The 72,089-nt window shown below is 43.6% G+C and overlaps 1 protein-coding gene across 1 annotated transcript; it reads left to right on the top strand.

Moving 5' to 3' along the window:
- Positions 1 to 19,321: 19,321 nt before the first annotated feature.
- Positions 19,322 to 71,385, top strand: Gk5 (glycerol kinase 5). Its single transcript, XM_051206907.1, has 16 exons — positions 19,322 to 19,593; positions 29,092 to 29,185; positions 30,085 to 30,160; positions 35,867 to 35,960; positions 37,636 to 37,767; positions 42,405 to 42,480; positions 47,227 to 47,288; positions 47,471 to 47,544; positions 47,731 to 47,791; positions 49,533 to 49,659; positions 51,962 to 52,066; positions 65,567 to 65,661; positions 66,686 to 66,789; positions 67,246 to 67,305; positions 68,121 to 68,254; positions 71,112 to 71,385. Exons 1-16 carry the CDS (start codon positions 19,432 to 19,434, stop codon positions 71,258 to 71,260), a joined length of 1,605 nt encoding a protein of 534 aa, XP_051062864.1. The 5' UTR covers positions 19,322 to 19,431; the 3' UTR covers positions 71,261 to 71,385.
- The last annotated feature ends 704 nt before the right edge of the window (positions 71,386 to 72,089 follow it).

Here is a 72,089-nt window from a genome sequence, read left to right as displayed (position 1 = left end):
CAGGAATTTCACAGTGTAAAAAAAAAGAAAGATGAAACCAGGCCAGTGAGAGGACTCGGTGAGTTAAGCACTGGGCACTTGGCCCAGAGGCCTGAGCTGATCCCTGGAAAGGACATAGTGGTAGGCGAGAACCAACTCCCACAGACTGATTTCTAAATAGTCTCCAAATGTTCATTCAGGTTCTGTGGTACATGCATGCATGCAAGCACATACACACACACACACATACACACACACACACACACTAAAAATGACAAAACAGAAACATACTGCAGAGGGTGCGAACTCTTAATTGGAAGCATTTACACCCTGAGAGCCAGAGACAAACAAAAAATGAACTTTGCAATTATTGTGCTCAAAATAACCAAACAAGAGAAGCAAAGAAGAAGCACTCAATGGAAGGATAATGCAGAAGCGGCTGTTGCACAAATTCTAATTGTTCATGATAATAAAAACCCAGAGACAGATTTTGGGGTTAAAGCAGAGCAGCCAGCCACTAGAGAGTCCTCACTTCTACCAGTGCTCAGACTGATCCTGTCCTCAGTGCATCTCTAGACTGCAGCTGTCTCCACCAAACATCAGACTGCACTGAGCTCCTGTCTGCTGCCTTATATACTTCTCTAATGCTGGGATTAAAGGTGTGAGATCCCAAGTGCTGAGATTACCTTTGTATGAGCTCTTTCTCTTTAAACAGGATCAATTTCATGTAGCTCAGGGTGGCCTGAAGTCACAGAGATCCATCTGCCTCTGTCTCCTGAGTACTGGGATTAAAGACTAAAACTAGTGTGGCTAACTCTGATCTTCAGGCAAACTTTATTTGTGAGATCATAAACCAAATATCACCACAATCATCAGAAGCAAGAACAGATAGAATTTGAGCTGGAGATGTAGTTCAGTTGGTAGAATATTTGTCTAGTCTTCACAAAGCCATGGTTTGGTTGTATCCCCATTTGGGGTAGCAGCAGGCACTGAGCGTGGTCAGGCACAATAACGATCCCAGCACTTAGAGGTGGAGACAGGAAAGCCAAGGGTTCAAAATCACACTCTCCACAAAGTGAATTCAAGGTCAGTCTGAGCTATACCAGACTGTCTTAAAGGAGGAAAAAAAGGAAAGAAAGCAGATACAGTGGTACCCTGGATTCAACCAATAGTATTGCACCAAATGTCTAAATTATAGAAATTTTAAAACTTAGTAATATCAGAAATTTTAAAACTTAGTAATATCAGAAACACAGCTCCAAAGAGAATAGATTGAAAATGGATCAGAGAAGTTACCTATAACACAAATCAATAAATACAATAAACATAAGGGAATCTATGGGGAATATTTAGAAAACAAGAGAGAAATCAGATGTGGTGTGACCCTGAGCTCCTTCCCAGCTGCCAAATAAATAAATAAATAAATAAATAAATAAATAAATAAATAAATAAGGGAAAGTACATTTACTCAGTTATGCAAAAAGAAAAGCAAACCAAAACTTAATTTAATAAACCAGCCTTTATAGCTCACACCTGTAATCCAAGCAGTTGGAAGGAGGCAGGAGGATCCGGATTCAGAAAAAGAAAGATGGCGGTCTTAGGTTTCTATTGCTGTGAATAGACACCATGAAGAACAAATGAAAATGTTTAATTGAAGGGGCTCAGAGTTTCAGAGGTTCAGTCCATTATCATCAAGACATGAATGTGCAGGCTGACATGATGCTGGAGGAGTAGCTGAGAGTTCTACATCAGGACAACAGGAAATAGACTGGGACACTGGCTGGTATGCTGAGCATAGGAAACCTAAAAGCCTGCCCCCTCAGAGACACACTTCCTCCAACAAGGCTATACCCACTCCAACAAAGCCACACCTCCTAATAATGCCACTCCCCTATGAGAGTATGGAGGCCAGTTACATTCAAATGAAGGCTCAGCAGACTGAAGGGATCTACTGTCAAGTCTGACCTGAGTTCAGTCCCTGGGCCCCATGTGGTGTAAGGAGAAAACTGACATGTACAGGTTGCCTCTAACTTTTACAGTCACAATGTGGAACACACACAGAGGAAAGTTTAATAAATAAAAATAACAACACGAGGCAGAAGCAATTGGAGCTCTGTGAGGTCAAGGCTAGCCTGTCTACATAGTGAGTTCCAGGACAGCCAGGGCTACATAGACAAACCCTGTCTCAGAAAACTTAATAAATAAATAAAATATAGCAAGTACGCTTTATGATAGGCTGATGATGAAGCTTTAAAAGAAAAAGAAAAAAGAGAGGGAGGAATGAGTAGGAGTCATGCAGATGTTGAGGAAAGAATAAACAAATGAAAACAAGAATGGTGCTCTCTGAGCACACCTTTGTATATAATTATGCTTCTTCTAAAAGATGTAAATGTTTACATATTCCAAGGTATGAAAGTGAATGAAACCAGGAAACCTAAGAGAAAGCTTAAGATGCAATACAAAAAAGAAAGAAAGAAATTAAAATACTTGTGGTTTTTTGTTTTTATTTTATTTTTATCTTGTATAAAGCCTTAGCTGGCCTAGACCTTTCTACATGTACCAGCTGGGCTCATGGCTGCACTGAACCTCCTGCCTTCGGCTCTCAAGTGATGGCATTACTGATATGTCCCACCTACATGACTCCCTAAATCATATTTCAGCCCCATACTGTAAGTAACTGAGCTAAACAGCTGATGTTGTTAAATCATAATTCTTTTTCTTTTCTTTTTTTTTTTTTTTTTTTTTGTTTTTTGTTTGTTTGTTTCATTTTTGTTTTTCAAGACGGGTTCTCTCTGGTTTTGGAAGCTGTCCTGGAACTAGCTCTTGTAGACCAGGCTGGTCTTGAACTCACAGAGATCCACCTCTCTCTGCCTTCTGAGTGCTGCTACTAAAGGTGTGTGCCACCACCACCCAGCTAAATCATATTTCAAATGAATAATGCAACCACATTTTGAGAGAAAGAATTGCAGCAAAGAACATTTGACCCTCTGCCACCAGGTTAGACAAATATTGACTTCTAGCTAATAGAATTTGATTTCACACATAGAGTAGCAGTTTTGAAAATAATTTATTTGCATTCTAAGATCAATTGAATTGGTAAATAGACCTAAGCCATAGGAGCAAGGCTTCTCACTGGCACAGAAATGAGTTACAGATACAAGGAAAAGAAAAACTTAGAAAGACTTGTTCAATGAATCAAAAACAGAATTCTCAGTATAAATTGTGCCTTTAAAAACAGGTTGGGGATGTAGGAGGAGTTTGTTTTGGGGGGGGATCCCCAGCCAGCTCCCATTTAACAACACAGCGACTTAATAATTAATTATAAATACTCAGCCAATAGCTTAGGCTTGTTACTAACTACCTCTTACACTTAAATTAAACCATATTTCTTATCTAAGTTCTACCACAAGGCTCATAGCTTGTTACCTTGTTTTCTACATGTCCTCTCTCCTCTGCATCTGGCTCAAGATTCCTCAGACTGTGCCCCTTCTCAGCATTCTCCTAGTCTGCTGTCCTGCCCAGGCTCTTCCTGTCTAGCTATAGGTCAGTCAGTTCTGGATTAACCAATGAGAGTAATACATATTTACAACATACAGAGATTGTCCCATAGCATGGGGGGGGGCTGGAGAGATGGCTTAGTGGTTAAAAGCACTGGCTTCTTCCAGAAGTTCCAGGTTCAACTCTCAGGACCCACACGACAGCTAACAACTGTCTGCAACTCCAGTCCGAGGGGATCTGACACTTTCACACATACATACATGCATGCAGGAAACACCAATGCAAATAAATAAATAAATAAATAAATAAATAAATAAATAAATAAATAAATAAATAACAGGTTGGGCTGCAGAGCTGGCTCAGGGTTAAGAGTGCTTGCTGCTCTCCTAGAGGGCCCAAGTTCAGTTCCCAGCACCAAGGTCAGGAGGCTCACAACTACCTATAACTCTAGCTCCAGCTACCTTTTGTGACCACTGCACATATCCAAACACACATGACATCCATTCACACAAACACACTAATAAGAATAAAATCTCTAAAAGCTAAAGAGTAGAAAGCTGGGTCCAGAGGAATGGCTCAGCAAGGAATAACACTCACTGCCTGGTGTGATGACTTGAGTTTGATCCGCTGAACCCACATGACAGGAGAGAACGGATTTCAGTTGCCCTCTCATCTCCACACTCTAAAGGCATGAGTGTGCCCACACACATCGTAGACATTGTGCATGAGAGCTTGGGTAGAGTTTTAATTGAAACAGTGGCGAAAGGGACAAGATGGCTCAGCTCTTGAAGAGGTCTCTGGTCCAGTTCCCAGCATTCATGGCAGGCAGTTCACAGTTGTCTGTAACTCAAGCTCCAGGAGACTTGACACATCTGGCCTCTGTGGGCACCACAGTCATGTGCACATACCTGTACACATATAGATGCATATGATTTAAAAAATAATAAAAGAAAATCCTTAAAAATAGAGAATTAGGCTGGGCAGTGGTGGCGCATGCCTTTCATCCCAGCACTCAGGAGGCAGAGGCAGGTGGATCTCTGTGAATTCTAGGCCAGCCTGGTCTATAGAGCTAGTTCCAGGACAGGCTCCAAAGCTACAGTGAAACCCTGCCTTGAAAAACAAAATTAAGAATATTAGCTAGATGTAAATGCAGGCAGAAATATCCCTGTGTGTGAGTGACATATTTCCAGACGAAGTTCTGCTCCAGTAGCAACTGAGTAGCTAGAGCATAGGTGTGTCTTTTAACACCGGTCCATGCTTAAAAGCTGCAGCTTACTTCCATGCTTCATCTCTTCCTCCCTTCCTCCCTCCCTATTTCCTCCTTCTTCCTCCTTTCTTTCCTTCTTTTTTCCTTCCTCCCTCCCTTCTTCCTATCTTTCTTCCTCCTTCTTTCCTTTCTTTTCTTCTCAGAACTTTCCTGAGGAATTGCTGTTGCCAGGACTCAGGTAGAAGAATGGAATGCTTCCAGATTAAGGAATGCTTGTAGAATGAAAATGTCATAGAAAAGACAAAAAGGTCAAAGAGGCTCACATTGTGGTATCAGAATAAGGACAGAAGTGAGTTGTGACCCTTGGACTATCATAGTCCAGAAGTGTATATTAACATAAAGAGACAGACGGAATCTGAAGGAACTTTCTTTGCCCCAGAAGAGCAGCTAACAGGTACAGCGGAAAGAGTGGAATGAAAATCTCACCAGCTGTCCTTACTGATTAGGTCAAGAGTCATCAGTGGATGTTAAAACCACCAGGTAGAATTTTGATGAGCAACAGGACATTTATGTGACCTCAGAGTATCTCAAGACATTGGCCAACAACAAAAGCAGTAACGAGAGCTCTATGATAAGGAAATGTCACCGAAAGGCACCATGAAGGACTGGTGTGGACTCCATGCTTCTCCTAGCACCACACCAAGAAGTAGAGCTGTGACTAGCGTGGGACAGTATGGCTGGCTCTGCCCCAGCAGGGATCTGAGAACCAGTGCTCCTCAAGTGTGCCTGCTAGGCACCTGTGCTGACTGCTCAGGTTTTGCTGACTTGACACAAGCTAGAACCATCTAGGTAGAGGGAACCTCAACTGAAAAAAAAAACCCTACATCTGATTGGCCATTAGGCAAGTCCATGGGGCATTTTCTGGATAAATGATAAATGGGAGAGTGGCCTGCTCACGGTGGGCTAGTCACCGCTGGGCAGGTGGTCAGGCTGACCAAGTCACAGAAAGAAGTTAGCAAGCAGTTCTGCTTCTGGGTTCCTGGCCTGGCTTCCCTCACAGATGAGCTGTGATTTGGATGGGGAAGTCATTGCAGACCCTTTACTCCACGGGCTGCTTTTGGTCAGGTATCTTTATCGCTGTGACAGAAAGCAAACTGGGAGGCTAGGTCTACTGACAAGAGAGCAATCCGGGCATGATCCCAGACAAAAATGTGTGACTTGAGTGTACTCATGAAGTAATGCCAGACAAGCCCCAAATGAAGGACAGTCTCCGAGATAACTGTCTCCTATCCTTGAATGTCATGGAGAGGAAGGAAGGACGAAGAAAGAAAGAAGAGAAGGAAGGAAGGAAGGAAAGAGAAGAAGAAAAGAAGGAAGGAGCAGGAATAACACATTAGAAGAATGTTCCTAACATGTAGAAGTTTTGGTCCCCAGCACAAAAAAGAAAGACAAGAAACGAATGAAGAGGAGGAGGGGGAGGAAGAGGAAAGGTCATCTGGGCATGGTAACACACACCTGATATGAGCACTCAAGAGGCTGAGGCAGGAGTAACATGGGATTAGGCCAATCTGGACTGTGTAAAACAGTTCCAGGCCATCCTAAACTATTGAGACCATGTCTCAATAAATAAACAACGTCAACGAGCTAATGACAAGATTGTGTAATGGTCCAGAACACAAGGCAATGAAAGACACATGGCCTGTAAACATGATCTGGAATTTTCTTTTCCTGTAAGGGAAACTGTGCAATGGGCTAAATATCTATGAGATCCCTAGACTGGCTCACAGTATTATTCATGACAATTATGTAAGAGAAGAAATTTGTTTTTGAGAAAATTTCATTTCAAGTAGTCTAAATTCTAGCATCGTGCCTGTTAGTAGTCTAGGTGGCATCTGCCTGAAATTCCAGGATTTGGCAGGTTGAGACATGAAGATGAGAAGTTCAAGGTCATCCTTGGCTACATAGTGAGCCCAGCCTAGGCAACATAATACCCTATCTCATCTCAAAAAGAAAAATATACACAAATAAGTAGAAAAGGTCAGGTGTATTTGCTAAGATGCAAAGGGCTGGGGGTGGTTAGAGGTCACCGGAAATTTTTCCTGTTATCTTGTAACTTTTCTGAACTTTGAGATTATATATATATATATCTGCTGAGATGGCTGCATACTTTAAGAACTGGAGATCCAGCCAGGTAGTGTGGCACATGCCTTTAATCCCAGCACTTGGGAGACAGAGGCAGGTGGATCTCTACAAGCCTGAAGCCAGTCTGGTGTATAGAGCAAGCTCCAGGACAGGCTCCAAAGCTACACAAAGAAACCCTGTCTCAAAACAAAACAAAACAAAACAAACAAAACAAAACAAAAAAACCCTGGAGATCCACCCCAGGGACCATGGTGGAAGGAGAGAATCAACTCCTGAAAGATGTTCTTTGCCCTCCACGCGTATGCCATGACTTTCACCTGCAAATGTGCATGTGCACACATGAACACACACACACACACACACGCCTTAATTAATTTTTAAAATCTGTGTTTATTACCTAGGGTCCCCACAGGACTGACAGAACATAGAACAGACAACTGTAAAGGGGGGCGGGACAAGCACCATGATGCATGCTTATAGAAGCAGAGGGTCACAAGTTCAGGGTCATCTTTGGCTACATGATCATCAGAGGCGAGCCTTGGTCATCAGAGGCGAGCCTGGGCTACATGAGACATCTCAAAACATCCAAGTTGTAAAGGAGGTTTACTGGCTTCACTTCATGATTAGGGACTGGCTAGTCCACATGGGAGAGGAACACTGGAGAGGCAGAGCCCAGTAGCCATTCAGTCCAGAAGCTGGAAGCCTCACAGCAGGGGAACCATCCAGGCAGCCCCACCTGGCCCTAAGCTGAAGGCCCAGAGGCCTCCGGAGAGTCACTGTTGTTGAGTCTATATTGGGAGGTGGGAGGAGCAAGATGGCTGGAGATAGCAGAGCACCGACACTTAGGGAGAACGATGCTGACATGCTGCTTGGTCCTTCCTCTGGTGTCTACTTTTGATCCATTAGGAGCCCTCAGTCTACCAGACATTACAGGCACATTCAAGCATAAAAGGTTCTGTTGTTAGCTGAATATATGTCCATGGCTGCCTCCTCTTGATTAATGATTCATGTGGGAGGGTCCAGTCCATGGTGGGTGGTGCTATCCCCCAGGCTGGTGTTCAGGGCGTTCAAGGCAGGGCAAGCAGTGTTTCTCCATAGCCTCTGCTTCAACTCCTGCCTCCAGTTTCCTGCCTTGAGTTCCTGCCCCGACTTCTCTGAATGATGACGGACTGACGTCTAAACTGTAAGATGAAACGAACTCTTCCTCCACAAGTTGCTTTAGGTCAGAGTAACGTTGCTAACAGCCTGACAGTCTAGCAGAGGAGTATACACATGTTCACTGCACAGCCCTGACCAACATCAAAAACAGGGCACTATGCTAAGCACATGTTCTATCACTGAACTCTTCATCAACCCTTTATTCTTGCAACTGGTAAAATAAATTCTGAAATATTCAAAGCTAAAAAGGCAGGGAAAGAAAGGTAATTGCCACCAAAGCTGACGACCCAAGTTCAGTCCCTGAGACCCATGTAGTAGAAACAGAGAACCAACTCCCACAGATGTTCTTGGACCTCCACACATGCAGTGGCATGTGCATGCCTCTCCCGCAGCAAATAAATAAATAAATACATGTGCAAAAAGAAGTGTGCTGCCGCTGCAGAAGTCTATGCCTATCACCCTAACACTTGAGAGGGTTAGGAAGGTCAGGAGTTCAAGGTCATTCTTGGCTACACAGCAAGTCCAAAAGCCACAGGACCTATGTAAGACCCTGTCCCAAATAAAACAGTATAACAACAGCAAAAAGGCTGTGTCCTCTATGAGGAAATGAGTTCGTTAGACAGGCTTGCCCAGGCTCCAATGACAGTGTTATTGGCCATGGCTTCTACACTGATAGATCAGCGAGACATGTTCCCTGAAGTGACTTTAGACAGAAGCACACACAAAATAAAGTTAGAAATTGATTACGTGATGAAAATGTGACCAAAGGAGTGCAGGAGCCTAATCTCGAATTTCTTCCCAGAGAAATGATCCAGTAATTCAGTCTTAGCGATGACTGCTTCATTTTACAAACATGTACTACCGCACCTAGCTTCCTTTATGTGGTATTGGGGACCCAGCCCAGGGCTTCAAATATATGAAAACACTCTACCTGCCATTTCCCCCAGCCCTTGTTTTTGTTTTGTGAAACAAAGTCTCACTCTACCCCAGGCTGGCATCACAGTGATGTGGCAATTGTCTTGCTTCAGCTTCCCAAGTGCTGGATTACCATCAACCACACCTGGCTTAGCAGAGACTTTACACATAACGATTAGCTATAATTTCTTTTGTTCTGCATGCCTCACCAGGCACATGGTGTGTGTGTGTGTGTGTGTGTGTGTGTGTGTGTGTGTGTGTGTGTTACATGTGTTTGCCCATATGTGTGGAGACCAGAGGTCAACCTTAGGGGCATTCTTCAGGTATTATCTAACGTCTTACTGAGATGCTGTCTCTCACTGGCCTGGAGCTAGCTAGCCAGCAAACCCATGGGGCTCTGCCTCCTCAGCACTGGCATTGTACATGTGTCCAGCTCTTTTTAAAAATAATTCTAAGGACTTAAACACAGGCCCTTCATGTCTGCAAGGCAGGCATTTACCAACTGAGCTATCTGCCCAGTCCCTTTGTCTGTTTTAAAGACCCCAGCTGACCTGGAACTTTTTTCGTACCTGAGGCTGGGTTCAGATTTGCAGAAATCCTTGTACCTCTGCCTCTTGGATCCTGGGATTACAGGCATGCTCCACCACACCTGTCATTTCCTTTCAGCTAAAGGCCAGGGTTTTCCTCCTTTGTTTGTTTTGAAACATAGTCTCATGTTAACCCATGCTTCCCCAGCTCCGTGTGGAGATTCCAGGTGTGCACCTGAGCTGAGAGTTCCTTTTCCTGAACACTCCCATCAGCACTTGGTATTTTTGTCTTTGGTGAAAGCAAAGCCATAGCCGACAGTCTCATTGTCATTTTGATTTGCATTTCCTCATATTGAATTACCACACTGCTAGAGCTTTAAAGGAACTGTCTCTCCAAGGTCCATATTTTGAACACTTTGTCCTCATCCAGTAGCACCATTTGGGGTCCTGGACATTTTGGGAAGTGGGCTCTCATTAGCGGAAGTAGTCACTGGAAGTAGGTTCTTATGGGTCCCTGTCCTTGATTCCTTCCTTTTGCCTTTTCTCTGCTTTTTCATTCCCTGACGTGACCTTCTCCCTCCCACAGTGCCATCTGTATTAGGCAGGGTTCTCTAGAGAGCCGGAGTGGATAGACTGTATATAGACTACAGAGTTTTACTAGAATGGCTTACAACACACAGAGCCGGCTAGTCAAGCCATGTGCACACTCGAGAGGCCAAGAAGGCAGTAGCTGCTCAGTGCACAAAGCTGTCTGCTGTCGGGGAAGGGTGCACGACCTCACCAGCAACAAGCAAAGGCCAAGAAACAAGAGTTTTCTATTCAGGCCTATGCTGCCCATCTGAAGGTGCTGCCTACTCTGTGGGAGGCTCTCCCCTTCAGATAACCCTTCCTGGGAATGTCCTCACAGACCTGCCCACAGACACACCTCTTAGTTGGTCTCAGGTCCTGTCAAGCTGACAATTGGGATTAGCCATCACACCCTTGATTGGCTCGTACTTCTGAAACTATGAGCCAAAAACACATTTCTCCCGGGTATCTTAGCAAAGCAATGAAAAAAGTTAATGATGTGCGTACTCTGCCTGCAAATGTGGAATTGTTTGGGTGTGGTAGTGCCTACCTACAATCCTAGGACTTAGAAGGCTGAGAGCTGAGTGAGTCCCTGTCTCAAGAACAAACAATCAAATATGTACAACTGAAATAATAATCACCTTTGCAATAGCTTAAAGCTCATCTGGAAACTGCACCATTTTCAGATGCTTGGGACCAGTGCTAAGTTCAAGAATTCCGAGTTACATCAGCCAGAAGGAATCGTCTTTTACACTCTCCAGAAGCACTGTGCCAGAAAAGCCTTCAGAGAGGAATAGATATCTTCTCCATCTTGACTGTGGTGGTGGGTACACTGTTCTCAGGCCTCCCTTTTGTTAAAAAATAAAAATAAAAATCACTAACTTGGCTGGTGAGATGGCAAGTGAAGGCACACAGCGGGCCCCTCCCAAAGACCACACTCCAACATGGTGCTCGATAGAGCGCCAGCTCCACCCCAGGCCTGAGGTCCCCTTTGAATTGACCTCCTTTCCAACTCTAGTCTAAACAGTCTTATCTGGGCTACTGACCTGGACATCCAATATAGTGATTCTTTATTATTTTATTTCATTTGTTATTATTTATTTTTGTTTTGTTTTGAGGTTTGTCTTTTTGTTTGTTTTTGAGACAGGGTTTCTCTTTTATCTTTGTTTTTGTTTTGTTTTTCAAGACAGGTTTTTCTGTAGCTTTGGAACCTGTCCTAGAACTCACTCTGTAGACCAGGCTGCCTTCGAACTCACAAAGTTCTGTCTCCTGAGTGCTGGCACTAAAGATGTGCACCACCACTGCCTGGAAGCTGATTCATTTACTTTTATTTTATGTGTATAAGTGTTTTATCTGCATGTATGTATGTGCACCATGTCTGGGCCTGGTGCCCCATCCCCAGCAGAGGTCAGAAGAGGGCATTGGATCCCCAGGAACTAGAGATATGGGCAGCTGTAAACCATCTTCTGGATAGCAGGAATGAAACCCAGGACCTCTGCAAGAGCAGCAAGTGCTCTTCACCGCTGACCCTCTCTGCAGCTCTGTCTTTACTTCTTTTACTAGTATTTTCGCCTCGCTTTTCTCTCTGCTCACTCGTTCCTACACATTCTAAGCTTTTTGGTCCCAGGAAGAGCCCTTCTAACCTGTATTGTTGTCTTCTGTATATCTAAGTTACTCAGCAAATCAAACACTAACATGGAGGGTGCTGATAAGTATTGGATCTGGGTTATGGGTTCCTCCACCAATGTGATAAGCCAAATCAAACTGAATTAATAAATCCAGATTTAATAAACAGAGCCAAGTAAAGCAGAGTACTCCTGGGGGACTCTCAGGAAGGTAATCTATGGGCAGGGTCTTAAATACCCTGTAGGTGTGGTCTTGAGCACCTGTTGGGGGAGCTGATGGTGGGCTTTCTCTGGAATGGGAGGAGTGGGGCTTACTGATGCTAACTAGCTCCCTTTTTTTATTACAATTTTTCCTTTATACAAACAAACCCCTGCTTGGCCACCATCAGGTACATTTCCTACTCCACACAAAGTTGGCCAGGCCACCTCCTCGGCCACTTCATTTCTTGTGTGCTCCTCTCAAAGACTGCAAGCATTTTCTTAAATCTTTACCTATTCTCAGGGTATCTCCATGCTCACGCAACAGATCCAGATCCAACTCATCAAGCTGCCATGTCACCGCTTACCACAGAGATATAGATGGCTTTTCTGGCATTCCACCCACAGACATTCCAACTGCTGATGCCTTAATTGAACATGTAGTAACTATAGCAAGAAACAAGCACCTGCTGCCATGGCCCTACCACAGACAGGAGAGAAACAACAGCTGTTTGGTGTGTCCCTTCAGAGCTGCTCCACTTCAAGCTCCCCAGCCTCGGGTGGTGGCCATGTACATCCGGAACCATGCAGCTTTTGCTCCTCAAGTCAGTTTTCATAGCATTGTCACTGAGAGGGGAGCAAGAGGCAGGTGCTACTCTCAAGCAAAGGCCTTTCTGATGACGTAGCAGCTCCTGGGGGGACATAAGCTTACGAAGCCAGTTCGAACATCTTTGAATTGTCTGCTTTCTTCCCTCCCATGACTTGATACAGATAAGTCAGTGGATGAAAGGATTTCCTGTCACCTAATACACTTTCGGAGGGAAGAGCTGAAGGGCTGATGTTTCTGACACTGGATGCAGCTCAGGGGCCTGGCGATGGGCAGATACACAGGACAGGTATACCACTGTGACTTTGGTTTCCCTTGGATTAGATGGTAACTCTTTTGAAGTCTCCACAAAGCTCAACTACAAGAAGACCACCAATCCCCAGGGTCTGGCCAGGCTGAAATCTGTAGCTGTTCGAGCTTCTCTTGAGGCTGAGAATGTGTTGTCAGACATAAAAGTCAGGCCCACTGTTGGCTCTTGCACAGTCTTATCTGGGTGACAAGCCAAGCCCTGGTCCACACCTCTGAAAAGAGGTCTCAGGATGCCCAAAGACTACTGAGTAGGGAGAGTCCCTGCTTCCATCACTTGTGGGCTGTGCCCCTGGCATCCCCTACTGCAGCAAAGTGGTGGCCCACTCTTGGCTTCTGGGAAACTTAGACACAGGCTCGCACAGGAAGCTCCATTGCAGTGACTGGGATCGCTTCTGGCTGACCCAGTACCAGGGACTCTGTCCAAATTTCTGGATCATTGTGGAAGGTTGGTACACTGAGTTGTCACCCTGGGCCTGCGTAAGAGGGTAGAGTATAGAAGGTGACTGTGAGGAAAGAGCCAGGACAGCAGCCAAGCTGAGAAGCAGTAGCCAGGCCGGGTGAAGGTTAAGTACATCAGGTGGTAAAGATCAATGAAGCAGTGACCTCTAGACCAAGGTGAACACCTGCAGCCCTGCTCCTGGGAGGCTGAAGCAAGGAGGGCATGAGTTTGAGTCAGACTCAAGTCAACAGTGAGGCACTGACCAGAGGGAGGGAGAGAGAGAGGGAGGGGGAGAGGGAGGGGGAGGGAGGAGAGAGAAAGAGCATGAGGGAAAGAAAGAGGCAAGCAAGTTGTCCTGCTAGCCCACTAGCAAAGGGCATCTTGAGGCCCATGTCCTTTCTCCTATGGGCAGAGCATGGCAAGGTTCTCAGCTTGATTGCCAAAAAAACATGGAAACAAGTTTCTTCCTGTTTATTTGATTTACAAAGTCACTTTTTCTTGTGTGAATTTTCTGGTGTTATTTCATCTTAAAATTTCCAAGACTTCTTTAGATTTTGATTCTTTTTTTTCCCGGTCTTGAAGGACTCCAGGCTGCAAGTTTGCAGGGTTTTCTTCTAATTTCTTCTGACTTCTTTGCTCCAGGGAGATAATGGGATGAACTTCAGTGGAACAGAGGTGAGGCCTGGGCAGGAGCTCATCTATAGGAACTCTGGGTAGGCTCATGGAGTTGCCTACCCAGAAACCAGGGCTAGATAGCACCATACACAGCTACCTGAGAGGACTAGCTTAGCCTCTGCTGGTGTCACAGCTGAGGGGCTTCAGATGGTGAGGAGTAGATTCTGCTACTTTGGGTGGGTGCATGGCAGGGTTGTGGACCACTACTTGGTGGTCCTGCAGAAGAGGAAGTTCAGGCCTTAGGAGAGCAGGGGTTTCTAAGAACTAAATAAGGGAGAAAGGATGAAGGTCTGTGGGGCCCTAAGTTTTTACAATTTGAGAAGCCTGCTTATCCGAATCCCTCATCTTGGAAATGCTGTAAAGCATGGGCTTTGAGAATTTTTAGGACTGTTTTGTAGACCTTGGCAGGAGATAAGGGACCTGCTGCCTGAGCCTCAAGCCAGGGGTGTGACATTTATGTAGTCTACTCATGACTCAGGCGAGTTGGCCAAGTGTGTGCCTGTGGTTGTATGGCCTCACTAACATGGCAACAAGGAGGCTTTCAGGGGCCTTGTGTCTTGTGGCCAAGTCAAACAGAAGATGAGATCTTAGGATGTGGACACAATAATTGCATGTTTCAATTATTGGCCTCAGAGGCCAGTAAATAAGTAAATAACAGCAGATAAATAAATAAACAGAAAAAGACTGAACCTAGTGACTTCCTTCAAGTTCATTGCCTAAATGTTACTAGTAACGACCGCCAAACACTCTGTAGCTGAAACCCTCAATGGAAATCACGAGAACGCCACTCTTCTTCCTTAGACCAGTGTACTGAGGAGGCCAGGCCCCAACGCAGGTGCGGGAGCTGGCCTTGAAGCTCTGGGAGTGGTGTGGGCACCACCTGGCCCAGTTTGCTTTGGCCCGTGTTCCAGAAAATTCCTCTGTCCTGGGAAAGCAGGAGTCAAAGTATCCTTGAAGGAAGAAGGCCATCAAGACCTCCAGGCACAGACCTGAAGTATCATCCATTTCTCTGAGATATGAAGAAACGATGACCTTCTGATTTGGCTCTGGGAAGTTTGTCTAAGTTCCTTCAGAGTAGGGGAGGCAGGTCCATGGGTTCTAACCCTGCGATTGTGGTAAGAGGATAAAATATAAGGAGTGAACGTGGTGGGAAGAGCCTGGGAGAACAGCCAAACCTAGAATCGGAGGGGAAGGGGTAACCAGACCAGATGTAAGTTAAGGCCACAGGAAGCAGTGGCCTCTGCATAATTGCCTGTCCCACTAGCAAATGCCATTTAGAAACCTCTGAGCCCCACCTACTGCAGGGACTCCTTTCCCTATAAGCAAAGCAGGGTGAGAAGTGATGGGTGAGAACGATGAACCTGGGAGAAACATCCTTTATTTCTCCAGGCCTCTTCGGGTAGCAGTCTGCCCTCTTACGTGGTGGTGACTTTTAATGAGTCGTCTTCATGTTTAGTTCCCTGACAACATCTAATTTATGTGCAAAATTTGCTTGTAGCTGTGCACAGGTGATACCTGTGTAGTGGCAGCACTCGGGAGGTACAGGAGGAGGATTACGAGTACAAAGTGATCCCTGGCAATACAGTTTAAGGCTTGCATGAGTTACAGGAGACCCTGTATCGTAGTCAATGCTCTGTTGCTGTGAGTACACACCATCGATGGGGGATGCCCTTCTGTATGTATGCTCTTCTTATTGGTTGATGAATAAAACACTGATTGGCCAGTAGCCAGGTAGGAAGTATAGGCGGGGCTAGCAGATGAGAATTCTGGGAAGAGAAGGCAGAGAGGAGCTGCCCGAAGACCATGACCTTGGAAACTCTCACAAAATAAAGCATTTAACTAGTGCTGGTTTACACTTTCAGAGGTTAGTTCATTATCGGCATGGCAGGGAGCATGGCAGCATGCAGGACATGATGCTGGAGAAGGAGCTGAGAGCTCCACATCCAGATCCACAGGCAACAGGGAGAGAGAGACAATGAGCCTCACTTGAGCTTTTGAAACCCTAAAGCCACCCCCTGTGACACACTTCTGCCAACAAGGCCATACCTCCTAACCCCTCTCAAGTAGTGCCACCCTCTGATGACCAAATTTTCAAATATACAAGCCTATGGAGGCCATTCTTACTCAAGCCACAACCACCACATCCTGTCTCAGAAAACCAAACCAACCGAAACAAAGCTGCCCTATCTAAGAAACTGCAGGCTCTTTCTATTGCTCCCGGTCACCCACTTTAACTAGATGGTGAGATTACTGCTGAAGACACAGCACACTTGGTTGTAGGACACAGATTTCAAGCTTTCATAGTGATGGAAGGAAGGCTCTATGCAGATTGCTGGAGAAGAAAAACCATCAGTGGTCTTCCCTCACAGTGAACTCCAAATGCAACACCACCAAGCTGCTAGGCAAGATAATGGGAGAAGGTAACCGCCTGCTGACTGGGATTGAGGCCTGCTTCACAGGCCTGATGTTATAAATGTGGGCAAAAGTCCATGGCTGTGGAGGCCCTAGGGGGGACCTATGGCTGTTGTTTTGCTAAATTCTCACATTGTCAAACTGCCTTGTAATATAATATTTATATTTATACATACACATAGAGTAGTGTTGCTATCAGCCTTGGCCAGGGAAGCTTCTTTCTGTAGCAGGCAGCAGTTAATTCAAGAGACTCATAACTGTTGTGCTCAACCCTGCATAGGACATCTACACCATGCCCCCCTCTCCCCAGGCTCAGGGACCATGGAAGAGGGGACAGAAAGAATGCAAGAGTAGGAGGAGGGGGAGGAGTTCTGTAGAAGGCCACCTTCGGGACATGGAATGGCTTCTGCACTCATGTTGCTGGTGATGAACTTGCTCAAGATCAAGTCAAAAGATCAGTAAAAAGTCCAGCAGGGAGCACAAATATCACCCAGTGAGTTAGGGAGAGCAGAAGGGGAGAGGGTGGGAGACATGTTGAGAAATGTCCAGGGGAAGAGCTGATCAAGATAAATTGTATGGGGCTGGAGAGTTGGCTCAGAGGGTGAGCACTTGTTGCCTGTGCACAGGACCTGGGTTCAATTCCCAGCAGCCACATAACAGACTAAAACCATCAGTAACTCCAGTCCCGGGAGCTCTGATGTCTTCTTTTGACCTCCAGTGACACCAAGAACACATGTACACATATACACGCAGGCAACACACTCATACACATAAAAATGTTTAAAAGGGGGACTCGTTTAAGAGCACTGGCTGCTCTTCCAGAGGACCTGAATTCAATTCCTAGCACCCACATGGCAGCTCACAATTCAGTCCAGGGAATCTGACATCCTTAGAGACATACATGCAGGCAAAACACCAATGCACATAAAATAATTTTTAAATGTTTAAAAAGATACATACTGTGCATTTATGAAATTGCCAAAGAATAAATGATATTCTAAAACACTCAATTTTCTTCAGATGATGACATTCATCAAGGTTTCAGATTTGTTTGAAATCAGAAAACAAAAGCTTGGCATGGTGGCACATTGCTACAATCCCAATATGAAGCTGAGGCAGGAGAATTTGCCTTATGTGGTAGGCCAGCCTCTGGTACAGTGAGACTCTGTCTAAAGAGAAATAAAACAGAAAACTGTTCTAAAAATTCTAGCTTTTAAGGTTCATATTTTTGGGATCTTTGATGCTTGAGCTTTGGAAAATGATCACAAAGGAAATACCAGAATCCAAGACCCTCAAGAAATACTGCTGTGAGAAACAGACCAAATATTAACATTGGTGATATTGGTAATACAGAACTTTCCTTTGTTGTAGGCAGGGAAACTAATGGCTAACTGTATATATAAGCTTGACTAGGTGACTTTCATGTTGCCTTGGGAGGTATACTTTAGACACCATTGGCATTTAAGTCAGTGTCCTGAGTAAAGAAGATTGCTCCTAAAATATGACTCAGCCTCACCCAAATAGTTGAATGTCTTAAGGGCAAGCTTTGGAAAGGAAGAATTCTCAAAACTGTAGCACAGAAATGTGCCTTATTTGCCAGTCTGCCAGCCTGCCCTACAAGTTTCCAGGCATGCCAGGTCCCACAACTGTATACCAAATTTCTTAAAGCCTCTTTCCCTCAGGGAAGATAGCTCAGTAGGTGAAGTACTTTCCAGTCAGGCATGAGGACCTGAGTTTATCCCCAGAGCTTGTACTAAGAGCTTACATAATCCCAGGGAGCCCCAAGTCCCAGTGAGAGACTGCCTTGAGGAACAAGCTCAAGCTCAAGCTTAGCCGGTGGCTCTCAGGCACTGGCTCTCTCTTCCCTCCAGTATTTGTTCAGTTTCGGTTTCTCAGGAGAACCAGAACAGCATAGGACTATTAGTCATGTAGATGACTAATAATTACAATGCTGGGAAGTCACACACACACACATACACTGCTGACCAAATGTCTGCAATGGTAGGTCAGGCTGAAGCCATATGGAACAAACGAGTATTGTTGTGCAGGGACAGACTATAGAGAGGCAAATAAACAAACAAATGAATGAAGCTCATGTTCGCGCTTCAAGTAACATAGCTCAAACCCAATTTATGCAAATCTTCCGAAAGCAAGTAAGCCAACGAACTAATAAGAGCAAGAAGCTGACAGATTACCCCACAAAACATTTTCGCGAAACCTAACTTTGACAATTTTACAAAAGCCAAGGAACTTCTACAGTCCCCAGTTTTACAGAGCCAAGTGGAGGTGGGCAGAGCAGGCATTACCACTTCCCACAGATCAGTCAGGGGTCTGAAGCTGGAGTGCTACTTGCATTTTTTTGCCATATGCCTGGAAGAGCCTCTGGCCTATGAGTAGCAGTGAGAAATAAAGTGTGCCTTTGAGGCTCCCAGATTCTCCAGATGCTGCGATGCAAAGTAACCCTAACCTTTCTTTCTTTGTGTTGGCAAAGGCCCTTTAGTACCTTACACCATCACAGGGGGTAGAGAAGTCACGAAAGACCTTGTTTACTTTTTCTTGGGACTGGAAAGATGGTTCGGTGGTTAAGAGAACTTATTGCTGTTGCCGAAGACCTGGGTTCGGTTCCCATCACCCGCATGGCCGCTCACAACCATGCGAAGTCTTGCTCTGCCCTCTACAGGCAGGCACACACGCAGGGCACTCCATAGATGCAGGCAAGACAGACACATGAAGCTAAAAGAAAAACTTTAAAACTTTTTCTTCACGTCCCCTGATTTCTCTTAACGGACATTGGTAAAAAGTAATCTGTGTTAGAAGGGACCTTAAAAGTTCCAAAGTAAAGGTCGCTGAACCGTGACACCCAGTACACGGCGGCGGCAAACGCCATCTTCGCCGAGTTCCCACGCGGCGCTCGGCGCGCGGTCCTGACGTCACGAGGCTAGGGGGCGGGGCGAGGAAGCGGGGCTTCCCGAAGGGGCTGGGCGAGGTGGGGCGGGGTCTCGAGACGGGGCGTGGCCAGCTCCCTCTGAGGGGCGGGGCGGTGGCCTCGCGGAGGGGCGGGGCAGGGCGCGGCGGGGGCGGTGTCCCGGCCGCGCGCGCTCCGCCCGGGGTCTGGCGTTTATAGCTCGGCTGGCGCTGGCCGGCCGGTGGCGGCTGCGGTGCACGGGGTCGCGATGTCGGGGCTGCAGGCGGGTGCAGAGCAGAGGCGCGAGGAGCCGAGCGCGCGGGCCTCGTCGCCCTCTCGCTTCGTGTTAGGGCTGGACGTGGGCAGCACGGTGATCCGCTGCCACGTCTATGACCGGACGGCACGGGTGCGAGGTTCCAGCGCACAGAAGGTGACTGGGCGCGGAGGGCGGGGGTTCTGGCTGCACCCTCGCCCTTTCTGCATCTCTGGGGACTCAGGCCGGTGTGGCCTGGTGCCTGTCCCTCGCTTCCTGTCCCGCGGGACTCATCGCTCTAGCTTTACCTAGGTGGAACCGAGGTGACTCGCGGGGCGGCCCGGGCAGGCTGCGTGTATGTGGACAGAAGGAGGTTTGTGATTTGCTTGGTTTTTCTGCACTTCCTCATCGACTTTCCAACTCTTATCTTCACACATTTTAGTTCTTCAGATTTTGATGGACTGTAAACTTTACGTTTTTTGGTTGTGTCATTTAAAAACAATTCATTACATGTATTTAGCATGTGTATCTGTATGTGCTCACTGCCTGTGGTGCACTTTGTGGGGTCAGAGGACAGCTTTCTTGGGTATCCGTTTTCTCCTTCCGTCATGTTGGTCCCTGAAATTGAACTCAGGTCATCAGATTTGGCAGAAGTACTTTTACCTGCCAAGCTGTCTTACTAGTTATTATCTTTAGATTCCTAAAAGTGCTAGGTCCTCACATTAGCATCTGACTTCCATGGATATTGGAGAAACTGAACACGTTTTGAAAGCTGAGTTGTCCATACTTCTTTGGTCAACAACAGTCAATTTGGTGTAGTGTTCTTATTTACTCTTTTCAATACAAGCATTATTTCTCCTCCTCCTCCTTTCTTTTTTTTCTTTTTTTCTTTTTTCATTTCTTTCTTTCTTTCTTTCTTTCTTTTAAAGACAGGGTTCTCTGTAACAGTTCTAGCTGTCCTGGAACTCAGAGATTCATCTGCCTCTGCCTCTGCCTCCTGGTACATGCACCACCACTGCTCCGCCAATACCAGCATTTTCTAATGTTTAAACTTTTAGTGAAGACGAGAGACCTCTAACTCCTTCCCTACAGCACTGGACTCTATCAGTGTGCTACTTAACTTCTCACTTTGTGGGTGTTTTCCATCTCAGCAATTTCCTAGGAACCCATTGGCTAGAGTGAAAAAGTAAGTAGTGACTGCCTTGAGCATGCACTTTCATTCAGGGTTCTTTCATTCGGGAGGTGAGTTGGTTCTGCAGCAGCTCCTTCTCTGGCTAGCTGTGTGAGAGCATGGTCTACCCACTTCATCCACCCCTGTTCCAACCTGAAAGGACAGATAGGAAGCAGACACTGAGCTCTTGTCTTATTGCAAGTCTTTATCACAAACACAATGATACTTTTTAGCTTTTCTATTTAATGAATGAGCATTTGGATCAAAAAGGAGACAGCTCAGCAGGTAAAGATGACTGACTGCACATTGCTCCTAAGCTTGACACCCTGAATGGGATCCCTGGAAGGGACATTAAGAGAGGAGAGAACTGTCTCCTGCAAGTTTCATTTGACCTCTACACTTTAAGCCATAGCATAAGTGTGCCCCCCCATATAAATTTTAAGAAAATTTAGCAAGTTGGTAGACACACCAGGCAGCGGTGGCCCTTAATCCAGCATTTGGGATGCAGAGGTGGATCTCTGTGAGTTTGATGCAAAAGCAGGCCGATCTCTGAGTTCAAGGAAGCCCAGTCTACAGAACAAGTTTCAGGCTAACCAGGGCTATACAGTGAGACCCTGTCTCAAAATTAGATGAAATAAAAATAGAATAAGTGATATACAGTTAATTAAAGTGCTAGGAATTCAGTTTTACTTCATGGGTTATGTGATTTAACCATATAATTTATGTCTGTCTTTATAAATATTTATTGTATGAACATTGGTATTTTGTCTACATATGTGTCTGTGTGAGGGTGGCACATCCTCTGAAACTGGAGTTACAGTTGTGAACTGTCATGTAGATGCTGGGAATTGAACCCCATGTCCTCTGGAAGAGCAGCCAGTGCTCTTAACCTCTGAGCCATCTCTCCAGCCCTGTGTCTGTCTTCTTAATGGAAGTCACACCCCTTCTAATACAATGGAAGGATTATTCATTTTAAAAAAAAAAGTAAACTCTTAGTGTAGGTAGATTTGACTCATATAGCCACCAAACAAGTCACATGAAAAAGAAATAAAAAGTGAAAAGAGGTCATCCTTTGGAGACACAAGCAGGACAGGCGCCCATGATCTTTAAGTTAAAATTGAAACCCAAATATGAACCTTTGCATTCAGTTTGTATGAGGTGTCTCAGGAGACTTCTGTGATATTTTCTTTTCATTTTCTTATGGTGATGCTGGCGAACCCCCACCCCACCCCCACAGTATTCTGCAGGATACATCCTCGACCTCATGGTTGTGTTGTTTTGTTTGTTAAAGTCTTTCCTGGGGCCATCAAGCTGGATCAGTGGGTAAGGTCACTTGCTGCCAAGTCTGATCATTTGAGATTGATTTCTGGGACCCACATGGTAGGAGGAATGATTTATCTAAGTTGACCTCTGACCGTCTTACATGTTCTGTGGCATAAGCGTTTATCCACACATAGAAAACACACACACACAGTCTTTATAATAGACCATAAATTGGTGTTAAATACTAGAACAATGGTCCATATTTGCAGCCCACACATGTATATTTGATACTTTGTTTTGGAAATTGGAAAAAACAACTCATGTTCCTCAGGACACCATGCTTTTGTGAAAACCCATAAAAAATGTGATGGTTGGAGGAGCAGGATAGAAGGTTCCAGCATGGAAGGCACTGGAAAGCCAGGTTCACTCTAGAAGAAAGGACTCTGCCTTTAACCAGCGGAAGGTTTCTCCTTAGTCCTCTCCTGTAGGGGGCACCTTTCTCATGTTACACCTTCAGGGATCCCAGGGGTTTGAGTTTATTCCTAAGGATTAATTAAGTGTTGGAATCTTGAGAACTGTAGACCCTGTAAGTGGTGATGAGAAGAAACCATCGGATCACAAGGGAGCTGTCCTTAGGGGGGGATTAAAGTACTTCCTGCTTAACATACAGCCAGAACACTGCCTTCCTGCTCTCTGCTTCCCGTTTCTCCCTCCTCCTCCCTCCTCTTTCTCCTCCTCCTCCTTCCCCCTTCCTTCTCTGCCTCCTCCCTGCTCCCCCACTTTTGAACTATAACCTTCTAAAACTGAACTATAAAACCCTCCAGTGTTCTCTTATAGCAACTGAAAATGGGTATGGCCTGAGCTGTCCAGATGGGTGCAGTGCTGCAGGGATGTAATCCTGAAGTCCAAGCATTATGCCTAAAGGCTCTGAGGCTTGAAGCAAGGTTACAGTTTTGAGGGAGGAGCTGTTTGTTGCAGTTGAAACATTCTAACAATCAGAAAAACAAACAAACAAACAAACAAAAAAAAAACCTGGCAGAATTACTTCAGCCTTCCACTTTTTCCATGCTGAAAAGTTCCTTCAAATGGTACTGTTGGTGGATTGTCTGCTCATTTTTTCAGTACCATGCTTTCCTGGAAGCACCTAACTCTGGCTAATATTTGTAGGCTCACCCTCTCCGGAGGAGAATCTAGCACCTGGTGCATGCCATGAGAAGCAGTGGTGTGGCTAAGCCTTCCAAAGACTTCAGTCCAGCATTTGCGAGTCCTCCCTTTTCCAGGGCTCAGCTTTAGAATCCCTCTGCTATGGGCTGTACTCTGAGAGTTTCGGTGACTGGCACATCCCCTTTGTCACCTCAGTGCCTGTAAAGTTATAGGCACTTAGATGCTGAGGGAAAAATGAACAGAGGAGCCACCTGTGGGTGCCCTCTCTGGGGGCAGAGGAAAGGCAGTGTGTCTCGGGTGTCATAGGATTTTAGAGGAATAAAGCTTTACTTGGAGTGAAATGAAAAACGGGGCATTGGTAGTGCATGTCTTTAATCCCAGTACTGGGGGGGGGGTAGGGGGATAGAGGCAGGTGGATTTGTGAGTTCGAAGTCAGCCCGGTCTACAGAGTGAGTTCTAGGACAGGCTCCAAAGCAATACAGAGGAACCCAGTCTCAAAAAAAGGGGGGGGGGTGAGGGGAGTGGCAGTGTAATCCGAGCAGGGCATTGTCTCCTGTGCCAAGCTTTTGGCACCTGCCGGATCTCTGTGTACTTACATTAAATCCAGTCTGATCCTGTTTGTTCTCTTCCCTTTCTTTGTCCTTGTCCTGGTACCGTGTTTTTGAGACAGGGTCTGCGTTTGTAATCCAAGCTGCCCTGGAACTCAAACCAGACCTCCTAGGTGCTGGGATAACAGGTGTGTAGCTCATACCTGGTTATCTTTAAGGTATTTTTGATGTTTTTCTTTTAGCAGAGTTTTGAAAAGTGTCGGGGATAAGCATATATGTTCAAATCATCAGTTAAACTTTAAGCTATAGGCTCTTAAAACATTTTCTAAAGAAATTGTAAAAGTTTGTATTTATGGGTACGTATGTTTGTGTGTGAGAGTGTGCCACATGCATGCCATCCCCTGCAGAGACAGCTGTGAGCTGCCTGACATTGGTGCTGGAACCAAACTCAGCTACTCAGGAAGAGCAGCAAGTGTTCCTAACAACGTAGCCATCTCTCTATCCCCTTAAAACATTTTTATTTTTAGCCAGATGGCGGCTGTGCTCGCCTTTAATCCCAGCGCTTGGGAGGCGGAGGCAGGCGGATCTCTGTGAGTTCAAGACCAGCCTGGTCTACAGAGCTAGTTCCAGGACAGCCTCCAAAGCAATACAGAGAAACCCTATCTTGAAAAACCAAAAACAAACAAACACAAAAACAAAACAATAGCAACAAAAATTTAACTATTAACTGAAATAAAATGAAAAGATAAAAGTAAAAACAGATTGGGTGCAGTGGCACGCCCTAGCTAGGTACCAGGAGTTGAAGGGCAGCCTGAGCTACATAGCAAATCCTCATCCACTAAAGCACCTGGGCTGGGTTGAGGTTCAGTGGCTAATATACTTGCTACTATCCAGTATGGGTACCCATGTCACAGTGACTGACAGTGGCAGGGACAGACAGATCCCTGGCTCTCAGTGGCCAGCCATTCTAACTGAAACAGAGAGAAAGCATGTCTGAAAAAACAAGGTGGGTATCGGAGAGGCAGACACCTGGCGGTGACCTCTGACCTCTGACCTCTAACCTCCGGCACAAGCACAGACATGCACACCTGCACTTAGGTGCTACAAACACACACACACACACACACACACACACACACCACACCCAACAGCAAAAAGGAATGGAGTTTTTGTTTTGTTTTTCCGAGATACGGTTTCTCTGTGTAGCCTTGGCTGTCCTGGAACGCTATCTGAATTTTTTTTTTTTTTAAATTATCACAAAGTTAAAAAGTAAAATGGAGATGGAGGGTAGGGTTGAGACAAGGTTTCTCTGTGAAACAGTCCTGGCTGCCCTGGAACTTGCTCTGTAGACCTCAAACTCACAGAGATCCACCTGCCTCTGCCTCCCAAGTGCTGGGGTTAAAGGTCTGTGCCTCCACCACCCAGCTGCATGGAGTATTATTATTATTATTAGTAGTAGTAGTAGTAGTAGTATTTTGTGTATAGTTTGATGAGTGTTAATACCTATGACACTGACCTAAGACCCCCTTCACACACCACCTGGCTGGAGAATTATTATTATTATTATTATTTTGTGTATAGTTCCATGAGTGTTAATACCTATGACACTGACCTAAGACCCCCTTCACACACCACCTGGCTGGAGAATTATTATTAGTATTATTTGTATAGTTCGATGAGTGTTAGTACCTATGACACTAACCTAAGACCCCCTTCACACACCACCTTGTAGTCTCCCTCCAGTACCTCACTTATGTCTTTCCCCATTACAGAGTTTTGTCTTCTGAAGACTATCATGTAAAGGCTGAGTGTGGGACTGGGGATATAGTGCTTGTCATAGAAGCGTGAGGACTGGATCTCCAGCTCCCACGTTAATATTGGGTGAGCATGGCAGCCCACCCATGATCCAGGGCTGGATGGTGCAGGGAGGGTTGCTGGAGCTATTGGTCCCAGATCCAAATAAGAGCCTCTACCTCGATGACCTTCTTGGGTGGTCAGTGTTAACCGTCAACCTGACAAGGTCTAGAATTGTCTGGGAGTGTGTCTCTTGATGACTTGACTAGGTTAATCCATGTGGGAGGACCATCCTAACTGAAGGGGACCATTCCCTGGACAGGGATATGGCCCATAGACAATGGGGATTGTGAGCAGGGCATTGAATACTCTGTTCCTGGCTGCCGATAGTGTGGCCAGCTGCTTGAAGCTCCTGCCTCCTTAACTTGGCTGACATGTTGGACTGTACCCTTGAACTGTAGCCAGAATAAACCTCTCTCTCTTAAGTTGCCTTAAGTTTTTTTTTCCTTAGAAAGTTTATTATTATGAGCACATATGAAAAGAGAAGCGGACAGCTCCTGTGTAACTGGAATAGGTCCTGAGAAAGGGTTGCCCTTCAGTTGGCTTTTATCAGGGCATCTTATCCTAGCAAGAGATAGAGAAACTAAGACATCTCCACACACACATGCATGTGTGTGAATCCACATACATTCAAACATGCATACAAACATCGATATCACATACACACAAATTTGATATGATTTTAATCATGGGAGGCTAAGGCAGGAAGGGCAGCTCAAGTTTCTGTTCTGAAGCTTGCCACCCCTTGCAGTGTGCAGACTGACCATGTTCGTTCTCCTGTTGAGGTCTGTTTGGATTGCTTTCAGTCTCTGGTAGTTATGAATAGAAAACATAAACATTTATATTTTTCTATAAACAGATTTCAGTGGGAGCATGTGTTCTCATTTCTCTAGGGTAAATACTTAAGAGTGGGTATGTTGGGACATGTGGTAAATAAATGTTTATCCTTTTTTTTTTTTTTTTCAAAGACATGCTCACTACATAACCCTAGCTGGCCCAGAACTCACTATGTAGATAAGGCTGGCCTCACAGAGATCCTCCTGCCTCTGTTTCCTGAGTGTTAGGATTAAAGGCACCATCATGCCTGGGAAGAAATGTTTATCTTAATAAGACATTGCTGAGCCAGGGGTATGGACACACATCTGTAATCCTAATACTTAGAAGGTCGAGGCAGGAGAATTAGCAGTTCATCTAATTAGTCATCTTCAGCTAAGCCAAGAGTTTGAGCCCAGCCTGAACTACATGTGAAATGCTGTCTCAAAATCATATCAAACTACACCACACCGCATCAAACAAAAACAAAACAAAGTAAAACAAGCCAGCCCTTTTTCTACACTGCTTGTAGCATTCTGCATTCTTTCTAGCAGTTTGCTGAGACCCAGTTATTTTGCATATCCATCCAGTATTTATTACTGTTTGGCTTATGTATTTATTTACATTTATTGCCACGTTTGTGCGTGTGTGCGTGTGTGTGCATGCGCGTGGCCCCACCCCTCCAACCCTCTACACCCCCCTTGTGCCTGAGTGGGAATGTACAATGTGTGTGTGCATCAGAACACTGCCATAGCGCTCCTGTGGATGCTGGAGGGGCAGCTTTGAGACATTAGTTCTCTTTCTACCTTTGTCTGACTTCTGGGGATGGGAGTCAGGCACCTGCATCTGCTGAGCAGTCTTGCCAGTGCCTAGTTTATTGTTATTATCACCTTTTTCTTATCACAGTTAGGGTAACGCACTGGTTTTGTTTATTTTCTTTTAATTATTTTTTTTATATTTTATAACTTTTAACTTATATGTATGGCTCTTTTACCTGCATCTATGTCTGTGCATCATGTATGTGCAGTGCACATGGGGACCAGAATGGGGGAGTCTTTAGATTTGCTGGAACTTGGAGAGTCATGTGAGCCACCATGAGGGTGCTGGGAATTGAATCCAGGTCCACTGCAGAAAAGCAGCCAATGCTTTTAACTGCTGAGCGATCACTCCAGTTCCAACTGGTTTCTTTCTTTCATTTGTTTATTTACCTATTTATCTATCTATCTATCTATCTATCTATCTATCTATCTATCTATTTATTTATTGGTTTTGTTGAGTCAGGGCCTCCTTATGTAGACCTGGCTGTCCTGTAACTCCATATGTAGACCATGTTGGCCTTGAACTCTCGGAGATCTTCCTGCCTCTGCCTCCCAGTGCTGGGATTAAAGGCATATGCCAACACATCCAGCAATTTGTTTCTTTCTAATGGTTAAGGAAGTTTAATATCTTCATGTGCTTATGTTTTACTTTGGAAGTGCTTGGATTGTCATTTGTTTGGTGAGATTTATATATGCTGGACCTAAGTCCATGTTGGATATTGATAGGCAGCTATTTTCTACTATTGTATGCTTTGTTAATTTACTTTGCCTGTTTTCTCTTCCCCCCCTTTGTCTTCCTTCCTTCCTTCCTTTTCCCTCCCTCTTTCCCTCCCCTTCTTCCTTCCCCTCTTCCTTCCCTTCTCTGATTTCATGACACAGAGTGACCTTGAACTATCCATGTAGTCAGGATGATCTTGAACCCCTGAACTTCCTGCTTTCGCCTCCCAATTACTAGGATATTATAGGTGCTACTCCATGCCAGGATTGTCCATTTTAATAGTTCATTTGCCTTTTATTATTATTTACCTATTTATTCATTTGTTTATTTAGGTTTCGTAAGAAAAGGTTTCCATGTGTAGTCGAGACTGCCTCTGCCTCCAAGTGTTAGGATCCACTGTGTTTGGCTAACATCTTGTGTTGTCTCAAATATGTCCTGGTGTGTGCACAACCCAGTCATCAGGCAGGAAACTGGGCTGTGATCTGTCTTCATTTCAGTGTCTTTGGTTTGCTCTTCAGTGATACATCCCTACCAGCCCGGCTTGCTGTGAACCCAGGCGTTAACCCACAACCTCCTGTGTCTTTTTTCCTTCCTCTTTTCCCTGCTAGTCTTTTTCTTCCTTCCTTCCTTTCTTTTATTTTCTCTTTGGAGCCTGTCCCGGAACAAACTCTAGACCAGGCTGGCCTTGAACTCACAGAGATCTGCCTACTCTGCCTCCTGAGTGCTGGGATTAAAGACGTGCGTCACCATTGCCCGGCCATCTTTTTCTTTCTTCTTTCTTTCAGTTAGCCTTTGTTGTTATTGCTGTTAATTTTGAGGCAGGGTTTTGCTATGTAGCCCAGGCTGTTCCAGCTTGAGGCACCCTTTTTGCTTCAACTTCTGTGGTATAGGCCTTAGAGCCCAGCTGCCGTGCATTCTTCCTCCTCTACTATTCAGAAGTTTTTTTCTCTGTTTTACACAAAAATGTTTAAACAAATCATTTATATCATCATTAACAAACACCTCACTGTAGAAATCTTGAAGAATGAATGTAAAGCTAAAATAAAATAAGTGTAAAACCCTCTGTAAACACATGAGTACTGCTGTGTTGGTGTTGGTATGCAACTCTATTCACTCATGTGCTTTCTCTTCAACATTTGGGGGTGAGGTGGAGAAGGACCCGTGGTGGAGCACATACCAACATTGAGCTATACCCAGCTCTCTTTTTGAACAGTAAGACAATAGTTAAGTGCAATTATGCTAATTATTTTAACTAGTAGTCTTAAGATGCAGATGGTATCAGTTTGATCTAATTCCACTCACTAGACCTTCTGTTTTCATGAATAGGTAGAAAATGTTTACCCTCAGCCTGGCTGGGTTGAAATCGATCCTGATGCTCTCTGGACTCAGTTTGTTGCTGTAATAAAAGATGCTGTCAAAGGTAATAGGATTCACAAAAAGACTGTAGTCTATAGTGCACTTTTTTTTCTTTTTTTTTGAGACAGGGTTTCTCTGTGTAACAGCCATGGCTATCCTGGAACTCACTTTGTAGGCCAGGTTGGTCTTGAACTCAAAGAGATCTGCCTGCTCTGCCTCCTCAGTGCTGGGAGTAAAGGCGTGTACTACCGCTGCCTGGCCTACAGTGGACTTTTTCCTGATGAGTTTTCCTCAGCTTTTGAGAGAATTTTATGAGTTTCTATTTATAATGTATATATACAAAATATGCATAAATTTATATGATATGTATGGTCTTTTATATTTTATATGTTACAAATATCATTTATAATTTATATAATACATATAAGTATATAAATACAAATATATAGATATGTAAACACATTTTATATGTATTATTTATCATATTTTACATATAGTCTTTATATTACATATATATTACACATGTATGATCTTATATATGTGATAATGCACACACACAACACACACATGCACGCACGCAGCAGCCATATCCTAGTTTTTCCAGTATGGGATAAATAAATGCCCCAGGTTACAGTTAGTTACATCTGGTTCTCTGGTGGCTGCAGCATCCAGAGGTTAGAAACCATTACCATGTATAGTTCCTTCTTCACCAGTTCACAATCCATTTACCTTTATTGCAAGGTAAATTGGATTGTTTCCTGTATGGTCCCTTAGTGCAATGTGTTGATGTCACATACCCGTTGTAACACCTTTTTCTTTTAAGTGAAAATAATGCCAAATTTATCTTAGTAAGGCTTTGTTTATTGAACTCAGACATTCTTGTCAGAGATCCCATACATATTGTATGCTGAACAGTTAAACTTCACTGGCTTTTAAACTTGTCTTATCTATCTTTGCCTTCAGCTGCAGGAGTACAGATGCATCAAATTGTCGGTCTTGGCATATCAACGCAGAGAGCCACCTTTATTACGTGGAACAAGTAAGTGCTTTGTGTGGCCTGCACTGCTTCAGGGAGTTGGCTGCCCCGGGAACCTGTCCAGGGAGTTTTCAGTTTGTGAATAGAGAACAATTGTGTTTGGCTACAGAGCCTAAAATGAGATTAAAATGGGCTTCCTTTTTGGCTCAGCTACTCCTTGCTTATTATCTGATCTTAACTTAAAATAATGAGAAAGAAGTCAGGCATGGTACCGACTTCAGTAGTACATATAGTGAAGTCAAAACCGTACAGAAAAGGGAGGCTGAGGCAGGAGGATCACTTGAGCTGAGTCTGAGGTCAGCCTGGGCAACACAGAAAGTACCCATTTATTTCAAAAGAAAACTTGAAATAGCAATAAGGAGATGAAGTCCTCTGTTCCTCTCTTTTGGGTAAGTTGACTTTCTCAATGAACACAAAGATCTGAAAAAGTTGCCTAATGCTTAAAGAGAGTCAGAGGCCCTAACATATGGGAACAAAGCACTAGCATAGATAGGGCTTACATTCCCAGGTTGGCATGTAAGTGTCTGCAGCATCTGAGGTGTGGATGGTGTAGACATAGTGGCAACATTGTCATAGCTGCCAAGCGATGCATGCCTTTGCCTTTCCAACAAACCAGGAAAGAAACTAGAGCTAAGATATTAGCAGGTTGTTCAAGACCACTCAGTGACTGGAGCCACGATTACAGACTAGCTTTTGGCTTGATTTTTGTTTGTTTGTTTGTTTATTATTTCACTTTTTTTTTTAAGTGCCATGAATTGGATCTAGGTCTTCAAGGGGCTAGGCCAGTGCTCTGTGTAGAGCAGCATCCTCAGCCCCAAATCATTTTGTCTTTTGTTGTTGTTGTTTTAACTGCAAAGCCTGTTATTTTTAAGTACTACATGTTGCCTTCAATATTTGTGGGGTTTAAAATAACAATAAGGGCTGGAGAGACGGCTCAGCCATTGAAGGCTAGGCTCACAGCTGAAAATAGCAACAAAAAGGAACTGGACATGGTAGTAGCATGTGCTGCCATCCCAGCACTCAGGGGTCTGGGTCTGGAGGATTGTTTAAGTCCAGGAGTTCAAGACCAGCCTAGCATTGTAGAGAAACAAGTCAAAATGAAAGGAGGAAGAAGACTGAGATGTCTGTGGAACTAAAGTTCTGGACTCTGTAGGATGCCTTGAGCTCAGGCAGCCAGGTGGAAGGGTAAGCGGAGGGGCTGACCTGAAGATAAAATCAGGGTCTGGCTTTGGATTCCATATTAGGCCAGGCTTAGTGGCTCATACTGGTAACCCCAGCACTCACACGACTGAGGCAGGAAGGGCCTACTAGTTCAGGGCTGGCCTGGGCTGTAGAGTGAAACCTTGTCTCAAAAGCAAACGAAAATCTGTAATGCCAAATAAATCCAAGGGAGCTGCAGACCCAGCCTGTGGCACCTTGTGTTGGGTGACGCGTTCAGGGTATTTTGCGCATTGTAGATGTCCCGCCCTCAGGACACACTCAGATGTCTCCAGATGTTGTAAAACTGCTCTCACTTGAGAGGGGCCAGAAGAAACCTCCAGAAGCAGGCATGTTATCGCCGGTAGACAATGTAGGGAAAAAGAGAAGTGGAACACTGTTTTACACTGAAGCCTTCTTCCCTCGAAGCCCTAAAGAGATTCCGAGCCGGGAGGAAGGCTGGCAAAGCAATACCAAGGTGCACGCAAACAGTGTGTGATGGGAGGTGGAGGCTGGAGAGAGCTCCCGGGAAGGGATTTGCTGGAGATAGCCCTATTCAGTCAGAATTGGAAATGAGGGTGTTGGTCCCTTAAATTGTTTTCGTTAAAGCCAGGCTGCTCTGTCATCCATGGCAGGAAGGCAAGCATTAGGAAATAGTTGTCGGTGACAGTGGAACAACACTTTAGTTTAGAAAAAGCAGCTCAGGCTCTGAGACTGTTCCCGATATTGTCCTGGTGTAACAGCCAAACAGTTTGTTGTGAATTTGTTTTCTTCATTGTCCTCTTTTTTCCTGTCATGAAATGTTTATATTTTTATGAATTTTGGAAAAACTTTTTGCAGGTAGAATCTGAAATATGGACACACTTTGAAGAAATGTGTGTGGCCCCATCCTTGTTTTATGATGAAATAATGGAGTTTTGTTCTGCCCACTGGGCAGTAGTAAGCTACGGTGGTGTGTCAAGATGGCACCCTCACCTACTCCCCATAAATGACAAAGATGACACCAGATCAGCTAGCCCAGAGTGAGCAGGGAGTACATCGTGTTCCACTGAGAGAAAGACAGATTGGAACCCATGCAGTCCGGACTAGTTGGCACCTTTCCTTCCTGTCCTGTCCTCCCTCTCCCTCCCTCCCCCCCCTCTCTCTCGTGTGTGTGTATGTGTGTGTGTGTGTGTGTGTGTGTGTGTGTGTGTGCATGTATATGTGAGCACACAAATATAGAGGTCAACTCTTCCTCTGTTGGTTTCCATCTTCGTTTTGAGTCAGGGTTCTTCACTGAACCTGGAGCTGACCAATTGGCTAGACTGTTGGGCCAATGAGCCCCAGGGGGTCCTCCGACCCTGGCTCTCCAGCTCTGGAATTACATGAGCACACTGCTTGTGGCTTTTTGGCCACTGGCCATCTCCTTGGCTATGTAGCTTTGTTTGAGGTAAGCTTACACTAAATAGCTCAAACTGCCCTCGAGTTTGTGGTAACCCTCTTGCTTCAGCCTCCTGAATTGGAGATAGCAGGTATGAGCTATCATGTTGGGCTTTGCTTTGTTGTTTGGTTTTTTTGTTCGTTTTTATGGCCATGGTGCATTCCTGTCGTCATGATTTTCCTTACAGTATTCATATCGTTTAAACCTTGGAACTTTATGTTTTCTCCTTGAGCCTCCCCACCCCATACTCCCACAAAGCCAGGGAGCTCAGTGGTAATGTTTTTCAGCCCTTAATTTTTTTCATATTCTTTTGAGCAAAACCTCCCCCCCCCCCCCCCCCCCCGTTTAGTCCATGGTGTACTTAGCTTGCTTTTTGCAATAATTATAAGTCACATTTCCTCCATTTTGCTGCTTTTGAAAAATCACAACTTGCTTGTTGCTTCAGTTGCTGAGTCTCTCAGGGAGATTTTTGCGAGCCAACCCCAGATCAGGGTGTGTGCCAATTAACGGTGTAAAATGTGAGTCACAAACTGGGATCACTCAGTAACTGTTGAGGTTCTCAGCCAGGAACTCTGCTGCTTGTGGAACTGAATACAGACACCAGAGAAAGTGGATGCCCTCGGGGGATTTATATTCCCATTACCCTATGTAAACGACTCTGTTATAAGCCAATTGTGGCTTTTGCTGTAGCATTGATGTTTGTGTGTTAATGGCTATTACTAATTGTTTCTGACACCAAGTATGTTAGCAGCCACAGAAGGGTGTAAAGCGTTACCAGGATTGAAGGCAGTTTGTTTATGATATTGTTCCTCTCTGTTTTTTCCTTTTATAGAGCTAAAACTAACCTAGTTCTGTGTTAAATGAATATCAGAGTATATGCTGGCACTTGAATCAGCTTCTAGATTGTTTTCTATCGAGCTTTGAGTTAGCCCCGTTCTATCTTGTGACTTTTCTCCTCTTCAGCTGGCCTTTTGGCTCCTCTGCTTTGCCTACCATGGGGTGTTTGAACACCAGCCATTCTGTCAGAGCACTTAACTCGGAGTCTATATTTCTCCTTCATGGGGATTGTTCCTGTTGTCCGAGCGATGGGGTGACTTTATTTGAGTCCCATGGTAAAAGTATATTCACCAGAGCAAAAAGGCCTGTGTTTTGTCACCTCTCCGTCTCTATCTTCTGGAACAAGTACCTTCAGAAGTATTTGCCAAAACCAGTGAAGAAGTGACAAGGGTATGAACGGTGGAATGATAATATTAGGAATTGAAGAAACAAATCGACTCAGAAAAAGACCTGTGTTCGGATAGAAGAGGCCAGGACTGGGGCATGCAGCTCAGGTCCCAGGTTCAATCTCCAGCACCATAAAAAAAGAGAGAGAGAGAGAGAAAGAAAGGAAGAAAGAAAGAAAGAAAGAAAGAAAGAAGAAAGGAAGGAAGGGAGGAAGGAAGAAAGAAAGAAAGAACGAGAGAAAGAAAGAAAGAAAGAGTTTTTTTTTTTTCTTTAAGGGAAAACAACAGTACACACCAGCCGGTAACTTGCAGGACCCTCAGAAGGATGGCTTTTTTCCCTTCTATATTTCTTAGCTCTGGACTATGATTGTATTGACCCAGGATTTGCTAGGTTTTTCTTTGCCAGGTGAGCCTTGAACTCATCCTCTGGCCTGTTCAGTGTTCCTACTTGTATTTGCAGCCACCACGACCACCCAGAAGGTAATGAATTGGTTTGAGATAAGGTCTTATCTGCCCCAGGTCGATAAGGCTGGTGGTGTATTCACTGCAATCTTCCTGTTTTGGGCATTGTAAATGAGATTACAGGCATGTGCCACCATGCCTGGCTTTTGTTTTTCTATTTTCTTGTTTTAAAAAACAAATTTTATTACTGGGAGCTGGACCCATGTCTCATTTTCAGCACCCACATGCTGGCTAATAACCATCTAATGTGGCTAATAAACTCCAATTCTAGGAGATCGATGACCTCCTCTGGCCTCTGCAGACTCTTGGTGCATGTGGTATGCAAACATACAGACAAAACACTCCTACATTCAGATAAAATGAAGTATTTTTGCATGTGTCTGTATGTTTGTTCTTTCCTTCCCCTGTGTGCTCTTGACGTTGAACTGAGGTTATCAGGCTCAGCAGCAGGCACTCTTACCTGCCCAGCCATCCCACTGGCCCTGGACTCTTCTTGATTGGATACATCTTGGTAATCATATTAGATACCTGGTTCTAAAGCTGAGAGATACAGAGAGGAGTACTATAGACCTGCTGTGGGTCAGAAGATTGTATGTGATTGTGAAGGGTGAGCATGAGGAAGGGGGAACCATTGGCTTTTTGTTTGTTTTATTTTTTTGTTTTGTGAGACAGAGTCTTACTATGTAGTCCTGGCTGACTTGGAGTTTACTGTGTAGACCAGGCTGCCTCTGTAGTGCTGGGATTAAAGGCATCTGCTACCATGCCAGGCTTAGTGGCTCTTTAAAACTGAGCATATGTCAAAGGCCTTGGCAGTAATTTTGTTGTTGAAAGTATACATGTCACATTGTTTCAAAAGGACAGTCTTTTTAGGTAAAGTCTATTCAAAACCTGATACTTTATGTTATGTTAGTGTGTCTTATGAAACAAGGCCTCACTCTGGTCTCAGGCTGGCCTCAGGTGCCAGTCTTCCTGCTTCCCCCTCTCAAAATTGTTATGTCATGTGTTCAATTTATAAAAAACCAAAGAGAATTCCATAGACAGTTCCATTTACTTGATTGTATTTTAAAATTATAGTGCCTTTTTTGTTATTTAAAATTATGGTGTGTCTTTTTTATTATTTTTCTCTCTTCTTTTCTTTTTTTGTTTTTCAGGACAGGGCTTTGGAGCCTGTCCTGGCACTAGCTCTGTAGACCAGGCTGGCCTGGAACTCACAGAGATCCACCTGCCTCTGCCTCCTGAGTACTGGGATTAAAAGTGTGCTCCTGGGCAGATTTTTTTTTTTTTTTGCTAGGGATTGAACCTGGGCCTCCCACATTCTAGCAAGTATACTACCAATATCTGCAGCCCTCTGTGACAGACCCTTGGTATAGCATCTGATTTATACTTTCCTGTTTCCATCTTTCTTAGGAAAACAGGACATCATTTTCACAACTTCATTAGTTGGCAAGACCTAAGGGCAGCTGAACTTGTAAAATCCTGGAATAATTCTCTTGTAATGAAGGTAATTTTTTTTAATCAAATGTTTTTCTTTTTTACTATAAATATCTCTTAGCTGCAGACTTAATAGTAGGGTCCCCTACCTTTTATGTTTTATGACATTAGGACTAAAAGAGTCAATCACACATTTCCCCCAAAAGTGAAATTTAATATTAGCCCCCCAAAAGCATCTGTGGCAGATTTAAGTGCTTTACTACTGACCCTCAGGAAGACTGGAGGGGGGTTGGGGTGGACCAATGTTTCATGTGATCCAGAGAATTCATATTTCTGCCTGGGAAAGGAAAACACTACATGGATTGAAGTGACCAAATTGCATCACATTTCTTACAAACCGAATGGATATTAATATAGCAAGCTAGCAGATTTCCACAGCTCTTCATATTATGCCTGGTGCATTGTAAGGCACCAGGAAAGGGGAGTAATGACAATAACAGTAAAAGAAACTGTGCACTAACTGCTGTTGTGTCATTTTTGTGAAGTACTCCTGAATGTGTTGTCATTGAGGGAAAAAATGAAGCCATTTTCTGGCCCCTCAGATAGGGTGCAGCTTGCAGCATTGATGCTATTACAGGTACTCAGTATTGCTGATGTTGCCTTCTAATGTCCTGTGGTCAGATGCCTTCTTAGCTACAGTAGCATCTGAGCTGGAGCAGGAGGAGTCTGGGGAGTTACAGGTCAGCCTCCACAGCCTCGTGATGTTTATGTTGGTTCTGGGAATCAGAACGGCCGTCTTCTCATGGGCACAAGCACCTTGGCCTCTGAGCCATCTCCTGGTTTTTTTTTTTTTTTTTTTTTTTTTTTTTTTTGCTTTAATTAACACAGGGTCTTCATCGTAGCCCCTGACGTAGACCTCGTTATGGAGCCTAGGCTAACTTTGAACTTGTGGTTTTCCTACCTGTCTCCCAGGTGCTGAAGTTGACTTTGAACTTGTGGTTTTCCTACCTGCCTCCCAGGTGCTGAGGTTGAAGTATGCACCACTACACCTGGCTCCATGTTGTATTTTTGTTTGTTCTTAAAAGTTACTTTTAAAGACTTAATCGTTTTTTGTTTTATGTGTATGAGTGTTTTGTCTGCATGTATGTTTGTGCACCACTTATGTGCCCAGTTCCCCCAGATGTCAGAAGAGGGTGTTGAATCCCCTGGAGCTGGAGTTACAGATGGTTGTTAGCCACCATGTGGACAGTGGAGCCAAACCCAGCGGCTCTGCAAGAGCAGCAAATGTTCTTAACCACCGAGCCACCTCTCCTGCTCTGTGTTTGGTTTTCTAAGAAACTACCTAAGGGCTTGGAGATGGCTTAGCAGTTAAGAACATTGCTGCTCTTCCAGGGGTCTTGAGTTCCATTCCCAGCAACCACATAGGGGCTCACAAAGATCTATAGTGGGATGTGATGCCCTTCCCTGGCATGAAGTCAATAGAGCACTCATGCATAAAATAAATCTTTAAAAAAGAAAGAAACTGCTTAAGTTGGACTTGTTGGCACTAGACTTTAATCCCAGTACTTGGGAGGCAGAGACAGAGGCAGGTGGAGCTCTGTGTTCAAGTTCAGCCAGGACTGCATAGTAAGACCCTGTCTCAAAAAAAAAAAAAAAAAAAAAAAAAAAAAAGCAGGGTGGGGAGAGAAAAAGAATCAAGTACCATTAACTGTATTTTCTTAAAATTACCTTTTGTTTTTAAACAGCTATTGCGTGGTTCCTGCCGAGTCCTTCACTTTTTCAGTAGAAGTAAACAAATGTTAACCGTCAGTCGCTTCAATTTTACCACCCAGCATGCTACCTTAAGACTGATCTGGATTTTACAAAACCTATCTGAGGTAAGAAAAGATTGTATGATCATGACTCTGGGGAAGAAAAATCCAAAGAATAAAAACAATAATCCAGCTGTTTGGGGTGTGGGGAGTACTCACCGACACTGGAGTAGAAGACAGCAATGTTACTTGGTTTCTGGGTTTAAAATCTTTGTGTTGCGTCAGAGCACCTGCAGGAGGGTGAACAGAACCTAAGTGTACCACTCAGTGTCTCGTGGAGTAAAAATCTATGCAGCACCACCTGGGTCAGTGCTGTAATACAACTGGGCATAGTGTTGCACACCTGTAACCCCAGCAACTGGGAAGCTGAGGCAGGAGATTGATGGTAAGTTTGAAGCTGGCCTTGGCTGCACTGGAGAGATGATGATGATGAGATGACATCCATGAAGGGGAAGCATCCTTTTCCTGTCAGTCTTTTAGTGAGTGACTTTCAGAGGTACTCAGCTTTTCGGGTGAGTCAGACATCATGCTGGAGGGGGGCTGAACTTAAGTTAGGCTCCCTCAGGTAAAAGTGGAGTTGGTCAGGCTCTGCTAACCATTGCTTTTGTTTGTTTTGTTGTTGTTGTTGTTGGTTTCAGACCAATTTTAAGGAACACAGCACCATCTGGGCTGGTTTCACAGTGATTACTTCCTTTCCTCTGCCAAAAGCTCCTCCTCAAAGGTTTGGCCCCTAGGCATTCTGATTTTCCATTCTGCGACAGTTAATCAGTTGATGTATCAGCCTCCTCCCAGGCTCCTGCTGCAGTGCCTGGCTTCTCAGAAGCTGTTCTTTGTACTTACCTGTGTTCCTAGTTTTTAGGACACCTATATGTCCTGTAATGTCAACCCTGATGGATCGATGAAGAATTGAACACATGATTCTCCTGCCTCCACCTCCAAAATGCTGGAGTTACAGGTGTGCAACAATTGTGCCCTGATTTTTCTCTGAATAAGAAAATCCCCGTTGAGACCTGAGAGGCTGGGTGTCCTCAGCATGCACTGTTCTGAGTAAGAAGAAGGGCAAACCTTCTAACCAGGTGTCTGAACGGAAGTGAGACAGTGAGTTCTCTGTGACTTTTTGGCTGGTAGGGAGGTTCTGGTTGTGTCTCTTGGTTTTATTTTGACCAAACTTGTCTGCTTTTGATTTTTTTTTAAAGGAAGTAGTGTAGGTAGATGTTTCCTTCCCTCCTGCCAGTTCCCAAATAACCAACAGAGATTTAATATGAATTACAATGCTCAGCTGATAGCTTGGGCTTATTACTAAATAACTCTTACAACTTAAATCAACCCATTCCTATTAACCTATGTACTGCCACACGGCTTGTGGCTGTACCTGTCTTCCAGCATGTCTTGCTCCCTCTGCGGTATCCCAGTATCCTCTGATTCCCCCTTCTTCTTCCCCGAGTTCTGTTTGGTTGTCCCGGCTATACTTCCTGCCCTAGCTATCGGCCAGTCCGCTTTTCATTAAAAACGAGAGCAACTCCTCTTCACAGTGTACAGAATTCCACAGCACATGGGAGAGCCCTATCGGACACTGAAGAATGAGTGAGGGGTGAGGTGAGGGACAGGTTGGACAGATGAGGGCACATGAGTTGAAGTAAGCCATGTTTTAGGACATTATTTTTTAGTATACTAATAATATCCAGAACTTCAACTTTATATTATCTGCTTTAAAGGGACACTTGTTCCCTTCTTCCTTGGGCGTGCTTTTGGCCTGATGTTGGCACTTCACCATATGGCTAGAGAATAATATTTTAAGTACTGAGGACCATACAGTATGTGTCACAGCTGCTCAGCTGTTGCTGCTTAGACAGATAAACATGGTTGTACTTAGAAATTCCAAAATTTGAATTTTATATAGTTTTGTCATAAAATGTCTCCTTTTCAATGTCATGACACAAATTTCTCCCTAATTTTAAATCAACAATATTGAGTCTTCAGAAAGACCATCAGAAGTTGCCAAGGCAATCCTCTGAGTTTACATCCAGTTCTGTGATGAAGTACCTTGATAAATATAACACAACATATGGCAGAAAGCCTTTAGTCCAGCTCGTAGTTCCAGGTTCCGGTCCATCACAGCAGGCACTGTAGTGGCAGGAGCTTGAGAAGGCTGGTCCCTTCGCATCCTTCATCAGAATGGAGAACAAAGGATGCATAGGCACTGTAGTGGCAGGAGCTTGAGAAGGCTGGTCCCTTCGCATCCTTCATCAGAATGGAGAACAAAGGATGCATGAAGCTTTGCCAGTACTTAGCATACTTTCTCTCTATTTTGGTTTTTTGAGCCAGGGTATCACTAATCCTGGCTGTATAGACTGCATAAAAACCAGGCTGGCCTAGAAATCACAGAGATATACCTGCTTCAGCCTCAAATGCTCCATTAAAGGTGAGCACCACCGTAGCTGGTGCTTTCTGTGTGTTTATAGACTGGCACAAACAGGGAATGGCAAGGCCCTCTTTTAGGCTGAATGTTCTACATCAATCAACATGATCACGTCATCTCCTCCACAGGCATACCCACCTAATCTAGACAGTCCCTCACGGGCACTCTCTTTACCAATGATTTTAGATTGTGTCATATTGACAATTAAAACTATAACACTGGGGGCTAGAGAGATGGCTCAGCAGTTAAGAGCACTGTCTGTTCTTCTAGAAGACCTGTGTTCAGTTCCCAGCACCCACATGGCAGCTCACAACTAACTAAAATACCAACGTTAGTGTATTTGGGTAAAGTTTTCAGTTAACAATAATTGTGCCTTGGATAAATCATTGTCTATGATATTGCCATTTTTAAAAGCTTTATTTGAAGTATTAGCCAATAAAAAGTGGGGGAACCGGGGAGATGGCTCAGTGATCAAATTTACTTCCTGCCTTGCAGAGGACCTGAGTTCAGTTCCCAGCATCCACTTGATGGCTCATAGCCATCTGTAATTCCAGTTCCTGGAAATCCAACACTCTCTTCTGACCTCTATGGATAGATTCCTGGCACATACACACATTCAGGCAAACAGGCATTCATCCACATAAAATAAAAATAGATCTTTAAAAATAGATGAGAGCAGGAGATGTAACTGAGATGATTAAATGTTTGCTTAGTACAACCAAGCACTGGGTTCAATCACCAGCCCCAGAGAAAGGGTGAGGGGGAAGATATAGGGGTGTAGTTTAGTGCCAGAGCCCTTTATTAGCCTGTCTGAGGTTTATCCTTAGGACCACAAAAGCAAAACAAATGGTAATTAACATTTTGATCAAAGAAATAATACCCAGGTTTGGGCTTCCCACCTACGTACAATCTGGCAGCGATTCAGCATTCATATTCTGTAAGGTTCCTCACATTCCCTGGGAATTACACATCCCTGTAGGCTGCAGTCATCAGGAAAGGGGGAGAACACACACACACACAAACAAAGGATGACACAAACACAAGCTAGCAGGATTAGTCTTCTTCCATTGCTTTCCTGAAAATCCATCTAGCACCCAGAGTTCCACTCAGTTGAAGTTCTTTTGAGTTGATGCATGGGAAACCTTTTATTTTAAGATCTTTTTCACACTGTGTGTGTGCGCATGTGCACTTGAACCCCATGTGATGCCAGAGGAAGATGTTGGATTCCCTAGAGCTGGAGTTACAGGTGGTTGTGAGGGAACCTCAGGAAGTGCCTGGCACATGCGCCTCAGGAAGTTCTCTTAACCACAGAGCCTCAGTTTTTAAGTTTAAAACTGTTGTGTTCTTTTTTTGTGTGTGTGTGTGTGGGGTGGTGGATGAGTACTACATTTATATCATTTCTGCCCCTGCCTCTCTTCCCTCTGACTCTTCCCATGTCTTTTTCACTCTCTCAAATTCATGGCCTCTTCTTTAATTACTATGGTCATATACATACATATAAATAAAACCTGTTAATCCATTTAGTGTGGATGCATATGTGTATACATTTAGGACTCACACTTGGAATTAGATAACTTTCAGAGGACTCATGCCCAGAGAATACTGATTCTTCCTCTCTCAACAGCCAGTGCCTGTAGCTCTTCATCTGGGTGTGGGGACTTGTGAGATTTCCCCATCCACATTGGCATATAATAGTATTGTCATGGCAGTCTTCCTTTGACCATATCGTTACAGTTTCATGCCCTGACCTGTATAGAAGAGCCTGCCCTGCAGTAGATGTCTTGGTCCTTTGGCTCTTTAAGTCTTCCTCTTCCGTAGTGTTCTCTGAGACTTACATGAAGAGGTTGTGTTGTGTTGAAGGCATGTCAAATGGTTTGTGCAGTCCAGTCAGTTCTCGGTATATTTTGACCAGTTGTGAAGGGGTGGATAAACAATTTTTTAAAAATTGGTGGTAGGTTGGATTTAGCCCTTGAGCCATAGTGTAATGGTACTTTTTAGGTCATACTAGTGTATTTAAACTAAAAAATATGCATGCTCTTCTTTTGTAAAAATGTGTGTTGATATAAAACTAAATTCTACAGTGAACCACATAGATGATAGAAGGTGCTCCCTTCTAAATCCCATTCACCGATAATTAAAGTCTTTTGGAATGTACTCTAGAAATGATCTTTCTTCCTAGGTGTATTTTTCATAATTGAGATTACCGTGTATCTACTGATCTGTATTCTTTCATATGCTCTCTTCTGTATTCCGTTTGAATTGACTAAACGTTCTTCTCTTCAAGGTGCGAAAGGCAGTTGAAGAAGACAACTGCTGCTTTGGGACTATTGATACGTGGCTGTTGCATAAGCTCACAAAAGGTAAAGGCGACCTAACAGACCTCTTACAATTAATCAAAATAAGATGGAGGGACCAGATTTACCTAAAACAGTAGTGATTACTTCTATCACAGGTTTTTTTTTTCTTTCTGTAACCCAAACATTTTGCTCTTTGGCACACTAGTAACAACATGTTGCAATGAAGCTAGATTTATTTTATTTATTTATTTATTTTTGAGAGTACAGTGATTTAAAAATGCTGATGAAATTTCAAAGTCTAAGATTTGGGGAACAGTGTTAATTTCAGAGTGCTAAAATTAGACTTGCAGGTAAGAGGGGGGGAGAAGTGGCACCCCCATGTGTGACAGTGAAAGAACCAGAAGAAATGGATTTTATTCCCAAGAGAGGAGGAGCTTCAGGAGCCTGCAAAGGAAAGGAAAGGAAACCCTTGAGGGTGGAGGCGTGCATGGGCAATGCAGAGGCTGAATACAGCATGGCCCCCACAGTCCCTGAAGAGTAGGGGACTAGCAGCCACTTTCACAAGCACCCTGTGTGCCTTCGCTGAGTCATACTGGGGACTGAGCCTTGAAGAGCGGGCTGCTTAAGAAGATCCCCAGATGAAACTGCAGGAGCACAATGATAAAGCAGCATGACTCCCTCAGAAGACCAAAACTCCTCAATGACTGAACTTCATCAGAGATAATGAGTAGGTAAAATGTGAGGTGAAGATTTCAAGTTTATTGGTTAAAAAAAAAAAAAATGTATTCCATGAAAGAGGATACAAACAAGCAGATTAATTGGATTTGAGACCTGGAAAGGAAGGTCAGGATTTTAAAAGAAAACATCAGCCATCTGGATGACACATGGAGGAAGAAAATTGATATTCTGAAAAAACAGTGAATAGAGATGGTAAATGAGCCAGGTAGTAGTGGCATGTGCCTTTAATCCCAGCACTCAAGAGGCAGAGGCAGGTGGATTTCTGTGAGTTCAAGGCCAGCTTGATCTACAGAGCCAGTTCCAGAACAGGTTCCAAACCAAAGAGAAACCCTGTCCCAAAGAAATGTTAGAAATGAAAAACTCAGTGAATCCAATAAAAAACACGTGGGAAATTTCACCAATATACTTGACCAACTAGAAGAGAGACTAAAAGGGACAGAGGGCATCCAGACACCAGTAAAGGGTGGGGGGTGAACAAACATGGCCACAGTGTCCAAGAAATCTGGGAATGTGATCTCGAGTCCAAAGCTTAAGCATTTATGGTAGAAGAGGTAAACATTGAAAAGCATGATCTGTAGATGAAATTATAGCAGGGAATTTTCTAAGAGAAAGAAATGGATGTCCAGTAGAAAGGGCACTTACAAGCAGTACCACAGAAGAACCTTGTCATGGTATGGTTAAAATGCCAAAACACAAAGCAAAGAACCCTGAAAACTGTAAAAAGAAAATACCAACTCACTTACAAAAGCAGAAACATCAGAATGACATCAAATCCCTGGCAACACCCAGCCTGGAATGATGCTTTCAAGCCCCAAAAGTAAAAATGCAACCAAGAGTGTTGTGCCCGGCCAAGCTGTCTTTTACAGATGATGGAGAAACAAGGACACCTCAAGGCACGCCAGCCTCAAGCTATCCTTGACTTTCTAGCTAGCGATGCACAAGATGCATCAAAGAATAACATATTACACTGAAGAGGGAGAAAATCTCAATCAAAAGGAAACAAGAGTCAATTTTATGAGAGGAATTGATCAACAGAGGAGAACTAGGAAGGAATCCGCCTTGTCCAGCACGGTAAACTAGCAAGGTCTTAATACTGATGGAGCAGAAAATAAAAACAAAACGCGAGTGCAGCCAACCAGACAAATAAGTAGATACATTGTCGTGATGGACCGTGGGAGCCAAAGGACAAGCTGCTGGTTGGCTTTTTCTGCCCACCGTGTGGGGCCAGGGGCATGGTGACAGGCACCTTTATTGGACTGTCTCATTAGCCCACATTCTTCACAGAACTAGTAGGAAACAATCCTAGAAGGATATGGTGCTGCATTCCTGAGGTCCCTGCACTTGTGACTCAGAAGCAGGTAGATCTTTGAGTTCAAGACCATCAGCCTGATCTACATGGCAAGTTCCAGCCCAGCCAGAGCTACAACAGTAAGACTCTGTCACAAAACAAAAATAAAAACACAAAACAGATGGGTGTGGTTGGTGCACACCTTTAATCCCATCACTCAGGAGGCAGGGGCAGGCTGGTTTTTGTGAATTGGAGGCCAGGCTGGTCTACACAGCAAGCTCCAGGGCAGCCAGAACTACATAGAAAGACCCTGTCTCAAAAAAACAAGACAAAAAAAAAATCACAAACAGATTATTTTGAACTGAAGAGTGGATCAGTGGTTAAGAATATTTGCTTTCGCTCTTCCAGAAGACCTGAGTTTGGTTCTGTATATATCAGGCAGCTAACTACTGTTGTAACTCTAGCTCCCAGGATCCCATGCTCTCTTCTGGCATTTGTAGGCACTTTCAGACATGCATCATACACACACAGATCAAAAGAAAATAAACCTTTTTTTTAAAAAAAGGATCTTAATGTAAGATATGAAACTGAAACTCCTAGAATATATCAGAAAAAAATGCATCAGGGTATATTATTGGCCAGGACTTTCTGGAAAGGACTGTATTAGCACAGGAATGATCCCAATAACTGGTGAATAGGATTGCTTGAAGGTAAAAGCTTCTGCATGGTAAAGAAAATAGTCATAAATAAAGAGCCTACAGAGTGTGTGTGGGGGGTCTTGGCCACCTACACCTCAGACCAGGGATCACTATCTGGATATTTAAAGAACGTAAAAATTAAACACAACCCCCAAAAATAATCTTAAAGAAATGGAAATGCCCAATAATTAAAAAGGGTCCAATATTTTTAGTCATGAGTGAAATACAAATCGAAACTGCTTTGAATTCCATCTTGCCCAGATTGGAATGTCTGTCATCAAGAGGATGAATAAAGTCTGGTGGTGGCTCAGGCCTTTATTTAATTCCTGCATTCGGGAGGCAGAGGCAAGTGATTCTCTATGAGTTCAAGGCCTGCCTTGTCTACATAGAAAGTTCCAGGACATCCAAGGCAATAGAGAGAGAGATGCTGTCTCAAAACAAAAGCAAACAAAAGAAGATAAATGGCAGCAAATGTTGGTGAGGATGTGGAAAGAGGGGGGCCTTATTCACTGCTGCTGCTTGGAATGTAAGCTTTTGCAGTCATGGTGGGGACCAGCATAGAGGTTTCTTAACAGCTCGAAAGAGAAGTACCATGTGACCCGGCTATACCTCTCAGCTATATAACTGGAGGACTCTGAGCATGCCACAGAGATAACTACATGTCTGTGTTTATTGTTGCCTTATTTACATAGCCAAGAAAAGAAACCAGCCTAAAGGTCTACCATCATATAATCAATACAAAAAAAAATGTGGTACAACAAAATGCAGTTTTATCTAGTTGTAAAAAAGGAGTTATGACATTTGCAAGAAAATGAACAGAACTGGAAATAATGTTAAGCGAGCTAACCCAGACTAAGAAGAGAAAATAAACCATAATCTCTCATATGTGGAACCTCTAAGTGTGTGTGTGTGTGTGTGTGTGTGTGTGTGTAAGGGGGGGCCTGGGTCACTAAACCAGAGGATCATGAGAGAGAAGGAAGAGATTTTTTAAGGGATGGGAAAAAAGAGGGTGATGAAGTACATGTGACATCACATCAAAAGGACAGTCTGGCTGGGGGAAGGAAGGAAAGGGTTAATGGGCATGGTGCATAGGGGAGAGAGACATATTAGAATAAGGTGAAATAACATATATGAAAATGCCATAATGAAACACATTGATTTGTGTGCTAACTTCAAAAAAAATAATCTGAGACGTGGCTCAGCTGTTAATTGCCAAAGCCCCACATGTTGGTTCATAAGCATTTCTAACTCCAGTTACAGTGCCTTCTTCTGACTTCCAGGCTACCAGGCATGCAGTTGGTGCATGGACATACGTACAAGTGAAACACTAATACACATAAAGAAAGTCAATCCGATTTTAAATTTAGAAAAAAATAGATAAAACAGTTATAACCCTGTATTTGGATATACTTTGAGGGTGGGGGTGGCAGTTAACATCTCTACGCCTCTTCCCTTAAAACAGGGTCCTAAGGTTTTAGCTATAACATTGCTTTTGTGACATGCAGGGACTGGTAAAATGGCTTAGCTGGTAAGGATGTCTCCTGCCAAGCCTGATGACCTGAGACAGTCCCTAGAACCCACATGGTAGAGAGAGAGTAGACTCCAGAAAATCGTGCCCTGACCTCCATATGCAGACAGGTTTGTAGTGGGGTAGGGGCTGGTGAGAAGCCAAGCCTGAGGACCAAATCTGATCCCTGGGACCCATGGGAAAGAGAGAATGGACTCTTGAAATTGGCCTCTTATCTGGACTTGTGTGCTGTGATACACACACACACACATATACACACACACACACACACACATACACACATACACACATACACACACATACACACACATACACACACATATACACATACACACACACACACACACCTGTAATTTTGAAAATTTTAAAGTCTCAATCAAAATAAAAAACTATAAAAAGGTTCATAAAGATTAGGTGGGAATTTTCCTAGAAACCTGAATATTGCAAACATTTATTTTAGGATGAATTTGAAGATAGACAACAGTTTAGATTATATACCAGGGTTAGGCGATTTATATTACCTGATAATAAATGTGTTATTTCTAATGTAAATTTAGGTTCTTCGTATGCCACGGATTATTCAAATGCCAGTACAACTGGATTTTTTGATCCATTTGGGGTAAAGACTTTTATCTTCTTTTTTGAATCACCAGTTGTTTCTTAATTTAGGCTAGATTCTTCTTTAACTGATTGTAGTTGACAATCCTGGGATATGTTTATGGCATACAATGTGATGTTTTGCAATGTGGGTAGGTGAAGCATTCTAGCTTGCATACCCTGACACTGTATTTTCATGCTCAGATGTGTTGGAGCAAGATCTTAGCTAACCTGCTTTCCTTGCCGCTCTCTATCCTGCCTCCTGTGAAGGACACAAGGTAATCGGACACAGACCCACAAAACTGCCTTTGAATTCTTTTTACTTTGGTAGGGAAAGGGTTTGTTTGTCAATTTTGATGTTTCTGCCTTAGTTCTGTAACACTGTGGGTGTAAAGCAGTTTGTTGGATTTTAGAATGACTGTGTCCAGAGCAACAATTAACTCTTTCATCAATCTTATTTGTAGCCATAATTTTGGATCAGTGGATGAAGAGATATTTGGTGTGCCTATACCAGTTGTTGCCTTGGTAAGTAGAAGACATGGGGGTAAAAACTAATGAATACATTTGAATAGTTGGGAACTAGCTTTAAGAGAAATAAAGGTCTTCAGTAGACTAAAACTAATGCCTGAGCCAGGTGTGGTGGCTCATGGCTTTAATCCCAGTACTCATGGGCTGTGAGTTCAAGGCCAGCCTGTTAGTGTTAGAGCATTTGCTACCATGTACAAGGCCCTAGTGGGTTCAATATCAGCACTGAAGAAACAGACATATACTTAATAGCTCTTTTTATTTTCTTCTTTGAAGTTGAAAGGGCTGTGGTATAATGAGAAGCATCACTTGTATTCTGGGTGGAGGACCACTGGCCAGTCTTCTACAGTGGAAGTACTCTGTAACCATTTCCAACTGTTAAGTTTTCTAAAGATACTGTGTTCCGATTACTATTTTACCTGTGTTGATGCTGCGGTTTTAAAACCAGTGGAGAGATGGCTCAGCAGTTAAGAGCATTTACTGGTCTTCCTGAGAACCGGGGTTTGATTCTCAGCCCCTACATGATGGCTCACAACTGTCTGTAACTCCAATTCCAGAAGACCTGACACTCGTGGCAAAACACCAGTGCACATAAAAAAATTTCTTTTTAAATTTAAGAACTAAAAGCCACTGCTTAGTTTATATTTCATCAGAACAGCCCAAATCAGTAAGTAAGCAATTGACATTAGAAAAGAAAGGTGTATTTGGATGTTACAAACCCCTTAGCCTGCAGCTGCCCAGGTAGATGCCAGTGTAAAAACAAAACAATTGCTGATGACCCCCACCATGTGGGAGTCCCAAGGATCAAACTCAGTGTCAAGTTTAGTGACAAGTATGTTTCTCTGCTGAGCTATCTTGCCAGTCCTATTTCTGTTCTGTTTCTTTGTTTAATATGGTGCTGGTGGCCATGGCTGTGTGGAGATAAGGCAAGTGCTCTGCAGTGCTGTGGGCCTAATATTCCCAGCTACTCAGGAGGGTGTGGCACGAGAGGAGGTAGGGTTACCCCGGTGAGCATGGCAGCCTGTCTCGAAAAAGAATAAAAACGGAGTTCCGAGTGTAACTCAGTGTAGGCCTTAGAGTCAGTTTCCAGCACTGTGGCAAGTTAAGTAAGCAGTTTTATGCGTGTTTCTATGTAGCCATAGTAACACAATTAAAATCATTTAAAACAAGAAATACAAGTTTAGGCCAGGCGGTGGTGGCACCGCCTTTAATCCCAGCACTTAGGAGGCAAAGCCAGGTGGATCTCTGAGTTGTCTGAGGCCAGCCTGGTCTACAGAGGGAGTTCCAGGACAGCCAAGACTACACAGAGAAACCCTGTCTTGAAAAAAGAGAGAGAGAGAAATACATGTTTAGGACACGAGTGATTTAAGATTTCAAACTTTGTTATTCCTGTCACTCTTAGTGAAAGAAAAGTTTGGGAGATCAGTTATCTTGACAAATGAATGAAACCTCTTAAGGGGGAAATGAAAAGGCATACTTTGTCAGTATAATTTTTATACTGATATTTCTAAAATTAATCACATTCAGAAAAGTCATGAACTAGTCAGTTGCCCACAGTGCTGCCCAGAGAGACCCTGACCTGTGCAATTGTTCTCATTGGGATTTATTTTGAACTTAAGGAAATGACAAAAAAAAAAAAAGTCAAATAAAATATGTAATAATGAGAATCCTGTTAATAGGGGTGGACTACAGTAAGCAGGCTCTGGTAGAGTGTACATCTGACAGTTGAACACCTTGGCAGGTTGGTGACCAGCAGTCAGCCATGTTTGGAGAGTGCTGCTTCCAGACAGGAGATGTGAAATTAACCATGGGAACCGGGACATTTTTGGATATTAATACAGGAAACAGCCCTCAGCATGTTAATGGAGGTAAATGGACAGGATGTATCTTGTTACTAAGATAAAATTGTACTTGTGTTTTCTTTGTGATGTATATACCAATTCCCCATCCCCCCCCCCACACACACACACACATACAAGGTTTCTCTGTATAGCCCTGGCTTCCTGGAAATTGCTCTGTGTACTAGTCTGGCCTCGAGCTCAGAGATCCTCCTGCCTCTGCTTCCTGAGTTAAAGGCATGTGACATCGCCTCACTAGATAAATACACGTTTAATTCCAGTACTTGAAAGGATGAAGTAGGATGCTGTCCTGACCACATATGCTGTGTTCCTGGTCAGCTACAAACTGAGGTCCTATATCAATGACAAACAAAATGAATACTCTTGGCACTATTACTAGTATTCACCTCTATTATAAAATTACAGTTATAGTAAGAAGAAATACATTATCTAAATAACAAGCTCTAGAATATTCTTGTTTTTTCCTAATATGTTTATTTTTTAGTTGATACATTGATACTTGTTTTAGTTGGAGTTTCTATTGCTGTGATAAAATACCATGACCAAAAGCAACTTGGGAAGGAAAGGGTTTATTTCAGCTTACAGTTCCATGTCTCAGTCTATAGTGAAGGGAAGTCAGGACAGGGAATGACACAGGGCTGGAACCTGGAGGTAGCAGCTGAAAAGAGGCTATGGAAGAGTGCTGTTACTTAGCTTGCTCAATTTGCTTTTTGTTTTTGAGACAGGGTTTCTTTGTGTAGCCTTGGCTGTCCTGGATGTCACTCTGTAGATCAGGCTGTCCTCGAACTCACAGAGATCTGCCTGCCTCTGCCTGGAGAGTGCTGAGATTAAAGGCATGGGCCAACTCTGCCTAGCTCTAATTTTCCATTTTATGTTAAGGACATTAATTGATATATTATTATTATTAGAGATAATTAATCCCCATTGCCTTTAAATTAATTAAAAGAATTAAATTAGCAGCATTAAAAATAAAGATGTTGCCAGGTGGTGGTGGTGTACACCTTTAGTCTCAGCCCTCAGGAGGCAGAGGCCAGATCGGTCTACAGAGTGAGTTCCAGGACAGCCAGAGCTATATAGAAAAATGTCTCAAAAAAACACAAAGATGTTAATAGAAAAGAAAATTAGATGGATTAGGCTATTTTGGTCAGCTTTCCAAATATTTATTTATAGTACATGTTATATTTGTTTAAATTTTACTATTGGAGTCTAACTCTCTCTTTTTCTCCAATTATTTATTTATTTTGGTGTCTGCTGGGGAATCAAACCCAGGGCTTTAACATGCTAGGCAAGTATTGCACACCTTGGGATACAGCCCTGTTTTCTTTTTTCTACGTGTTAGTTAGAAACTTTCGGGGGGGGGGGGTTGTAATTGCCAACTCTTGATCAAGACAGGTTAAGGGCCTTTTTAGCTTTTTGAGATGGAGTCTCATGTAACCCAGAGTGGCTTTGAACTTGCTGTGTAGACAAAGATGGCCTGGGACCACTGCTCCCCTTGCGTCTACTTCCCCAGGGCTAGGGTTATAGGCTTGCCGCCATGCCTGGCTTATATGCTGGTTCAGATGGGACACAGGGCCCCACGTGTGCTGGGCAAGCACTGGTGCAGCTAAGCTACATCCCCAGCATTTTCAAAGAAGCATTTAGAAATCGTTTTTCTTGCCTTCACTTTGCAGCCTGGGCCTTTTTCCCAAGCTGGCAGGGGTCAAAGCTAGAAAAAGTTGGTCAGTGTATTTCACTGTCCCGACTTAGGACTTTGCTTGGAGACCACAAATAAACACAGCAGTGTAGCTAGTGCTCTGGCACAGTAATCTCTAGTAACCTTTATTTTGCAATTAAAATATTCATTGCCATGTCTAGAGACATGGATGTACTTGTAGCTATCAAAAGCTAATAGCTAAGGGCTGGGGATATAGCTCAGTGTTGGAATATCTACTTAGCGTGCACCAGGCCCTTGGTTCAGTTACTGGCTCCCCAAATCAAGCCAGCTATCCACAAAGAAAAACAAAAGCAGGCACTGCCCTTTACACTTATTGTCCATACTGTACATGTGCCAGGCACTGTACTTGTTATAAGTTAACCCTGCTTATGCCTACAGCAGCTCTCTGGGATAGGCCTCTTTTCACTTGCAGAAACCAAGGCTGAAAGTCCAGAAACCTTAAGATCACACCTAGTGAGGGCTGGGATTTGAACTCAGGCGGGCTTAGTGAATAAGCACTTTGTGGTTGTGGGATTCGTCACACTATTGGTTAGTGTCGCAATGAGTTGTGTATTGCTGTCTGACTTACATTGTTGTTTTGCTTGTTTGCTTTCTAAGGCTTTTATCCACTAATTGGATGGAAGATTGGGCAAGAAGTTGTATGCTTAGCTGAAGGCAATGCAGGAGACACGGGTACTGCTATAATATGGGCTCAAAAATTAGGTAAGTTACCTTTAAACAAAATCTATAGGCCACACTTGGATTCAAGTTTTAGATCAATAGGTGAAGAATGGATCATTCAAATCAAACATTAAAATAAAGCAATATGGACTAGGAGAAAATAAAGGGGTTTTTTTGTTGTTATTGTTATTGTTGGGTTTTTGTTTGTTTTGTTTTGTTTTTCGAGACAGGGTTTCTCTGTGAAACACTCCTGGCTGTCCTGGAACTCAATCTGTAGAGTGCTGGCCTCAAACTCACAGAGATCCACCTGCCTCTGCCTCCCAAGTGCTGGGATTAAAAGTGTGTGCCACCAACACCCAGCTTGCTCATATAATCCCAGCATTTGGGAGGTAGAGTTTACAGTCTCTTGTACTACAAAGCAGGTTCAAGACCAGCATGAACTACATGTTAAGATCTACTCTTGGGAGGGAGAGAGGGAGGGGGAGTAAGGAGGGAGGGAGAGAGGGAGGGGACAAGATAGATTAGAGTGTATGAAACACCAGAATGTGCAGGAAGAGCTATGCTGCAAGCGTAATAAAAAGACAAAGAGATAAGAACCATTAGTATCAACCAGGCGTAGTGGCACTCCCCTTTAATCCCAGCAGTCAGGAAGCAGAGGCAGGTGGATCTCTTTGAGTTTGAGGCCAGCCTGATCTACAGAAGGAGTTCCAGAACAGCTAGGGCTGTTTCACAGAGAACCCCTGTCTCAAAACACAAAGCAAAAAGAGAGAATTTTGATACAGTAGCACAGACACCCTCACAACCTAACTATAGATTTCTTAAAGTGCCCCCTAATGTGAACAGCTTTCCCATTAGCTCCCACTTAGCTCTTATTCGTCCTCCTTGTCCTGGTTTAAAGCTGCTGCCATTGGTCTATCACTGCCTCCGTGGTCTTTCTTATTCTGGGCATTTCACAGCCACGGGCATGGAGTCTGGTCTGCAGCTCTGACAGCCTGCATGAGGCGTGCTTACTCGTGTTTTAGTTTACATCAGTATCCACCATGAGAAGTAATCATGGTTCATCTGCTCATCAGTTGGTGAGCATTTCAGCCGTGTTTGGTCTTTAATAATTTTTTATTACGTGTTTATTTAGTGTGTGTGCCATGGTGTGGAGGTCCCTCGCAGGAGTCAGCTCTCCTTATTTGTTGTTTGTCTGTCTGTGTAGCGGTGACAGGCTTCAGACTTCCCACATAGACCAGTCTGGCCCCCAGTTCACAGAGATCAAAGGCATCCACACCACACATAGCTATTTTATTTTTTTCATTTACATTCTATTTATTTTGTATGCATATGTATGGGACAGGGTGGAGGTCAGAGGACAATCCAAGGGAGTGGGGACTCCATCATTCTCTCTGTCTCTATCTCTCTCTCTCTGCTACACAGGTCCTAGGGATCAAGTTCAGATTGTTAAGCTCAGCAACAGATGCTTTTACCCACTGGGCCATCTGCCAGCCCTGGAGAGTCAGCTCTCTCTGACACCGTGAGGGTCCAGAGGATTGAACTCGGGTCATCAAACTTGGTGGCCAGGGATTTTTATCCACTGAGCCATCATGCCAGTCGGTCTTTGCCTTTTGGCCATTATGAATAAAAACACCCAGTATATTATAAACTGTATTTCATGAACAAAATGTGAAATATAGACCTGTCTTCATCTGCTTTCTACTGCTGTGATGAGACACTGCCCCAAGCAACGTGGGGAAGAAAGGGTTCATTTGGTTTATGCATCCCAGATCACAGTCTGTTGTGGGTTGCCAAAGCAGGAACTGAGGCAGAGAGCATGGAGGGATGCTACTCACAAGCCCATGGCTTCCTCAACCTAATTTCTTACACAGCTCAGGACAGCCTGCCCAAGGGTTCTGCCCTCCCCCCATCAGCCCTTAATCTAGACAGTGTTCCATATGCTTGCCTATAGGCAGTCTGATAGAGCGATTTTCTCAGTGAGGTCCCTCTTTCCAGGTAACTCTAACTTGTGTTAAGTTGATGACAACAACAAAAAACCCAACAACCAGACGATTCCAGACTATTTATAGTCTGAGTGTCATTCATGGATATATGGTGTAATTTTATACTTCACTAATATAAATTAAGCTGATTTATTTAAAGAAAAAAAATAATCCTGTTGGCAGAAAACTTACTCTCAGAGGACAGTGCCAAATGAATTTTTTTTTCCCTTTCCCCTTTCTTTGGGATCAAACTCAAGGTCTTGCACATGCTAGACAGTCAGTCACTTTACCCCTGAATGGCATTCCTGCCCCTCTGAGTCATAAGCATACTGTTAGATGAGCATTGCCTGTGGCTACTGAAAACTTAACCGAAAGTCAGGACTGGACCCAGCTGAAGCAGGTGTCATTTATTAGGATGTGAAGGGCAGCAGTCCCTCTGTGGGAGTAGAGACTGTGGGAGGAGCATGGAGCTCAAGGATTTTATAGGGCAGAAAGGGAACTTTGGGGGTGGAAAATTCCATCAGCAAATCAATTTTTTGTAATCTCAAAGCCAATGTAGATGTTATCATTGTTGACCATCTTGTCAGGCTTTTCCAAGCTCCTAACTGCCTGCAGATGCTCTCATCACAGACATGGGCTTTCTTTGTTAGACGGGGACTTCTCAGCTCTACGTAGTAGACTCTGAGGTCATTAACCTTCACTTACAGTTACTTACCAGAAAAAAAAAAGTTTATTTCAGAGCTGTGTTTCACCGAAGTCTCTCTCTTCTTAAGTGCATTTCTTTTGCCATCCTTGACATGTATCTTTAAAAACCCTAGAAGAAATCTGGGCAGTGGTGGCACACGTCTTTAATCCCAGCACTTGGGAGGCAGAGGCAGATGGCTCTCTGTGAGTTCCAGCCTAGTCCGGTCTACTGAGTGAGTTCTGGGACAGCCTCCAAAGCTATAGATAAACCCAGTTTTAGGGAAAAACAAAAACAAAAACAAAAACCCTAGGAGAACCAGTGAGACAGCTCAGGGGTAAAGGTACTTACTGACCTGCTGTCAAGCCTGATGTCTTGAGTTAGGTTCCTATATGATGAACTTATATGATGAAAGGAGAGAGCTGATTTATACAGATTGTCCTTTGACCCCGACACAGACACCATGGCCATACTTGTGCTTCCCCCACCAAATAAAATTAAAAATGTTGTCAGGTCCAGAGGAAACTGTTTCCCCAGATTCCAAAAGGAAGAAAGGACAAATGGCCAACTGTGGTGCCTGTTAGTTAGCGCACCCAAAGCACAAGCCGGCTTTAAGGCTCCCTCAGTACAAACTCATACCTGTGATACAGTTCAAAGTTCCCTGCTAGCACCTTACCCCGCCCCCAACTACTCATTCTCCTTATAACCCTGCTATTTTAGCTATGTGTTCTCTCCGTCCCCTCCGGGTCCCCCTGCTCTTTTTCCCTGTGGAGGCGGGGTTTCCCTGTGGAGGAGGAGCAGGGAAAGCATGCCCCAATGTCCTCTCTTCTACAGTGGTTCTTGGCACCTTTGCCCCAGCTGACAGCCATCAGGGGACATCTTTCTCAGCAGGCTCACTTTTAATTGCTGGCCCTAGTTGTGTCTGCCTGCCCCAGGCAATCCCCATTAGACTTCTTTGTAAGAACACATCCCAGACTGTTTACCTGAAATGTCTCCTGCTCTCTGGCTCCTTCCCAAGAGAGGTGAGGTCTGCCTCCTCGTTAGAGGAGGGGATGTTTTTTTGTAAGCCTATAATCTCAGCATTTGAGAAGGTGAGGGAGGAATGCGGTAAGTTGCAGGTCAGCCTGGGCTAGAGCGAGACTGTCCTAGCTAGGTTTCTGTTACTGTGATAAAACACTGACCGGAACCAACTGAGGGGTTAACTGGGTTTCCACATCAGATCACAGTCAACCGCACAGGGAAGTCAGGCACCAGGGAGGAAGACAGCTCCCTGGCTTGCACCTTGTGACTTTTCCCACACTCCCCTGCTCATGCAACCCAGAAACCACCTGCCCCAGGGTGATCCCACCCACACTTGGGCTGGGCCTGTTCGCACCAACCATTCAGAAAAAGAAGAAAAAAAAAAAAATTCCCTGTTCTTAAATTGAGGGTCCCTTCTCAGGTGATTCTAGCTTGTGTCAGTTGACAAAAACTAACCAGCACAGAAGCCCTGACTAAAAAAAAATAAATAAAAATTTAAAACTTTTAATTTAATATAATGTTTTATTTATTTAGCTCCTTACTTATTTTAAGGCAGGGTCTCATTGTGTAGCTTTGACTGGCCTGGAGTTTACTATATAGTCCAGCCTGGCCTTGAACTCACAATCCTCCTACCTCAGCCTCTTGAGTACTGGGAGTACAGCCATGCACTGCCATGCCTGGATTATTTTCCTGTTTAAATGTGAAGCATCGACATGGTTCCCCAAAGCCATGTAAGTAGGTGTACTAAGAGGAGTTGACATCTGTCACATCACCTTGTCTCCGGTGTCTTGTAGATAATTACCTCACAACTCCCATTGTCGACCTTGCACACGGCACCTCTGCTGGTGAGCCACCTTGCTAACCCTCCTTATTTTAAAAACTTACATGTCAGTGGTAACAAACGTCCTTAATTCTCCTTCATTGGAGGCTGTGGGTTTGGGGGTTTGTTGTTCTTACTGTTGTTTTCCGGGTCCTCCCCCCCCTATTTGGAAAAAAAAACGTTAGCATTTAATTAACCTCCCTACCTCCCTGGGTGGTTCAAGCCCCCAGGACACAGGGTCCTCCAACACCCTTTATCTTCTCTTCAGCTCTTCTGCTGAAAACTTTGGCTTTCACGATGACAGGCTACTTAGGGAGCTTTCCCTTCCCCAGAACATTTGCCAGGCTGCACCAGACCCCGAGCTTAATTCCCAGTACTACAAAATATGGATGGATGGGGTGGGTGGTTGGGTAGGTGAGTGAATAGACAGGATGGATGGGTGGGCGGATGGATGGATGCATGAATGGATGGATGCATGGATCGGTGGGTAGATGGATGCATGAATGGAAAGAAGGAAAGGAGAAAGGAAGAAAGGATAAAAGGGGCATTATTTTACTACCTTTTGGCTTCAAAGTGTATGATGAGAAATGCCCAATTCACCATCATTGAAATGTTTGTTCCCTAAAATGTGGCTTGGCTATGGCTTGTTTTTGGTTTGTTTGGTTTTTGTCTTTTGAGACCATCTTGTGTATACCCGTTTGTCCTGGCACTCCCTAGGTTGTGGAGGACAACCATGAACTTCTGCTTCTCCCTCTCCATCTCCAATGCTGGGGTTACAAATGTACCACAATGCCTGGATGCTGTGGTTCTAGGTACGGAGTCCAGGGCTCCCTGAGTGCCGGGCAAGCACTCTACCAACTGAGCCACATCCCCAGCCCCTCAATTGTTTTTCCTTTGCCCTTGGTTTTTGGCTTTTAGGTCTGCACGGTGTGTCTAAGCTAATATTGCTGTGAGGAATTTGTGTAGATTCCTTTTTATTTGCTTAGAGTACCCCCAACCCTTTCTTCCTCCCTCCCTCCTGAGTCAGGCCTCACTCTGTAGCCCAACTTTTGATATTCTTTCTGTCTCATCCTCTTGGGTGCTGAGATGATTGACATGCACCATCATACTTAGAGTAATCTATTGATTATTTTTAATTGATGGACCAATTATGGAAGCTTGGGATACATTTGGACAATATTTTCCTAGTAGTAAAGCCTTGAGGTAAACCCACAATAATGTGCATTAGCAGAGCATGGTGGTATCTACCAATATGCACTTGGGAAGGGGGGTGAAGGTAGGAGGACCAGGAGTTCTGGGCTATCCTGGGCTATAGAGTTATAGACCAGCTTAGGCTACATGAGACCCCATCTTCCTTCCTTCCTTCCTTCCATAGATTTATTTATGCACCAGATCTCATTTTAGATGGCTGTGAGCCACCATCTGGTTGCTGGGACTTGAACTCAAGACCTCTGGAAGAGTAGCCAGTGCTCTTTCTGTCTTAAAAGGGTACCATGCTATGTGTTCAGTTCATGTGTTGAACCCTGTAATGTTTGAACCAGAGAAATGGCTGTTTCCTCCAACACTCAGCACTTCTTCATAGTAAACCTCAGACTTCTTCCTTCCAGTCTTTGCAGTGTGGGCATGGACCCTGCTGAGCAATAGCTTTGACTTGGGGGTGCTGGGGCCCCACCCAAGGCCCGTGTATGATTCCAGGAAGCCCTGAATGTATAGGGTTTTTTCCCCCTTTCACTAGGGAAGTTTATAGTAAATTTTCTTTTCAAGGGGGTAGTTCTTCTGATAGTTACCCTCCTCCCGTGACTCAAATGAGAGGACTCTTTACTGTCTTATATTTCTCCCAGACGCCACGTTTCTCCCATTTGCTCCTTCAGACTTTACCTCTCTTACCAGGATAATCTGTCATCCTGCCTTCAGTTTTTACCGATTTTCCCTCTGTCATCTCCACTTTGAGCCCATCCAGTCAATCCATAATTTTATTATGTTTTCATTTCTGGAATCTTCATTTGGCTGGTTTCATATCTTCTATTTTTTAATTGAGGAAAAGAATATTTTTTAACCATTTATTTTGGTTTTATTTGAATGCTTGCACCACATATGTGCTAGGGCTCTCAGAGGCCAGAAGAAGACATCAGATCCCCTGGAGCTGGAGTTACAGACAATTGAGCTGCCATGTGGGTGCTGGGAATAAAACCTTAGTCCCTATTAAAATAGCCAGAGCTCTTAACCACTGATTTATCTATCTATTTATCTATTTATCTATCTATTTATCAGTTTCCTTCTGGGGTTTTGTTTGTTTTGCTGCACTTTCTGTTTTTTGTTTCAAGTCGACTTCTCCGATGGTGTCCATAATAGCTGTCTTGAAGTTTTTCTCTGATAATCTCAATGTCTGTGGCATCTTGGGTTTATTGTCTATTCCCTTGAAAGACAGGAGAGCAACTAATTTTAAGGTGTAGCTGATGTTACACAATTTTTGAGACTCTTGTTTAAATCCTATGGGGAATTTTGTTATTTTAAGATTTTCTTTTTAAATTAGTATCTTATTTATTTATTTTCTGCTTGTGAATGTTTTACCTGATGCCTGGAGGTCAGAAGAGGCTGTCAGATCCCTTAGAAGTAGAATTATGGATGGGTGCTAACTACCATGTTAACTGGGAACTGAACCCAATAATAGGTCTTCTGTAATTCATTAATAGGTTTCTCTGCTGATGTAGTGGCCCAGATCAAGCCGAATAAAAAGCAAAAGAACAGGTAGATCAAGTCCTCCAGCCCCAGAGATTGTAGCTGGAGAAGTTACTCGTCACAACTGAAGCAGGGAGCTTATATACCCTGAGGTGAGGGGTGACTGCATTTCCAACTCTTGTCAAAAGCTGCCCGCTTTTAGAGTCTTGGGCTCCTGGCAACTTCAGAGGAGAAGTTGCTACAGCTGCCAGGAATGCAGATCTGGGCTTTGGGGCACTTTTTCTTTCTTCCTTCAAAGGGTGGGGTTTGGAGAGAGAGGATCCAGGCTTTCTCGGAATCAAGCAGGAGTGAAGTGGAGGGAGGTTCCAGCCGAATACCCACATCCTCTGCAAGATCAACAAGAGCTCTCAACCAGCGAGCAGCCCCTGCAGCCCCTTAAGTTGTTCTTGCTGGCAGTGCATTGGATTGCACCTCCAGTGTCCTTGTGGACAGTGCATTGGATGCACCTCCTGTGTTCTTGCTGGCAGTGCATTGGATGCACCTCCAGTGTCCTTGTGGACAGGGCATTGGATGCACCTCCAGTGTCCTTGTGGGCAGTGTATTGGATTGCACCTCCAGTGTCCTTGTGGACAGTGCATTGGATGCACCTCCAGTGTCCTTGTGGACAGTGCATTGGATGCGCCTCCAGTGTCCTTGCGGACAGTGCATTGGATGCACCTCCAGTGTCCTTGCGGGCAGTGCATTGGATGCACCTCCAGTGTCCTTGTGGACAGTGCATTGGATGCACCTCCAGTGTCCTTGTGGACAGTGCATTGGATGCGCCTCCAGTGTCCTTGCGGGCAGTGCATTGGATTGCACTTAAGTGTCCTTGTGGCAGTGCATTGGATTGCACTCCAGTGTCCTTCCCGTTTTCTATGCGCTGGTTCTGCTGTTTGCCTCTGTCGATCATGTGTACCACCTAACACCAATGTAGGCAGTGTTCTTCCTAGAGGTGTGTTCTCAGTGGTTTGTTATCTGTGGTCACATCTTCTTCAGGTGGTCAGCTGTGGGTGGAGAGGAAGGTCAAGCCTTTCAAAAGATCTTTGCAAGGTAATTGTCTTCAATGCCTTTCTTTCAGGGATCTCCCTGACAGTTTGGCCTGCTGCACCCTGGTGTTCTGGCTAGGCAGTGTGTTTTAGTCTCCCTCTGCTGTTGATACTCTGTAACTATGTCTATCCACGTGGCAAGAGGGCGACAAGGGAAAGGGAAGTCCCTGTGTGTGCTCTTGACCTGACATTTCCCCCCCCCCCCCACTGTTTTTTGGGTTTGTTTGTTTGTTTTTTTTTTTTTTTTGTTTTTTTTCTCTCTCTCTTTTATTGAAAATAGGTTTTTGAGGGTTTTTCCCCCTTATATAATATATCCTAATTATGGTTTTCATGGTTTTCTCTTAAATGAAACAAATGTGGGCATGACTGCTCCTAGGTATGGGTTGAAGAGAACGTTTATTGATGAAGGGAAATTTTATTGTAGAAAGTTTATTAAGATAAAAGGCATCTAGAAGGGTCCAGACTGAACTGTGCTGTGAGAAGAGAGAGAGAGGAGCCATGGGCCAAAAGGCTGAGGTTATTTAGGGCAGAGCAGGTTTGGGGTGGGGGAGGTGACACTTAGGAGCTGGAGAGTTTGAGGTAGGGTGGGTGAGAAGTCTGAGGAGCCAGGACTTTGCCACAGGTTGGGACTGGTGGAGGCTGGTGGCTGTTGTTAACAGGCACCTCAGTTAGTCTCTTGTCCCGGTTTGAGACCTAACACACTCCATTTCATTCCCACCTCCCTTCCACCTAAAGGGTAATAATAAGACACAATAGAGAAGATAAAACGAAAAGGAACATACTAGAATTGGAGACGACAAACAAAAGGAAAAGAGTCTAAGAAAAGGCACAAGAGGCCGGCCAGTGGGGGCACTGGGGAGGCGGAGGCAGGCGGATCTCTGTGAGTTTGAGGCCAGCCTGGCCTACAGAGCAAGTTCCAGAACAGCCTCCAAAAGCTACACAGAGAAACCCTATCTCGAAAAACCAAACAAACAAATAAAAGAATCAGAGAGATCCATTATTTTGGACACTCGGGTATCCTATAAAAGCAATAAACTGTAAGCCATACTATGAAATTTTTTTTAGTTTTATGCCAGGCATAGTGGTGCACACCTTTCATCTCAGCACTAGGGAGACAGAGGCTGGTGAGTCTCTGTGAGTTCAAATCTGTCATGATCTATATAGTGAGTTCCAGGACAGCCAGGATTGAGTAGTAAGACCCTGTCTTTAAAAAAAAAAAAAAAAAATTTAAAAATAGTTTTTATAATTTATTTAATTTTTATTTTATCTGCATTGGTATAAAGGTGTCATATCCCCTGGATCTGGAGTTACAGACAGTTGTGAGCTGCCATGTGGGTTCTGGGAATTGAATCCAAGTCATCTGGAAGAGCAGCCAGTGCTCTTAATCACTGAGCCACTTCTCTAGCAACACCCCCCCCCAAAAAAAAAGGTGTTTTAATTTTTTTATTGTGTATGTGGCATATACTTGTGTGTGTGCAGAGGCCAGCAAGAATGTCAAGTATCTCCCATCTTGCTTTGATATAGTTCTTTCTCCTAGCTTTTTAAAAATATTTATTTATTCATTTAGCCTGTGCTAATGTTTTGCCTACATGTACATCTGTGTCTCATGCATATCCCTGATACCCTTAGAGGCTATAGGAGGCAATGGAGACCCTGAAACTAAAATTAGAGATGTTTGTTAGCCACGAGGTGGGTGCTGGGAATCAAACCTGGGGTCTCTGGAAGAGCAGCCAGTGCCCTCAACTGCTAAGCCATCTCTCCAGCCCTGATTTATTCCGTTAAGGCAGGGTCTCTCACTGAAGGCAAAGCTCACCTGTTTAGCTGGGTTGGCTGCTCAGAGAACCTGCCCCCGCAATGCTAGAGTTACAGGCATGTGAAACCATGGCATTTTTTTATGTGGGTCCAGCGTATTTGAACTTGTGTCCTCATGTTTCACTAGCACACTTACCTACTGAGCCATCTCCTTAGCCCTCGTTCTGAATTTTTGTTAAGACTGATACTGTGCGTATTGCCAGACATAGGGCTGCCTGGAGTGGTACTCCCTGCCCTCCCTGTGCTCAGATTTCCCTTCCTCATCCTCTTGCCCACAGCTGTATGCCTGGGCTGTGAGGTTATGTTTGCTGTTACCATAGGAGGTTGGGCCTGAGAGAAAGAAACAAATCCAAGAGTGTAAATATGTGACTTTGAAATACCAGATGTATTTTGATCTGTCATCTGGACATTTTGACCAAATGGATAAAACTTACTGGGTCTGATATCTATCATATTGAATAAAGTGTTATATTGATGGGTTGATTGCAGTATCAGGGAGCAAACCTTGCATGTTCTCTACAGAGACGTAGCTGCAAACTCAACTGAAAATGATCTTTATTAAGTTGAGTTTCAGCACTGATTCTCTTGGGCTTTCTTTAGTGTAACAAACCTAACAGTGAAAGGAAGCCACTCCAGTTAAGGTGAGATGGGGCAACATTGTTTGCTTGACTGCTTTTTCTCCTGACCTCTGCCACTGTCTCATTCAAGGGGAACTTCAGACTGGGGGTGTAGCTCAGTTGGTGGAGCGTTTACCTAAGCTGCACAAAATCCTAAATTTCATCCCAGAATTGCTTGAATCAAGTATGGTAGTATAATCCCAGCAGTGGAGAGGTAGAAGCAGGAAGTCAGGGATTCAGAGTCATCCTTGGTTACACAGAGATGTAGGCCTACCTGGGCTACATAAAACTGTGTATCTCAAAAGAGAGAGAGAGAGAGAGAGAGAGAGAGAGAGAGAGAGAGAGAGAGAGAGAACAAGATATGTGTAAGGGCACATGGTTATAATAGTTATTCGTGATGATCCTTGGCTACATATCAAGTTTTAGGGCAGCCTGGGCTACATGGGGCCCTGGGTTTTTGTATTATTGTCTGTTTTTGTTTTTATGGCCACCTTGTATGGCCACCTTGTTCACAGAGGAACACGTTCAGGGCTTTGTATCTAGATGACCAATGGAAAGTCTTTAACATAGTAAATAGGGAAGTGAGACTCACTCAGACTGTCGTGGAAACCACCAAAATAGCTAAAATGAAAAAATGTCAATGATAATTGCTGGGAAGAAGATGAAGTCAATGGAAATCTTGAGCCAACCAGGAGGAATCTTAAGTTAATACAACTACTTTAGTTATTCAGCAGTCTTGCCAAAGTTAGCTGTAAATATGAGGCTCCTTTAACTACCTATCCCATCCATTGGTATTACTAAACAGACGAATATCAGCCACTTCCACTGAAAAGAATACACACAACTGTTCAGCATGACCAAACACCAGAAACTCTCCATATTCTTATAGAATAGACTTATGAGTTATGTAATCTTACAAAGAAATTCTGTGTGATATGGGAATCAGTGGATTACAAACACCTGTGATGAGATGAATGTCTCACAGGCATGGTGTTAAACAGGAGAGATGGATGTGTCTCCATCTAGGTGTGGGCTCCTCAGGTGAGTTTATACTGTGCAAACTTTTGTAGAGACTGGGTGGTAGTAAGTCAGAGCTTGCTTACTGTAGACCTCTTTTCTTCCCCTCCAGCTGCTCCCCAAATAACCACACAGAGACTTGGTATAAATTACAAATGATAGGCCAATAGCTTGGCTTGTTTGTAGCTAGCTCTTATAACTTAAATTAACCAATTTCTATTACTCTATGTGCTGCCCTGAGGCTCATTTACCTCATGTACGAACTTCTCATTCTGCTCACTCTGTGTCTCTTGGCATCTCCTCCCAACTCTGCCCTTCTTCTCCATAGCATTCTCTTTGCCCTGAAAACCATGCCTAGCCATCAGCCAATCATCTTTTTATTAACAATGAGAGCAATTCATCTTCACAGTGTACAGAAGTTTTACCCCACAGCAGCACAAGACCCTGGGTCTTTTATCCACAGCGCTAGACAAAAGAATTCTACCAGTCTTGTATTTTTTTTTAGGGTTTGTTTGTGTAGCCCTGGCTGTCCTGGAACTCGATCTGTAGACTATGCTGACCTTGAACTCAGAGAGCCGAGTGCCTCTGCTGGGATTAAAGCTGTGTGTGCCTTGTACTTACACATTTTCCTTTTCTCCCTTTTTCCTCTGTGGGGCTTTTTTTTTTATTGGTTTGGGTTTGTTTGTGTCTCTTCTAGCCCTGGCTGGCTTTGAATTCAATTTATAGCTGAAGATGCCCGCTCCCAGTCCTCCTGCCTCAGCCTCCTGGATTTGGACCTTTTCCCAATATGTCATACATTTAAGTAAAAACTTTAATGAATGAATGAAGGCTTGGTTCCTTTTGTTTGCTTGTTTTATAAAGGAGTGACCTTTGGTCTATTACTGCTCCTTTATTGAATTCGTTAAATGAGAAGTTTTTTTTTTTTTCACTAGATCCGATGGGATTTTTCTCTTGATCAAGTGGATCCCATCGGATCAAGTAAAGTTTCTATAGGTAGAGGATTCCAGTGTCAAAAAAACTGAGGTGTGTCTTGCCTCTGAATCTTTTGTTTTTTGCTTTTGAAATATGATTTTACTGTGTAGCCCAGGCTAGCCTTGAACCTGTATGGTGGTTCTCCTGCCTCAGCTTTCCAAGAAAAGTGTTGCCTGAGAAAAAGACACCATGCTATAGAGTTCAAGCAGAGGGCTTTGTATTAGGGAAAGGGATCATAAAAAGGGGAAAGGGAAGGCTGAAGACCAGCCTCTGGAGACAGGAACAGCAGGAGAGAGGAAAGGGAAAGAGAGGGAGACAGAGAAGAGAAAGGGAGGGGGAGGGGGAGGAAAGAGGGAGAGAAGGGAGAGGGGAGGGGGAAGAGAGAGAGAGGGAGAAGAGGATGAGAGGTGGGCAGGGCCTTTTAAAGGGAACATAGTGAATGTGCACAGGTGGTGCTCTTAGTGGCTGCAGCTGAGGGCGTATCCTGCCAGAACCCCAAAGACAGGCCAGTACAGATGCCTGAATACTAACAACAACAGTAAACAAACATTAAAAAAACAACAACAACAAAACCCTAGAATGGGTTCTTCAGCTTACTCAAATACCTTTAATGAAAAAATTAAGCCCTGCTATGTACAGAACTTAATCTAGAAGGACCTTTAGGGTGTCTCTGTTGTCCAAACCTTTGCTGTAATCCTTTGCGCAGTGAAAGGTCACACAGAATGCCTCATCTGTTGACCCTTTTAAATGAAGAGCTTTTATGTTCTAGTCCTAATTTATGGTCGTGTAATATGATTCTGTTTGTCCCTCCCCAGCTGCTTCTTTTGTTTTAGGGTTTTGTTATTTGTTTTTGCAGATCTTTTTACAGATGCTGCTGAGACTGAAAAAATGGCTCTGAGTCTGGAAGATTCTGAAGGGGTTTATTTTGTTCCATCATTTAATGGATTACAGGTATTCTCTTATAAAGTTATAGCATTGGCACAGTTCCTCCTCCAGCCATACCCTGAATTTCATGGCTGAATGAATAGTCAGGCCTGGCATAAAAGGTACATTCTAGGACAGGGAAACTATGCCAAGTTAGCACAAATTTTGTAGGGGAGCAGTGTGCTCTCTACATGAGACCTCGATGGTTTGACTGTACTGACAGAATTCAGCCACTGTCAGCTTTCGATTCTATTGAAGTGGGGCCTAAAAGTTAGCAGATTTGTTATAGAACGTTTAATATAGCCTAGGGTTGAGTTATAAGTAGGCACTTCTGAGTTGTTGAGCTGTATGTATCAGCAAATGGGTATTCTTTACTTAGAGAAATAGAAAAATGATGTTACTGGCTCTGGTGGTGCATGACTTTAATCCCAGGTTCAAGAATGGCTTTGCTTATGTAGTGAATTCAAGACCAGATTGGCCTATATGAGAACCCTATCAAAAGACAACAGTCAAGTATATTGGCATACACCTTTAATCTCAGCACTTGGGAAGCAGAAGCAGGTTGGGTTTCTATGAGTTTGAGGACAGCCTATTGTACATAATGAGTCCCAGGCCAGTTCGGGCTACATGGTGAATGAATGGTTATCTTGGGTTTTTTGCTTGTTTGTTTGTTTGTTTGTTTTGTTTTTTGTTTTGGGTTTTTTGTTTTGTTTTATTTTGGTTTTTTTTATTTGTTTGTTTGCTTTTTTTTTTTTTTCAGACAGGGTTTCTCTGTATTGCTCTGGAGCCTGTCCTGGAACTTACGATGTAGACCAGGCTGGCCTTGAACTCACAGAGATCCACCTGCCTCTGCCTCCCAAGTGCTGGTATTAAAGGCAAGCGCCACCAATGCCCAGCTTGGTAATCTTGTTTAATCAGCTCTTTGGATTGTAATTTATTTTAAATTATTTAAATAAGCATTCTTCTAGCATGGCTGTGCTTTATGAACCATATCAAGTCTATAGATGTAATTTAGAACATAAATGATGTTCTTTTTAATCTCTTACTTTAGGCCCCATTAAATGACCCCTGTGCGTGTGCCTCTTTTATGGGCTTGAAGCATTCTACCAGTAAATACCATCTCGTCCGAGCTATACTGGAGTCTATAGCCTTCAGGTAAAACCTGCCGGAACTCCCTCTACCATCTTTGTACTTTGTCATTTACTGAAATTTTCTTTTCTGGTGAAATATATGTATTTTTAAATTTTGTGTATATACATGAGTGCTTGAATACATGTATGATATGTGCTGCATTCATGCAGAAGTCCTCAGAGGCCAGAATTCCCATATACTTTAAATAAATCTCCAAAAAATAATTGAATTCTCATAAGTAAGGTGTGTTTCTTTCATGTGAAGTAATTTTTATGACTATAAAATTATATGTTTGGTAGTTTTACATGTTGTTTGAGTATATCATAGTAAAGGCTATGGAATAAATGAATAATTGCTTGAAATGCTCCTTTTATCAAGTCAAGTATATAAAACCATAGTTCTTATTTGTTTGAAACATCAGCGTGAAATGCAGAATTATGACATGAATATGCTGTCAATAGTTATCTTGTCTTTGACTAGGAACAAGCAGTTATATGATATGATGCAGAGGGAAATCCAGATCCCGGTCACGAATATCCGGTATGTAAGCTTTGTTTATAATAGGTTTAGTTAGGAGCTACAAAATCAGCCTGGTGAGTTAGCTCAGTGATTGAACATTCCCCTGAATTTTGAGCCCTAGCACCACAAACTAGAAATTTTAAAAAGTAGCTGTTATTTATTTTAATTTTTTCTTGACTTCCAAAGCTTATGACTAGTTTTTTAGCAATAAAATTGTTGGTCATAGCAATTTGGAGAGAAAAATGCTAGTTTTAGATTATTGAGACTATAGCACTTACAAAATTTCGGGGATCCTGTCAAGCATGTATATTATATAGAGATTATTAGCATTTCATTATTGTGTCATTGCTATCCTTTTGTGTGGAAGCATCTTATTGTTTTACCTTCTTTAATGTCCAAAGGAATTCTTCTGTTGGCTTAGTTTTTTTTTACTCATCAACTAGTACCAGAACAAATGAGACCTGAGACCTGAATAAAGAACAGTATTTACCAGGCAGTGGTGGCACATGCCTTTAATCTCAGCTCTTGGGAAGCAGAGGCAGGCAGCTCTCCATGATTTCAAGGCCAGCCTAGGCTACAAAGCAAATTCCAGAACAGCCAAGGCTGCACAGAGAAACCTTATCTCAAAAAACCAAACAAACTAAATCTCTTCTACTGAAAAACCATTAAAAGCATAGATGGTTTGGGGCACAGCTCAGTGGTAACTGCCTACTGAGTACCTGTAAAGCCTAGACTCTCAACACTGTCCCCTCCCCAAAAGTTAACTTCATAAACCCTCGTAACCCACAGAAAAAGTTCATGTTCTCACAGTAACTTTCAGATCTTGCCTCCCACAGGGCAGACGGAGGAGTCTGTAACAACGCATTTGTCATGCAAATGACTTCAGACTTGATTAATGCGAAGATAGACAGACCAGCTCACTTTGACATGTCCTGCCTAGGTGCGGCCACCCTGGCTGGCCTTGCTGTTGGTACGTGTGGCCTTTATAAAAAACGAGCACGTTCTTTAAGCTGTTTCTGTACTAGCTCTGCTCATATGCAGTCACAAAATTACAGAGAACATCTGGAAAGCTAGTGTCCGAACAGGTAACTGCACTCGGACTCAGCAGTGGTCCTCTGACCAACCTCTTTTGTGAGTGTGTCAACCTAACTGTCCTAACTTAACTCCCTAGAACTGTGAGGTGAGGGCATTTCAAGGTTAGTGCAAGGGGTAGTCTTGGGATGAACTCTCAATGTGCAATGTTAAAGACAAGAATGGTAAGACGGGTATTGTTCAGGGAGTCTCCTGAGGTATGGAAACCACTGTAGTTACCCCTTGTGATGGACACTACAAGGATACTCACTACAAGGGAGAATGTAGAGCCAGAGAGCAGGGAGAGGACCAGGAGGTGAAAACTAACAATGGAATGCTAGTGATAAGAGGAAATTCTAGCTAAACCAACCTAACGGGTAACCTAGGGGTGAACCTTGGGGCCGGTAGTTGTGGCATTGTTGAAAAGAGATCAGATGCACTGCAGTGTAGAGTTGGGAAGTTTCTGCCGCTAGATCCATCTTTGTTCTAGAAATGAGCCATTCCTTTACTTACAGCTTTTGCTGAGTGCCTTCTATAGGATAGTCACTGCTAGGAATCAAGAAGTGAAAGAAAGCCACAGCCCCTGATCTCTGATGGCATCAGACAGATGCAACTGGTGATCGGATCTGTGATAAACCCGGCAAAGACTGATGGTGTGAAGCCGTTGGGGTAGGAGGAGTTCCAGAGGCTGAGGGGACAGTGAGAAGCTGGTGGTTTCAGAGGCTTTGAAAGGAAGACGTGTTTGCAAAGGAACGTGCTGCTGTGGAGAGAAAGGGGCGGGGCTACTCGGTTCCACAGTGCGACAACTGACACAGTGATGCACAGATGTGCAAACACACATGCAAATAAACACAAGCAGATAAACACAGACACACATACACAAATACAGATACACACAATCATAGATACACACAGATACACCCACATACACAAAGACATATACAAATACTCTGATTAGCAAACTCAGGTGGCTTGAGCTTTATCTACTTTATTAAATCTATATTTAATTCCAAACTTTTGCCTCTCTCAGAGGTGTGTGAACAGTAGGGGGGTGTGTGTGTGTGTGTGTGTGTATGTGTATCTTCTATGTTTTCTTTTAAAAAAAAGATTTATTTATTATACAGATCCCATTACAGGTGGTTGTGAGCCACCATGTGGTTGCTGGGAATTGAACTCAGGACCTCTGGAAGAACAGCCAATGTTCTTAACCACTGATCCATCTCTCCAGCCTGCCTCTATATTTTCTAAATTTACCTAGAAACCGGGTCTGTTCTACATATAATTAATAAAATGACACACATATACATGTTTACCTTAAATACAAATAATAAGTTCTGGAAATAAATTTTTTGTTTTTGTTTTTTTGAGACAGGGTTTCTCAGTATTGCTTTGGAGGCTGGCCTGGAACTAGCTCAATAGAGCAGGCTGGCCTAGAACTCACAGAGATCTGCCTGTCTCTGATTCCATAGTGCTGGGATTAAAGGCGTGCACCACCACAGCCCGACTGGGAAATAAAAATTTTTAAGTGTATATAGTATTTATTTACTCTGTAGGCAATCATGCCATGTAGCCTAGGCTCGTCTCAAATTCAAATTCTCTCGTCTCAAGCCTCTCAAGGGCTGGTATTAAGGAAATAAGTTATCACATACACAACACATTTATTTTCATGACTAAATTTATTTACTGATCTACAAGTGGTATTTAAATGAAAACTATTAGTAGTCATTTGAATATAGTACAAATAACTAACTTCACAAATGCAAGGAAATTTTAGGGAAAAAAAAAAAAAAGAGTTTTACGTTGGGTGTGGTGACAAATGCCTGCCTGTGATTCCAGCACTCCAGAGGTAGATGCTGGAGGGTCAAGAATTTCAGGCCAGTCTCAGAAGCATGTCTGAAAATGTGCATGTGTACACACATACACGTGTGTTATCTAAGATATCTTTCTGTTGGTAAGAGAAAATGTAATTTGTAAGAAATATTTGAAGGCTGCATGGTGGTGATACATGCCTTTAATGGCAGCATTCTGGAGGCAGGGTCAGAAGGGTCTCTGTAAAGTTGAGACCAGCCTGTTCCAGGATTGCCAGGGTTACACAGAGAAACCCATCTCAAAAAAATCATGGTGGGGGGGGGGGCTTAAAGGAAAAAAGAAATGCTGGAAAGTTGAGCCTGGTGTATTGACATACACCTTTAATCTTAGCTCTGAGGAGTGGGCAGGGCATAGTTGCAGGCAAATCTCTGAATTTGAGGCTAGCCTGGTCTACAGAGTAAGTTCTAAGACAGCCAGAGCCACACAGAAAAGCCCTGTCTGAAAAATAAATAAATGAGCACCTCAGTAATGAGCTTCCTGGCAAGACACCTTATCATTTGAGGCTGTGATATAGTTACAGATGTGTTCTTCAGTGAGACCCTATTGTCAAAGGAAAAGTGTGTGTGTGTGTGTGTGTGTGTATCAGTGGAAGAACACTTGCCTATTGTGTGTGAAACTCTCTGTTCAATCCCATTACAAGCAAAAAGAGGTATAATGCCATGCAAAAATAAAGGTAAGAGTTAAAAAGCAAAATGTTTTTTAAAATCCTAGTTTATCTGCCCTTAGTGTTTCTGTTTGGTCATGTATACACTTTCAAAGCCACAAGTGTTTTGGACTGCGTTTTAATTTTTTATTGTCCTCCTTGTTCACAACTCACATGAACTGGTGGGTGTATTTCATGAACTCATTGTTTGCCTTAGATTCTTAGATTTCCTTTTCACCTGCAGGATTTTGGGCTGACAAGGAAGAGCTACAGAAGCTGAGGCAAAGTGAAATGGTTTTCAAGCCCCAGAAGAAGTGGCAGGAATATGAAATGAATATGGAGAACTGGGTAAAAGCCGTGAAGCGCTCCATGAATTGGTATAACAAGACATAGCACTGAGCAGCCCATAGAAACCCCACACGGCAGGCTGGCGGGATGCATGGGGAGAAGCTCAGGGATCCTGACATGACCGTGTCCGAGAGGAGCCAATTCAAACCGAGCCTCACTAGCTGGGAGAGGGGAAAAAAAAGCGTTGCTCTTTTTAAAAACTTGACAGAAAAAAAAAATTCTTACTTTTTAAATCCAAATCTTCGTGAAACTTTAAAGCAGTGATACCTCAAGATTATATCTTCTTCTAGCAACTTCCAAAGGACATTTTCCACTCCCAAGTGCATTTTGATAGTTTTGAGTCCTCTTTTATTAATATAGGGTCAATGGCACATAGGTCATTGTTATTCTTAGAAAGGTAGCTGTTCTGGGTCAAGCAGCATCACATTTTGTTAAAAATTATGAAAAAGTTTTCTTAAATTTAAAATCAAGCGGACTGTTTGTAATCCATATGGCTACAAGGGAGGGATAATTGAGAAAACAAAACGCTTTTTATATAAAGCCATACTTTTTAAGTTGTCTATCCAAATCTGAGCTCTTTTTGGGCTACTCTGAGGTGAGCTCTTTAGTCAGCACTTTCCTTTGTTGTGTATAAAGACACTCCCTTAATTTTTCCTTGCACAGCCTTTGTTATGGTTGATGTATGATGTCACTTTATAGCCCAGGCTAGCTGGAAGCTTTAGACTCTCCTGTGTCAGCCTCCAGATTCTGGGATTCTAAGTGTTCCCCCCCCCCCCCCCCCCCCCCGTCATGCCGAGCTGAGCACACATGCATTGAGGAATTAGTTGGTGGACTACAAATTCTGGGCATGGTGACAAATGTTTGTTGATTCCAG

The sequence above is a fragment of the Phodopus roborovskii genome, unplaced genomic scaffold (genome assembly GCF_943737965.1).
Source record: "Phodopus roborovskii unplaced genomic scaffold, PHOROB, whole genome shotgun sequence".
Lineage (NCBI taxonomy): Eukaryota > Metazoa > Chordata > Mammalia > Rodentia > Cricetidae > Phodopus > Phodopus roborovskii.
Note: the sequence above shows the minus strand (reverse complement) of the source record. Positions and strands in the feature narration are given on the sequence as shown.

Coding starts and splice junctions, on each gene's coding strand:
- Gk5 (XM_051206907.1), top strand. CDS start 19,432: ATGTCGGGGCTGCAGGCGGGTGCAGAGCAGAGGCGCGAGGAGCCGAGC. Junction 37,768..42,404: donor TTTTACAAAACCTATCTGAG/GTAAGAAAAGAT, acceptor CTTCTCTTCAAG/GTGCGAAAGGCAGTTGAAGA. Junction 66,790..67,245: donor CTGGAGTCTATAGCCTTCAG/GTAAAACCTGCC, acceptor GTCTTTGACTAG/GAACAAGCAGTTATATGATA.